The sequence below is a fragment of the Chiloscyllium punctatum genome, chromosome 34 (assembly GCF_047496795.1).
Source record: "Chiloscyllium punctatum isolate Juve2018m chromosome 34, sChiPun1.3, whole genome shotgun sequence".
NCBI classification, from domain to species: domain Eukaryota; kingdom Metazoa; phylum Chordata; class Chondrichthyes; order Orectolobiformes; family Hemiscylliidae; genus Chiloscyllium; species Chiloscyllium punctatum.
Genome location: NC_092772.1, coordinates 25,139,694 through 25,211,782, shown reverse-complemented (window position 1 = coordinate 25,211,782; position 72,089 = coordinate 25,139,694). Strand labels below are relative to the sequence as shown.

The 72,089-nt window shown below is 45.4% G+C and overlaps 1 non-coding gene across 1 annotated transcript; it reads left to right on the top strand.

The window, feature by feature from the left end:
• Positions 1-34,561: 34,561 nt before the first annotated feature.
• Positions 34,562-34,643, top strand: trnas-gcu (transfer RNA serine (anticodon GCU)). Its single transcript has one exon. It is a non-coding gene; the product is annotated as a tRNA-Ser (tRNA).
• Positions 34,644-72,089: the final 37,446 nt, after the last annotated feature.

The following is a 72,089-nucleotide window of genomic DNA, read 5'->3' as shown; positions in this document are numbered from 1 at the left end:
CGCCCACTCACCATTCGACATCATCTAGTGCCGTCAACAGTCTGGTTTACACTGTATTTGATTGTCTCAACCAAATGTTTGTGATGTATTGGGAATAGCTGGAGCCAAAGCAACGATCCCTGCGACACCAAAGATCCTTGCACTTCAAAACAGAATGTTCTATTCCTGTTCACTGTTTCCTGTCAGCTCTCCCATTCTAAAATCATGTTCATATTTTAGGCCCAACCCTCTAACATTTTACTTTGCATACGAGGCCAGAATCTTTACCAAAATCTTTCTGAAAATCCAAATGCACTGCATCCATTGCTTCACCGTATGTATAGACCAGTCAGTTTCTCAAATATGATTCCCATTTCATGTTGACCCATTACATAAGAACTAGGAAAATTAATAAAAACATGGCTGATCATTTCATGGCCTCAGGTCTACTTGCCCGTCCACTCACCATAACCATTAGTTCCTTTACTTCTCAAAAAAATATCTATCTGAGCTTCAAACACATTCAATGACAAAGCTTCAACTATTTCACTCAGCAGGGAATTCCACCGATTCACAAACTTCTTGGTCAAGACGTTCCTTCTGAATTCAGTCCTGAATCTGCTCGACCTAATTTTGAGACTTTGCCCTCTTGTCCTAGTTTCACCTACTACTGGAGACGTCCTCTCTATTTTTATCTGATCTATTTCCTTCATAATTATATATGTTTCTCTCGGATCCTCCCTCATTCTTTCAAATTCCAATCAATATATAATTACAGTCTACTCTGTCTCTCCTCATAAGGGAACCCCTTCAACTCCGGAACCAACCTAATGAACCTCCTCTGTATCCACCGCAGTGCCAAGACATCATTTCTCAAATGAGGAGACCAAAACTGCACTTCATACTCCAGGTGTGGTCTCACCAGCACTTGTACAGCTGCAACATAACCTCCCTGCTTTTAAACTCAATCCCTTTAGCAATTCTATTTGCCTCGTTAATTACTTGTTACACCTGCAGACCAACTTCTGTGATTCATGCACAAGGACACCCAAGTCCCTGTGCACATAAACATGCTGTATTTGTTTTAGCATGCAAGTAATAGTCCTTTTCACTGGTATTCCGACCAAAATGGATGACTTCGCATTTATTACAATTGTACTCCGTCTGCCAGACCTTTGCCCACTAGCTTAAACTATTTATGTTCCTTCGTAAAGTTTAACATTCCACTGCACACTTTGCTCTTACACTCATTTTAGTATTATCTGCAATCTTTGAAACACTACATGTGATGTCCAACTACAAATCGTCCATTTAAGCTGTGAATAATTGTAATCCTAGCACTGATCCCTGAGGCATACCACTAGTCAATGATCAGGAACCAGAAAACACTCATTTATTCCCACTCATTGCTTCTTGTTAGTTAACCAATCCCCTATCCATGTTCATGCATTACCCGGAATACCACACATCTTTACCTTATGCAGCAGCTTTTTTGGCGGCATTTTGTCGAATGCCTTTTGTAAATCTTGGTACACCGCAACTACTGGCTCTCTGTGGTCATAATGTCTTCATAGATTTCTCGTAAATTAGTTAAGCATGACTTTCCTTTCATGAACTGTTCCTATGTCAGCCCAATGGGAAGATTCCTGTCGAGATGCATTGCTATTTATTCCTTGATTGCACATTGAAATATTTTCCCCACTACACTTAATGGCTAACTGGTCTATAGTTCCCCACCTTTGTCTACATCTCTTTTTAAACAGTGGTGTCTGATTTCCTGTTTTCCAATCTGCTGGAAGTGCAATAGAGTCCAGTGAATTTAGAAAGATTTCCACAAATGCATTTATTATTTTTCCCACTACCTCTGTTAGTAAATTGTGATGCATTCCATCAGAGCCAGGAGACTGATCTACCTTTAGCTCCATTAGATTTATCAACACTATCTCTGTCGTGGGAATGATTGTTTCCAGGTCCTCACCTACCTTCATCGCATTGACAATTACTGGCATGTTACTAATGTATGTCACAGACAAGATCGACAAAATATGTGCTCAAATCCTCGGCCATTTGCTCATACCCCATTACTGAATCTCACTTCTCACCCTCTAAAGGACAATTGCTTACCTTAGCCACTATTATTGTTTTATTTATTTATAGAATCTTTTGATACCTGTCTTTATATTCTGAGGTAGTTTACTCTCATAATCTATCTTATGTTTTTGATTTTTTTTGTTGCTTTCTTTTGACGTTTATATTTTTCCAAGTCTTTTAGATTCCCGGTGGTCTTTGTCATTATTTATGCCAGTTATTTGATAGCTTCCCTTATTTTCTGAGACATCCACGACAGATTACCATTTTCCTTCAGTCCTTCCATTTCCCTCTTATATACTGTTACTGAGCACTTGGAAAAATTGCATTGAAAGCCAGCCAGTGTTCATCAACAGTTCCACCTTAAAGTCTTTTCATTCAGCGAACTTTAGCTAACTCCTCCCCTCCCTCATCCTATTGTAGTCTCCTTTATTTAAGCACAATACTCTGGTGTTGGATTTTGTCTTCTTACCTTCCATCTGTATGCTGAGTTCAACCATACTTTAAGTCCCAATAATTTATCCCAATACATTTATTTATTAATCTCATTCTTTATCCCTCGAGACTAAGGTTTCCCAGTATTGCTGGGAAGATTTGACTTGTTTGTTATTTTTCTTCTGTGAAGACAGAACTAATGTATTTGCTTCATAGTTCTGTCACTTCCCTGCTGTAATGCTGCATTCTCTGGGTTCAGACTGTAACAAAGTTGCACTTGTTTTCTCTTACCTTTTCCTTTGACAGTTCACACTTATAACTCTTGTTAATAATCTCTTCAGAAACCGACGAATTCATATTCACACTATGCAATCACAGGAGCATAGACTCTCTTCTGTCAGAAATTTTAATTAGATTAGGACATCAGATCTGTAAGCAATACTTCATGTACAGTCTCACCAACACTCTGTGTAACTCGCGCAGAATGTCTTTACTTCTAGTCGGAATAAATTACTGTAGAAGCTGCAATCTGTACTTAAACCCACACGTGGTAGATATCACAGTGAGTCAGACAGCATCCGTGGAGAGAGAGCATGGAGCTCTACACCGCCTATATACTGATTCTCTTTAAACAAAATCAAACCTAACTTTTACCTTGCTCAATTTGCGTATGTTTCTCCTAGTGTACTTTTTTTTCTCTATTAACTTACTGCATGAGTTCTTGAAAATCCTCCTGAGTATCCAACTATAGCATATTCACTGGTTTTCCATTGTTTACATTCACAAGGGTTATCTTCAAGCAAAAAGTTTGCAAATTTTGACTACCCTATCAGAAATCTAGCATCATTCTCTTGACGTTTGCTATTGTTCTCTAAGTGTGCAATATCAGATTCTTTATAATAAATTTCAACAGATTCCCTACTGTGGATAACAGGTTAGCTGCTCTGTAGGTCTCCACTCTCCCTCCTCTTTCTTTCCTAAATCCTTGGAATGCATTCATTATCTTCCAAATTGGACATGGAAAAATACAATGATCCTCAATGCAATCAATCTGTGCACTGCTGCTTTCTCTGAAATTTCAGTATGAATTAGATCGGCCTGTCAGACTTATCAATCCTCAATCCACATATGTTTTCAAATACTACCTCATCACTGATATGGATGATTTTAGCGTTTAGTTACACAAGTCCCATGATCACTTGTTATTTCCTCCATGAAGACAGACACTAAGTAACTGGTTAGTTTCCCTGTCATTTTTTTTCTGTTCTCTGATCACACAACACCAATTTCAAAACAGTCAGAACTCTAGCTGGTGCTGAAAATACTGTTAAAGCAACCCATCTCATACTCCCTCATGAAATCCATTTCCCCAGCATTAAAATTCACTTGGGTTAACACTGTTCCAATATTACTTGAAGCTACCCATTTTTATTGTAGTACCCACAAAACTTGGATATGTAATTTCCTGTTCTGTAATATAAACAGCATTTGTATCACAATTTTGGCTTTGAGGTATAACTCCCATAAATGTTTGCTTCTGCTTGCTGTTTCTGAGCTCCACCTTACCAGATTCTGTGGAATCTGAGTGACATGGGCTCTGGGGAGATTAATGGCAGGTTCAGGCGAGATGTCTGGTGAGGCATATCTCAACGTTGATGTCATCTCACCACATCCTACTCATTTCTCTCAAGTGTCATTATGACATTTTCACCAGATCTACAGTTATGCTGGTGAAGTAGAGAAGGACAATAATCTTTCAACAATGCTGTGTATTCCCCCAAACAACTGAGACTGCTCTAACCTGGATGGGAACCTTACAACAGGCTTTTGAAGTGCTGCTGGTGATGTACAGAATCTCGGTGAGACCACATCTGGAGTAGTGTGTACAGAATTTATCTCCTCACTGGGGAGATTGGAATTAACTGAGAGATTATTCCCCCAACTGATTTGTGCAATGAAGGTGTTAAATGTAGAATTCCTACAACGTGGAAGCAGGCCATTTGACCCATAGACAGCAAATTAATCCTCCGAAGACCACCACATTTAAATCACACTATACCCCCCTGCTCCCCACCCAATTTCTGTTACCTGGCATTTTCTTTGACTAATGCACCTTACCTGTACATCGTGGGGTTGGGAGGAAACTGGAGTACCCGATAGAAACCCTTGCAGGCAGAGTGAAAATGTGAGACAGTGACTCCTGACTGAAATTGAACCTGGATCTCTAGTGCTATGAGGCAGTCGTGCTAACCACTGAGCTACTCATTGTGGGCATCACAACGTGCCTGCACAATTCAGCCCTCGAAATGTGACTTAACAGCAGGGAGATTCCATAAGTCCCCAAACCTGTCACTGAGCAACAGAAGAAGGACATTGAGACCTTGAGTGGCTTTAGCAGGAACAGGATCAAGACATGTAAGCCATCGAGAAAATAATGAAGGAACACTGGGAGGATATTCAGTCCATCGAGACTATAATTTGGAACACCAGGAGGACATTCAACTCATCAAGTGTGTAAAGCAGGAACAGAATGAGTCCATTCAGCCACTCTTGCCTCTTACACAGCAATTGCAGCAGATCATTTACAACCTTGTGAATTGAAAGGGAATGTCGAGGTTATAGAAAGGGAAGAACTTCGATAAGCCAACTTCACTAGGGAATGAAAAGGGATGAACAAACGATTGGGAATTGAAGACAAATTGTTAAAATCAGTAATTAAGGAATTAATAACAGGAAATGTTCAAATCAAACCACAATCCATTGCAGTCAACATGATTTACTGAAGGATAAGTCAGGTTTGTTTATTTTTTGACTTATGTTTTAACAAAAAAATCTGACAATCATGGTGGATGAAGGGGATCCTATCGATGTCTTAGTTCTGGACTTCCAGAAGGCATTGCATAACGTGCCTCACAAAAGGTTAATATGCAAAACAAAAGCAAATGGGATAAGGAAAATGTATTTTGTTGGAGAGGCGCTAATGTACAAAAGCTATGATATGGAGGTGCTGGTTTGGACTGGGTTGGACAACGTTAGAAATGGCAAGATACCAGGTTATAGTCCAACAGTTTTATTTTGAAAAACACAAGCTTTAGTCCCGCTCTTCCTTCATCAGGTGTTAGTGAGAGCAGAAGACCTTAGACATATAATTTACAAGGAAAAGATCAAAGGGCTGTACAACACATGGACGTGAATTTAACACATCGAAGATGTCTCCCAAACCTTTTATCAGTTAGAATGGAGGTGCAGGTTTTGATTGATTAATATGCAAACCTGAGAATTTATTTCAAGTCACTGCCTGGAGATAACTTAAGGTACTAACGATGTAAAGGAATGGACCCCTCCGGACAGACTATGTTATACAGGCGTGAGGTCTTGTTTTGAGTCTGTCTTTGTCTTCTCCTGGAGTCAGACTGATTTTATTTGCAAAGTATGAGTTTATAAAATACCGTATTGACTGACTGTATACAAATTGAATATTTTTGAGATAATATGATTTATTAGTATGGATGAGGGGAGTGTGAATGTGCGCGGGGAGAAGAGGGAGAGGTGCATGGGTGTATGTCGGGGGAGAGCGAGAGGGCGTGTGTACCTACGTTAAGACACAGCCAGATTTGTCAGATTCCTTTCCCCACACACTCACTCCGTGGTTTCAGAGTTTTCCTTCTCTGAATCTCTGCTCATTTTTTCTTGTTCATGTTACAGACCCAGATGCTGCAACTACAGTCGCAATGCTCCATCCAGATTTGCGTCACCAAATCATCAGGTCTCTCTGAATGTGAGAGTCAGCTCACAGCACGACCTCCTGCAAACCATCCCAAGCCCATCCACTAACGTTTCAATAACAGGAGACAGTCAGAAGCTCCTCAGTTACAGTTTGGATGCCTTGTCCTTTATAATGGTTGTCGCGGGGTTCCCTCGTGTTACTGACTGCACTGTCAGCTGAGAGCGACAAACACAGTCGTTGAGTGGACAGGTACATCTCTCAAAGCTACTGGAACCCCTTGTCCAACAAAGATAAGCATATGGGACACACCAGGAAGTGAAAAACTGCCCAATACACACTATTTCATTCTTTCAGAGCTTCACAATGACAGCATTCGATACACTCAGAAGCCAAAAATAAAACACCAGGGAACGATACAGAAAAACAAACAATTAATTAACTGATAACATGTTGCGAAAATATGGATAAGGAGTCAGGGGAGTGAGAATAACTGGAGAAGTGAGACAATGGTGGGTCCAATCACAAAAATGAGAACATCAAATGAAAACATTGGCAGATCAGTTGAAATGCTTCGTTACATCAAAATCCGAATCGGCCTCACAGAACCAACCCAGACACCGTAAACCGAGACAAGTTAAGCCAGAATGGAGAGCTGTGCAGACCATGCTAGTGGAGTACTCCATAAACTGGGAGAAAGTGAGGACTGCAGATGCTGGAGATCAGAGCTTAAAAATGTGTTGCTGGAAAAGATAGAAAGAGAGAGAGAGAGAGAGAGAGAGAGAGTATGTGTGTGCGTATGTGTGTGTTTTGGTGGCGATAAATATGAAAATTGTTTGAGAGAGAACACACATGGAGGGAATTAGTTTAAATGAGAACAAGTGACAAGGGTTTGGGTAATCAATATAGAGACACTGAGGATTGTGCCACAGACAGAGGAAACGATGTAGTTCAAAATATTAAATTAAAGGCATTGCCAGACCCGGCAAAAATATAAATCGATCCTCAAAGAAATGATGGGATTTTGGTGTGAGGTGAGAACCGAGCCTTGGAATGTCGACTCAGATTTGCAGGTTTGAATTTGGGAGTGTCAGCAGCAGATTATTGGGATCATTAAGACTACATTTCATAGCTCAGGGTTCAAATCGCAGATAGAATAAGCCAGTGAAGTATATTCAGGAGACGTTAACAATTACAAATAGGAATGGTTCAGATATGGGTTCGGAATCAGCTCGTGGACAAAGGGATCACCATAGTTGTGACTCGTCTGTTTCAGCCTCAGATAATGGCCAGGGATGAGATGAAGTCAGAGGAACGAAATGGTGTTTGTAACCAGAACAGAAGACAGTGACCTCCAAGCTTTCAATATTGAACTAGGGCTGTGATACAATGAATTGTGTTCCATACCTGAAACTGAGTAGGTCCGACAAGGCACAGTGCCAGAACGAAAGAAGGAAAGTCGTTGGTGGTGGTTTGGAGAGTGAATGTTTACACAGTAGAGTAAATGTAAAGAAAAATAATACAGTCACACATGATTAATGCAAATAATAAATGGACAGTGAAACTTACCAGGTACACCAATAATAGCCAGGGTAGGATAATAAAAATATTGAATAATGTAAAGTGCATATTCGATCCGCAATGGTAATGGCCAGGAATGATATGTAGAAAGAATCCATACATAATAGGATAAACTCCTGTCCATTGTTGTTACATTCCAGTCTAAAGTTCTCAGAATCAGATCTCCCATTCCCCTGTCTCTGCAGCTGCTGATCCCTGTGAGTGCTGTCGGTGAGACACCCACTCATACTATGGGATAACACATTTAACGGTGTCCATTTTATCATTAAAATATGTAAACCCTCCACTGGGATAAATACAATCTCTGGAGACTGACATTAATCACAGTCACCAAACAAACAGCGTCAGTTAACCAGTTCCTTACCTCATGTTACACATCCCAATAAAGGGGAACATTTACTCAGACTGGACTGAGTGGATGACTGTTGCCGAGGGATAGATCATAAATCTTTCAATCTTTTTAAATCTTTCTTCCTTATATGTCGGAGTATTGCTGGAACATTGCTGGGTTGTATATGTTCCATCCTGTTTGTAAAAAGGAGACATGGTTAGAATGACAGATCAGTTGCATAAAACGCCTTGTAGGGAAGTTTCTAGATACTTGAGTAATGCTGCTCGTAGTTTGAAATGCCCTGGCATCAAACCATTTCATAACTTCGAGGCACCATTCAGCACATTGAAATTGCTGCTCAGGAACAGGGAGAAACAATTCTGTCCCCAAGTGCCTTCTATTGAGACATAGGAAGACATAGGCCTTTCGGCCTGTAACAGAGGGACAGGAGGAACTGATCAGCCTCTTGAAACTGTTACCCGTTCAGCTTCTCAGACCAGTATAACAAAAGCAGAGTCAGTTAACACGATTGCTTAGTTAATGAGAAATAAAATATAAATGCAACATTCTGATTTTGATGGTATTTTACAAAAAAATCAGAAAGATTTTCAGTCAATACGAACTGATTGGAATGTCAAAAGGCCATTCAGTCCTTCAGTTTCATTACACAGGAGCAGATGGTGAGCACAGAGCTGTTAGAGCCTGTTACTCAGGAGCAGCAGGAGGAGGGCACACAGATATTGCAGACAGTTACTCAGGAGCAGCAGGGGTGAGCACACAGCTATTGCAGCCTGTTACGCAGGGGCAGCAGGAGGAGGGCACACAGCTATTGGAGCCTGTTACTCAGGGGCAGCAGGAGGAGAGCACACTGCTATTGGAGCCTATGACTCAGGAGCATCAGGAGGAGAGCACATCTATTGGAGCCTGTTAATCAGGTACAGTAGGAGTACAGCACACAACTATTGGAGCCTGTTACTCAGGAGCAGCAGAGTATGAGCACACAGGTATTGGAGACTGTTACTGAAGGGCAGCAGGAGGAAGGCACACAGGTATTGGAGCCTGTTACTCAGGAGCAGCAGGAGGAGGGCACATAGCTATTGGAGCCTGTTACTCAGGAGCAGCAGGAGGAGAGCACAGCGCTATTGGAGCATGTTACTCAGGAGCAGCAGGAGGAGGGCACTGCTGCCTCACAGCGCCAGAGACCTGGGTTCAATTCCCACCTCAGGCGACTGACTGTGTGGAGTTTGCACGTTCTCCCCGTGTCTGCGTGGGTTTCCTCCGGGTGCTCCGGTTTCCTCCCACAATCCAAAGATGTGCAGGTCAGGTGAATTGGCCATTCTAAATTGCCCGTAGTGTTAGGTAAGGGGTAAATGTAGGGGTATGGGTGGGTTGCGCTTCGGCGGGGCGGTGTGGACTTGTTGGGCCGAAGGGCCTGTTTCCACACTGTAAGTAATCTAATCTAATCTAAAACTATTGGAGGCTGTTACTCAGGAGCAGCAGGAGGAGAGCACAGCGCTATTGGAGCATGTTACTCAGGAGCAGCAGGAGGAGGGCACACAACTTTTGGAGGCTGTTACTCAGGAGCAGCAGGAGGAGAGCACATAGCTATTGGAGCCTGTTACTCAGGAGCAGCAGGAGGAGGGGACACAGGTATTGGAGCCTGTTACTCTGGGGGAAGCAGGAGGAAGGCACACAGGTATTGAAGCCTGTTACTCAGGAGCAGCAGGAGGAGGGCACACAGCTATTGGAGCCTGTTACTCAGGAGGATCAGGAGGAGGGCACACAACTATTGGAGGCTGTTACTCAGGGGAAGCAGGAGGAAGGCACACAGCTAATGGAGCCTGTTACTCAGGGGCAGCAGCAGGAAGGCACACAGGTATTGAAGCCTGTTACTCAGGAGCAGCAGGAGGAGGGCACACAGCTATTGGAGCCTGTTACTCAGGAGCAGCAGGAGGAGGGCACACAACTATTGGAGGCTGTTACTCAGGGGCAGCCGGAGGAGGACACACAGGTATTGGAGCCTATGACTCAGGAACGGCAGGAGGAGGGCACACAGCTATTGGAGCCTGTTACTCAGGGGAAGCAGGAAGAGGGCACACAGCTATTGGAGCCTGTTACTCAGGGGCAGCAGGAGGAGAGCACACAACTATTGGAGCCTGTTGCTCAGGGGCAGCAGGAGGAGAGCACACACCTATTGGAGCCTGTTACTCAGGTGCAGCAGGAGGAGAGCACACTGCTATTGGAGCCTATGACTCAGGAGCAGCAGGAGGACAGCACATCTATTGGAGCCTGTTAATCAGGGGCAGTAGGAGCACAGCACACAACTATTGGAGCCTGTTACTCAGGAGCAGCAGAGTATGAGCACACAGGTATTGGAGACTGTTACTGAAGGGCAGCAGGAGGAAGGCGCACAGATATTGGACCCTGTTACTCAGGAGCAGCAGGAGGAGGGCACATAGCTATTGGAGCCTGTTACTCAGGAGCAGCAGAAGGAGGGCACACAACTATTGGAGCCTATTACTCAGGAGCAGCAGGAGGAGGGCACACAACTATTGGAGGCTGTTACTCAGGAGCAGCAGGAGGAGAGCACAGCGCTATTGGAGCATGTTACTCAGGAGCAGCAGGAGGAGGGCACACAACTATTGGAGGCTGTTACTCAGGAGCAGCAGGAGGAGAGCACAGAGCTATTGGAGCCTGTTACTCAGGAGCAGCAGGAGATGCGCACACAACTATTGGAGCCAATTACTCAGCAGCAGCAGGAGGAGAGCACACAGCTATTAGAGGCTGTTACTCAGGGGCAGCAGGAGGAGGGCACACAGGTATTGGAGCCTGTTACTCAGGAGCAGCAGGAGGAGGGCACATAGCTATTGGAGCCTGTTACTCAGGAGCAGCAGGAGGAGGGGAAACAGGTATTGGAGCCTGTTCCTCTGGGGGAAGCAGGAGGAAGGCACACAGGTATTGAAGCCTGTTACTCAGGAGCAGCAGGAGGAGGGCACACAACTATTGGAGGCTGTTACTCAGGGGAAGCAGGAGGAAGGCACACAGCTATTGGAGCCTGTTACTCAGGGGCAGCAGGATGAAGGCACACAGGTATTGAAGCCTGTTACTCAGGAGCAGCAGGAGGAGGGCACACAGCTATTGGAGCCTGTTACTCAGGAGCAGCAGGAGGAGGGCACACAACTATTGGAGGCTGTTACTCAGGGGCAGCTGGAGGAGGACACACAGGTATTGGAGCCTATGACTCAGGAGCAGCAGGAGGAGGGCACACAGGTATTGGATCCTGTTACTCAGGAGCAGCAGGGTGTAGCGCAAAGCTATTGGAGCCTGTTACTCAGGAGGACGGCACACAGCTATTGGAGGGTGTTACTCAGGAGCAGCACGAGGAGGGCACACAGGTATTGGAGCCTGTTACTCAGGAGCAGCAGGAGGAGAGCACACAGGTATTGGAGCCTGTTACTCAGGAGCAGCAGGAGGAGGGCACACAACTATTGGAGCCTGTTACTCAGGGGCAGCAGGAGGAAGGTACACAGGTATTGAAGCCTGTTACTCAGTATCAGCAGGAGGAGGGCACGCAGCTATTGGAGCCTGTTACTCAGGAGCAGCACGAGGAGGGCACACAACTATTGGAGCCTGTTACTCAGGAGCAGCAGGAGGAGGGCACACAACTATTGAAACCTGTTACTCAGGAGCAGCAGGAGGAGGGAACACAACTATTGGAGCCTGTTACTCAGGAGCAGCAGGAGGAGAGCACACAGGTATTGGGGCCTGTTACTCAGGAGCAGCAGGAGGAGGGCACACAGGTATTCGGGCCTGTTACTCAGGAGCAGCAGGAGGAGGGCACATAGGTATTGGAGCCTATTACTCAGGGACAGCAGGAGGAGAGCGCACAACTATTGAAACCTGTTACTCAGGAGCAGCAGGAGGAGGGCACACAACTATTGGAGCCTGTTACTCAGGAGCAGCAGGAGGAGGGCACACAACTATTGGAGCCTGTTACTCAGGGAGCAGCAGCAGGAGAGCACACAACTATTGGAGCCTGTTACTCAGGGGCAGCAGGAGGAGAGCACACAGGTATTGGAGCCTATGATTCAGGAGCAGCAGGAGGAGAGCACATCTATTGGAGCCTGTTAATAAGGGGCAGTAGGAGCACAGCACAAAACTATTGGAGCCTGTTACTCAGGAGCAGCAGAGTATGAGCACACAGGTATTGGAGACTGTTACTGAAGGGCAGCAGGAGGAAGGCACACAGGTATTGGAGCCTATTACTCAGGAGCAGCAGGAGGAGGGCACACAACTATTGGAGGCTGTTACTCAGGAGCAGCAGGCGGAGAGCACAGTGCTATTGGAGCATGTTACTCAGGAGCCGCAGGAGGAGGGCACACAACTATTGGAGGCTGTTACTCAGGAGCAGCAGGAGGAGAGCACAGAGCTATTGGAGCCTGTTACTCAGGAGCAGCAGGAGGAGGGCACACAGCTATTGGAGCCAATTACTCAGCAGCAGCAGGAGGAGGGGACACAGGTATTGGAGCCTGTTCCTCTGGGGGAAGCAGGAGGAAGGAACACAGGTATTGAAACCTGTTACTCAGGAGCAGCAGGAGGAGGGCACACAGCTATTGGAACCTGTTACTCAGGAGCAGCAGGAGGAGGGCACACAACTATTGGAGGCTGTTACTCAGGGGCAGCAGGAGGAAGGCACACAGCTATTGGAGCCTGTTACTCAGGGGCAGCAGGAGGAAGTCACACAGATATTGAAGCCAGTTACTCAGGAGCAGCAGGAGGAGGGCACACAGCTATTGGAGGCTGTTACTCAGGAGCAGCAAAAGGAGGGCACACAACTATTGGAGGCTGTTACTCAGGGGCAGCAGGAGGAGGACACACAGGTATTGGAGCCTATGACTCAGGAGCAGCAGGAGGAGGGCACACAGGTATTGGAGCCTGTTAATCAGGGGCAGCAGGAGGAGAGCACATAGGTATTGGAGCCTGTTACTCAGGAGCAGCAGGAGGAGGGCACATAGCTATTGGAGCCTGTTTCTCAGGAGCAGCAGGAGGAGGGCACACAGGTATTGGAGCCTGTTACTCAGGAGCAGCAGGGTGTTAGCGCACAGCTATAGGAGCCTGTTACTCAGTAGGACGGCACACAGCTATTGGAGGGTGTTACTCAGGAGCAGCACGAGGAGGGCACACAGGTATTGGAGCCTGTTCCTCAGGAGCAGCAGGAGGAGAGCACACAGGTAGTGGAGCCTGTTACTCAGGAGCAGCAGGAGTAGAGTGCACAGGTATTGGAGCCTGTTACTCAGGAGCAGCAGGAGGAGAGCACACAGCTATTGGAGCCTATGACTCAGGAGCCGCAGGAGGAGGGCACACAGCTATTGGAGCCTGTTACTCAGGAGCAGCAGGCGGAGAGCACGCAACTATTGAAACCTGTTACTCAGGAGCAGCAGGAGGAGGGCACACAACTATTGGAGCCTGTTACTCAGGAGCAGCAGGAGGAGGGAACACAACTATTGGAGCCTGTTACTCAGGCGCAGCAGGAGGAGGGCACACAGGTATTGGAGCCTGTTACTCAGGAGCAGCAGGAGGAGAGCACAGAGCTATTGGAGCCTGTTACTCAGGAGCAGCAGGAGGAGGGCACACAGGTTTTGGAGTCTGTTACTCCTGAGCAGCAGGAGGAGGGCACATAGCTATTGGAGCCTGTTAATCAGGGGCAGCAGAAGGAAGGCACAGTGCTATTGGAGAATGTTACTCAGGGGCAGCAGGAGGAGGGCACACAGGTATTGGAGCTAGTCACTCAGGAGCAGCAGGAGGTGGGCACACAGGTATTGGTGCCTGTTACTCAGGAGCAGCAGGGTGTAAGCGCACAGCTATTGGAGCCTGTTACTCAGGAGGAGGGCACACAGCTATTGGAGCCTATTACTCAGGGGCAGCAGGTGGGTGTGCAAACAGGTATTGGATCCGGTTACTCAGGGGCAGGAGGGTGTGAGCATGCAGCTATTGAAGCCTGTTACTGAAGAGCAGAAGGAGGACAGCACACAGCTATTGGAACCTGTTACTGAAGGGCAGCAGGAGGACAGCACACAGCTATTGGAGCCTGTTACTCAGGGGCAACAGGAGGAGAGCACACAGCTATTGGAGACTGTTGTTCAGGAGCAGCAGGAAGAGGGCACGCAGCTATTGGAGCCTGTTATGCAGGGGCAGCAGGGGGTGAGGCACACAGCTATTGGAACCTGTTACTCAGGAGCAGCAGGAGGAGGGCACACAACTATTGGAGCCTGTTACTCAGGGGCAGCAGGAGTAGAGCACACTGCTATTGGAGCCTATGACTCAGGAGCAGCAGGAGGAGAGCACATCTATTGGAGCCTGTTAATAAGGGGCAGTAGGAGCACAGCACAAAACTATTGGAGCCTGTTACTCAGGAGCAGCAGAGTATGAGCACACAGGTATTGGAGACTGTTACTGAAGGGCAGCAGGAGGAAGGCACACAGGTATTGGAGCCTATTACTCAGGAGCAGCAGGAGGAGGGCACACAACTATTGGAGGCTGTTACTCAGGAGCAGCAGGAGGAGAGCACAGCGCTATTGGAGCATGTTACTCAGGAGCAGCAGGAGGAGGGCACACAACTATTGGAGGCTGTTACTCAGGAGCAGCAGGAGGAGAGCACAGAGCTATTGGAGCCTGTTACTCAAGAGCAGCAGGAGGAGGGCACACAACTATTGGAGCCAATTACTCAGCAGCAGCAGGAGAAGAGCACACAGCTATTAGAGGCTGTTAGTCAGGGGCAGCAGGAGGAGGGCACACAGGTATTGGAGCCTGTTACTCAGGAGCAGCAGGAGGAGGGCACATAGCTATTGGAACCTGTTACTCAGGTGCAGCAGGAGGAGGGGACACAGGTATTGGAGCCTGTTCCTCTGGGGGAAGCAGGAGGAAGGAACACAGGTATTGAAGCCTGTTACTCAGGAGCAGCAGGAGGAGGGCACATAGCTATTGGAGCCTGTTTCTCAGGAGCAGCAGGAGGAGGGCACACAGGTATTGGAGCCTGTTACTCAGGAGCAGCAGGGTGTTAGCGCACAGCTATAGGAGCCTGTTACTCAGTAGGACGGCACACAGCTATTGGAGGGTGTTACTCAGGAGCAGCACGAGGAGGGCACACAGGTATTGGAGCCTGTTACTCAGGAGCAGCAGGAGGAGAGCACACAGGTAGTGGAGCCTGTTACTCAGGAGCAGCAGGAGTAGAGCGCACAGGTATTGGAGCCTGTTACTCAGGAGCAGCAGGAGGAGAGCACACAGCTATTGGAGCCTATGACTCAGGAGCCGCAGGAGGAGGGCACACAGCTATTGGAGCCTGTTACTCAGGAGCAGCAGGCGGAGAGCACGCAACTATTGAAACCTGTTACTCAGGAGCAGCAGGAGGAGGGCACACAACTATTGGAGCCTGTTACTCAGGAGCAGCAGGAGGAGGGAACACAACTATTGGAGCCTGTTACTCAGGCGCAGCAGGAGGAGGGCACACAGGTATTGGAGCCTGTTACTCAGGAGCAGCAGGAGGAGAGCACAGAGCTATTGGAGCCTGTTACTCAGGAGCAGCAGGAGGAGGGCACACAGGTTTTGGAGTCTGTTACTCCTGAGCAGCAGGAGGAGGGCACATAGCTATTGGAGCCTGTTAATCAGGGGCAGCAGAAGGAAGGCACAGTGCTATTGGAGAATGTTACTCAGGGGCAGCAGGAGGAGGGCACACAGGTATTGGAGCTAGTCACTCAGGAGCAGCAGGAGGTGGGCACACAGGTATTGGTGCCTGTTACTCAGGAGCAGCAGGGTGTAAGCGCACAGCTATTGGAGCCTGTTACTCAGGAGGAGGGCACACAGCTATTGGAGCCTATTACTCAGGGGCAGCAGGTGGGTGTGCAAACAGGTATTGGATCCGGTTACTCAGGGGCAGGAGGGTGTGAGCATGCAGCTATTGAAGCCTGTTACTGAAGAGCAGAAGGAGGACAGCACACAGCTATTGGAACCTGTTACTGAAGGGCAGCAGGAGGACAGCACACAGCTATTGGAGCCTGTTACTCAGGGGCAACAGGAGGAGAGCACACAGCTATTGGAGACTGTTGTTCAGGAGCAGCAGGAAGAGGGCACGCAGCTATTGGAGCCTGTTACGCAGGGGCAGCAGGGGGTGAGGCACACAGCTATTGGAACCTGTTACTCAGGAGCAGCAGGAGGAGGGCACACAACTATTGGAGCCTGTTACTCAGGAGCAGCAGCAGGAGAGCACACAACTATTGGAGCCTGTTACTCAGGGGCAGCAGGAGTAGAGCACACTGCTATTGGAGCCTATGACTCAGGAGCAGCAGGAGGAGAGCACATCTATTGGAGCCTGTTAATAAGGGGCAGTAGGAGCACAGCACAAAACTATTGGAGCCTGTTACTCAGGAGCAGCAGAGTATGAGCACACAGGTATTGGAGACTGTTACTGAAGGGCAGCAGGAGGAAGGCACACAGGTATTGGAGCCTATTACTCAGGAGCAGCAGGAGGAGGGCACACAACTATTGGAGGCTGTTACTCAGGAGCAGCAGGAGGAGAGCACAGCGCTATTGGAGCATGTTACTCAGGAGCAGCAGGAGGAGGGCACACAACTATTGGAGGCTGTTACTCAGGAGCAGCAGGAGGAGAGCACAGAGCTATTGGAGCCTGTTACTCAAGAGCAGCAGGAGGAGGGCACACAACTATTGGAGCCAATTACTCAGCAGCAGCAGGAGAAGAGCACACAGCTATTAGAGGCTGTTAGTCAGGGGCAGCAGGAGGAGGGCACACAGGTATTGGAGCCTGTTACTCAGGAGCAGCAGGAGGAGGGCACATAGCTATTGGAACCTGTTACTCAGGTGCAGCAGGAGGAGGGGACACAGGTATTGGAGCCTGTTCCTCTGGGGGAAGCAGGAGGAAGGAACACAGGTATTGAAGCCTGTTACTCAGGAGCAGCAGGAGGAGGGCACAGAGCTATTGGAGCCTGTTACTCAGGAGCAGCAGGAGGAGGGCACACAACTATTGGAGGCTGTTACTCAGGGGCAGCAGGAGGAAGGCACACAGCTATTGGAGCCTGTTACTCAGGGGCAGCAGGAGGAAGTCACACAGATATTGAAGCCAGTTACTCAGGAGCAGCAGGAGGAGGGCACACAGCTATTGGAGGCTGTTACTCAGGAGCAGCAAAAGGAGGGCACACAACTATTGGAGGCTGTTACTCAGGGGCAGCAGGAGGAGGACACACAGGTATTGGAGCCTATGACTCAGGAGCAGCAGGAGGAGGGCACACAGGTGTTGGAGCCTGTTAATCAGGGGCAGCAGGAGGAGAGCACACAGGTATTGGAGCCTGTTACTGAGGAGCAGCAGGGTGTAAGCGCACAGCTATTGGAGCCTGTTACTCAGTAGGACGGCACACAGCTATTGGAGGGTGTTACTCAGGAGCAGCATGAGGAGGGCACACAGGTATTGGAGCCTGTTCCTCAGGAGCAGCAGGAGGAGAGCACACAGGTAGTGGAGCCTGTTACTCAGGAGCAGCAGGAGGAGAGCGCACAGGTATTGGAGCCTGTTACTCAGGAGCAGCAGGAGGAGAGCACACAGCTATTGGAGCCTATGACTCAGGAGCAGCAGGAGGAGGGCACACAACTATTGGAGCCTGTTACTCAGGAGCAGCAGGAGGAGGGAACACAACTATTGGAGCCTGTTACTCAGGCGCAGCAGGAGGAGGGCACACAGGTATTGGAGCCTGTTACTCAGGAGCAGCAGGAGGAGAGCACAGAGCTATTGGAGCCTGTTACTCAGGAGCAGCAGGAGGAGGGCACACAGGTTTTGGAGTCTGTTACTCCTGAGCAGCAGGAGGAGGGCACATAGCTATTGGAGCCTGTTAATCAGGGGCAGCAGAAGGAAGGCACAGTGCTATTGGAGAATGTTACTCAGGGGCAGCAGGAGGAGGGCACACAGGTATTGGAGCTAGTCACTCAGGAGCAGCAGGAGGTGGGCACACAGGTATTGGTGCCTGTTACTCAGGAGCAGCAGGGTGTAAGCGCACAGCTATTGGAGCCTGTTACTCAGGAGGAGGGCACACAGCTATTGGAGCCTATTACTCAGGGGCAGCAGGTGGGTGTGCAAACAGGTATTGGATCCGGTTACTCAGGGGCAGGAGGGTGTGAGCATGCAGCTATTGAAGCCTGTTACTGAAGAGCAGAAGGAGGACAGCACACAGCTATTGGAACCTGTTACTGAAGGGCAGCAGGAGGACAGCACACAGCTATTGGAGCCTGTTACTCAGGGGCAACAGGAGGAGAGCACACAGCTATTGGAGACTGTTGTTCAGGAGCAGCAGGAAGAGGGCACGCAGCTATTGGAGCCTGTTACGCAGGGGCAGCAGGGGGTGAGGCACACAGCTATTGGAACCTGTTACTCAGGAGCAGCAGTAGGTTAGCACACAGGTATTGGAGCATGTTAATCAGGGGCAGCAGAAGGAAGGCACAGTGCTATTGGAGAATGTTACTCAGGGGCAGCAGGAGGAGGGCACACAGGTATTGGAGCTAGTCACTCAGGAGCAGCAGGAGGTGGGCACACAGGTATTGGTGCCTGTTACTCAGGAGCAGCAGGGTGTAAGCGCACAGTTATTGGAGCCTGTTACTCAGGAGGAGGGCACACAGCTATTGGAGCCTGTTACTCAGGGGCAGCAGGTGTGTGTGCAAACAGGTATTGGATCCGGTTACTCAGGGGCAGGAGGGTGTGAGCATGCAGCTATTGAAGCCTGTTACTGAAGAGCAGAAGGAGGACAGCACACAGCTATTGGAACCTGTTACTGAAGGGCAGCAGGAGGACAGCACACAGCTATTGGAGCCTGTTACTCAGGGGCAACAGGAGGGGAGCACACAGCTATTGGAGACTGTTGTTCAGGAGCAGCAGGAAGAGGGCACGCAGCTATTGGAGCCTGTTACGCAGGGGCAGCAGGGGGTGAGGCACACAGCTATTGGAACCTGTTACTCAGGGGTAGCAGTAGGTTAGCACACAGGTATTGGAGCATGTTACTGAAGGGCAGCAGGAGGATAGCACACAGCTATTGGAGCCTGTTACTCAGGGGCAGCAGGTGGAAACAGGAACACAGGAACAGGAGCCTGTCATTAAACTGCTCTCGACCTCGACACAGGAACAGAAGCGAGTCACTCGACTGCTCGAGACTGGAACACAGGAACAGTAGGCCATCACTCAACTGCTCGAGACTGGGACACAGGAACAGGAGACCGTCACTCAACTGCTCGAGACTGGGACACAGGGATAGGAGGCAGTTATTCTCTGATCTGATTGTGATTCCCTCATTCCATTTTTAAGATATTCCCCTCTCTGCAGTCTCTGCTCCTTTTGATGGTCATGTTGCAGATGCTGTCACTACAGTCACCATGAATCATCCAGAGTGGGTCACCAAAGCATCTGGTCTTCCTGAATTTCCACAGCAGCTTAAAGCACAGCCTCCAGGAAACCGTCCCCAGCTTTTCCACTAACATTCCAAAACTAGAATTAAGTTAAATGTCACTCAAGTGCTAGTGAGAAGGCTCTTCTGGATCAGTAACAGTGCAAGCGATTCCTTGTGTTACTGAGCACATGATCAGTAGAGAGTGATTACCACAGGCGTTCAATTGATCGGCGCAGAGCAAGTTAGAAAGGTGTGCATCAAAACTGCTGGAAGTCCACTATCCAACATGAAGCACAGAGCAGGACACCGGGAAGTCAAATAAAACACACGCTATGCTTTTTGAACATTGTTTCTAAGCTGCTTAATGTTGGAAGCTGATGCTCAGTTTAAATACCAACAGTTTATATAGCAACAAATGGGAGGGATTTGGGAAATAGACGGATGGAGAGAGACTCAGAGTCAGTGTTGCAGAAGGATGTGTTCGCATGTTTAAAAATGCTGAAGTGAAGACATTTCGATAGCATCAAATAACATAGGCTGGTATTTCCGGCAATGGTGAAGTAATAGTATACTGGTGTGAGTTCAGACAGAATCATAGACTCTCGGAGATGTACAGCACAGAAACAGACCCTTCAATCTAACTTGTCCATGCCGATGGGATATCCCAAATTAAACTAGTCCCATTTGCCAGCACTTGGCACATTTCGATGTAAACCCTTCCTCTTCATGTACCCATCCAAATGCCTTTTAAATGTAATCATAACAGGCACCACCACCTCCACTGGTAGCTCATTCCACACGTGCACCATTCTGTATTAGAAAATGTTGGTCCTTGGGTCTCACCTGAAATCCATGCCCTCTAGTTTTGCGAAAGAGATATGGCTATTAACCCTACATATGCCTCTCATACTCCAAGAAAAATCACCCCAACCCACTCACTCTCTCCCTATAGCTCAAATCCTGGCAACATCCTTGTAAATCTTTTCTGTCTCCCTTCAAGTTTCACAATATCTTTCTAAAAGGAGGGAGACCAGAATTGAATACAATACTCCAAAATAACCGAATTAATGTGCTGTACAGCAGCAGCATGGCCTCCCAATTCATATAGTCAAAGCACTGACCAATGGCAAGCATGCCAAATGGCTACTACTGTATTCTATCGAACTGTAACACAACTTTCAAGGAATTTTGAAACTACACTCCAAAACCTTTTTGTTCAGCAACACTCCACAGGACCTTACCATTAAGTGTCTACATCCTGCCCTGATTTGCATTTCCAAAATGCAGTGCCTCACATTTATCTGCACTAAACACCATTCGCTGCTCCTCAGCCGATCAGCCCACCTGATCAAGATCTCGTTGTACTCTGATGAAAACCTTCTGTGTGTCCACAACAACATCAGTTTTGGTGTCATTTGCAAACTAACCAACTATCGCTGCTGTGTTCACATCCAAATGATCTATATAAATAATGAAAAACAGTGGACCCAGCACTGATACTTGTCGCACACCACTGGTTACAACCCACCAGTTCGAAAAGCAATCCTCCATCACCACCCTCTATCTCCTACCTTCGAGCCAATTTTGTATCCACATGGCTAGTTTTCCATGTGCATTCCATGTGAACTAACCTAGTTAACCAGTCTACCATGTAGAACGTTGTCAAATGCCTTAATGAAGTCTATATCGCAATGTGCACCTCTGCCTCAATGAATCCTCTTAGTCAGTTTCTTCACAAAATCTCAGTCAATTTCGTGAGACACCATTTCCTTTACTTAAAGCTACGTTGACGATTCCGTATCAGTCCTTGCCATTCAAAATACATGCAGACCTTGTGCCTCATAATCCATACCAACAACTTGCCCATCACTGACGTCAGGTTCATCGGCTTTCCCTTACTATCCTTCTTAATGTTTTTAAAGTAATGACATCACGTTATCAAACCTCCTATCTTCTGGCACCTCACCTGTGACAATCAATGATACAAGTATCTCAGCATGTGACCCAACAATCCCTTCCCTAGCTTCCCACAGAGTTCGAGGTGACAGCTTATCAGGTCCTGGGGACTTTTCCATCTTTACAGGCTTTACGAACTCCAACATCTCTTCCTCTCTATTACAGATACTTTTCAAGATGTCACTGTTAATTTCGGAAGTTCCTTAGCTTCCATCTCCTTCTGCACAGTAAATACTGATGCAAGGTGCTTGTTTAGTATCGCCTCCATCTCCTGTTGTTCTGCACATCGGAAGCCTTGCTGATCTTAAAGTGACCCAAAACTCACCCGTGTTACTCTTTCGTCCTTAATGTGTTTGTACAGTACCTTTGAATTCTCCTTAACCCTATTTGTCAAAGCTATCTCAAGCCCCCTTTATGGCCTCCGGATTTCCCTTTTAATTATACTTCTCCTGGCTATAGACTCTTCTCGACAGTCACTTTAAATCTGGAATTCAGAGGCTGATGACGATGATATATCTAGTTTTGATTATTTGAAATACCCAACTAGTTCGCTGATGCCCTTGAAGGAAGCAAACAGCCATCCTTACCTGGTCTAGGTTACATGTGACTCCAGACCCACAACAATATGGTTAACTGTTAACTGCCTCTTGGCAATTAGTGATGGGTAATAAATGCAGGCTAAGCCAGTTATACTCTCATCCCGTGAATGAATACTGTAAAAACATCGACTCCTGATATCCTTATATGACATTGGCATCCCTCTTACCCGTGACCAGGCGATCAATTTCTCCAATCCGCCAGCATTCCTTACAACTTCCAGCCTTACCCCTCACCCTAAAGGGGGCATACTGTCTCTGGGCTCTTGATATCTCATTTTTGAAGGCTTCCCACTTCTGAGCTGGCCCCTTATCTGTGAATATCGATTCCAATCCAGTTTGGAAGTTAGAGTCATAGTGTCATAGAGATGTGCAGCATGGAAACAGACCCTTCGGTCCACCTCATCCATGCCGACTAGATATCCCAACCCAATCCAATCCCACCTGGCAGCGTCCTGCCCATTTCCCTCCAAACCCTTCCTATTCATGCACTCATCCAAATACCTCTTAAATGTTGCAATCGTACCAACTTCCATCACTTCCTCTGGCAGCTCAGTCCATACACGTACCACACTCTGTGTGAAATATTGTCCCTTCAGTCACATTTATATCCTTCCCCTCTCACCCCAAACCTATACCCTCTCGTTCTGGACATCTCGGACCTCAGGCAAAAGACTTTGTCCATTTACCCTATCCAAGTTCTTGCCTAATATAATCAAATTAGACTTTCTCCAATTTAAAAAAATATCTTTTAGATCCACTTTATCCTTTTCCATCTCTGTTTTAAAACTAATAGAATTATGATTACTTGTTCCAAAGTGCTTCCCCACTGATAACTCAATCTCCTGCCCTACCTTATTTCCCAAGGGTAGGTCAAGTTTATGTTCTTCTCTGTAATGGAGAGCATTGTACAAGCAACTGCAGCTTTGTGACTGTTAGTGGTTTCAACAGAATCTATGACTCACTGGTCTGAATCTAAGAGTAATTTGTCTCAGTGACGTTTTCATTGAATGTGACAGATGGATTGTCTGTACGAGTCTGAGCAAGTTTCTGGTGTTATCTTATCAAACTCACCTCATTAACTACCCACTCCACCTCATGGTGTCCCTCTTATTCAATACCAGCCCGATTCTCACACCCATCATGGCTGGAGGTACTCACCATCGCTCGGATGCCCCTGGATATTCTGTGATCTCTGGCACTGGTGCCATATTCAAAAGGCCAATGGGCAGACGGTTGAGCTTTCTTAGTTAGAAGTTGCCCTGCACTGTTTACCTTGAGCATGGCAGATAAGGGACAATTACAACACGGTTTTTTGGACAGGGGTTTGGAAGACCTAGTGGATGGGCTAGTTCAGAGTTAGACCATTCTCTTCCCAGAGGGACCCACACCACCAGACCCCCCTGAGCATTGTCCGAGCTCACCACCCAGCTCAGTGCTGTATCTGCGTTCTGAGGAAATGTCCAGCAATACAGGACAAGCATCAATAACCTTCCCCACTCTGTCAGGGTAAGGGTCACTGTATTCTCTCTGCTCCCTCGCACTCACTGTATATTTGTTATCGCACCGACCACCGAACTAGGCTCATGCTCCACCACTCTCACTCTTTCACCTTCTCTCCCTCTCTCTCTCTCCTAATTTCCCTCCACTATACCACCCACACTAATAACGCAACATGGCCGTAACACTATGGACTAACTCCCTCCTGACACCTCACCATTTCCCCTGCCACACCTACACCAGAACTAAGAGCAGGGCCACCCACTGCAACCTTCCCTCCCTCCCTCTCTTTGTACCATTCCAGGAGAAACAGCCTGGAATAGGACAGAAATGGTCAAGCCGGGTTGTGGAGAGCCCGATATCCGCTCCCTCATGCCACCACCACATGGGGAGGACCCTGCTACGAGTTGGAGAGGAACGGGATGCCTCGTGTGGAGATTCTGAAACATCCACAGCTCACCAAACGAGTAAGGAGCAATGTTCAGTGAAGGGCAATTCTCACTTGAAACCCACTGGCAGTTCCGTTTCCCCCGGCACAACGTAGAAGCCGTGGCCCTGATGCCATCTCTCTTTTGTGTCGAGCTGGTATAAATGGAAACTCCACCATCTCGGTGGCCGGAGGGTGGGCTCACAACACATCGTCACCATTACCTCCCAGGAAGGGAGCACGGAGGCTCCCTCCTATACCTCCTCCTGTAAAAAGCTCAAATACTGAAAATAATCTGTGACATTTACTGCTCTCCTCCCTTGTCCTGCCATGTCCAATAATCTGTCCTCATATATATCCAGCATCCTGTGCTCCTGCAGCCCTTTTATAACTGTACAGATATTTTATATTGTCTGTCAATGTTATTCCTACCAAAGTGCATCATCTCACACTGCTCTGCATTGATGCTCATCTGCCATAAAACAGAACACTACACCAATTTGTCACTGCCCTTTTGGAGTTCCACACTGTCCTCCACACACTTTACAATTCTTCCAGGTTTGGTTTCGGCAAGCAATGAAATTGTCCTAAAATCACTCTCCACTAATACTTACTGACTCTCTCACTAGTGTGAACAAGCACAATACAAAAACACTCACCATGAACAGACTGAAAAAAACTGACACATTCCAGAGTCCAAGTGATATATTGACAAAGTTACCGGAGCAAGAGAAATACTGACAGACACTGCATGTCTGTATTAGTGTCAGTGTATGAGTGAGTGTCTCTATGTCTCTGTGTTCGTGTGTGTTTAACTGTGTGTATCAGTGTAGGGCGAGTCTGGAAGTCACTGTGGTGTTAATGTGATGTACTATCCCCCTGACATGAGTTTCTGAGGAAGGGGTACTCAACCCAAAACATTAACTTCCATTTCTGCCCACAGATGGTGACAGACTTGCTGAGCTTTCTGTCGCAGTCAGTCTCTGCTGGTCTCCCCACCCCTCTGTACAGGTGGTAATGGAGGGCGAAAATCATAGGGATTCAGTTTCGGAAGGACAGAGGGAATGTATCAGCTCACAGCACCATCCAAACTGAGAGCACCATCAACACACATATACGCACACACACACACTACAAACACGCACACACACACAGGCATGTACACACATAGAGCTGCACACAGACGCTCATGCACAGATACACTATACTTATAGCCACCGCCACACACACTTACACACACACTACAAACGTGTGCACACACAGAGACACTTGCACACAGACATATACAGCTGCACACAGACACTCACATACAGATTCACATACCTATAGCCACCCTACACACGCACTTACAAATGCACACACACACGCGACACACACCGAGATGCAGAGAGCCACACACACAAAGAGACATACACACACCCATGACACACACACACACGCACACAAAATGCTTACACTCATGCAGATATATATACATACATGCACACATACGCATGCACTCAGACAGACACACACACACACCCGCAGAACACACACAGACACAGATTTCATTCGTTTCTTCATTCCAACCCCACACCAGAACTTATCCCAGATTCATCCTTCCAACTCGGCACCTCCCTCTTGAACTGTGCTACCTGTCCGTCTTCATTCCCACTATCCACTTCACTCTTTGCTCCAACCTATCACCTTCACTCCACCATCATTTATTTGTCGCCTTCCCAGCTGCCTTACCCAAGCACCATCCCCTTCCATTTATCGTTCGGCCCACATGGTCCACAAGCCTCGTTACTAATGATGAGATTATGCTCGAAATTCCAACTTTCATGCTCTTTGGATGCTGCCTGAAATTCTGTGCTTTTCCAGCACCACACTCTTTGACATAGACACACACGCACCCACAGACACAGAAACACACACACAGACACACACACACACAAACACAAAGACAACCATGCTTCCCACGCTCGAAAACATCCACACTCCCCACACAGAGACACCCACACTGCCCACACACACACATACTCACACACAGACAGGCATACACACTCAAACAAACATGCACACTAACACACATAGACACCCACCCTCCCCACAAATGCACATTTACTCTCATACACGGACAGACACACTCAGCCAGACACACAACTAACACATATGCAGACACGCAAAAAGCACATGTACGTACATACATGCACAAAGGAACACACAGACAGAAACACAGACACACACACACAGGCACACAGATACATACTGATATGCACATACACTGGCAAACAGACAGAGGCATACACACATTGACACATAGAAAACACCCTTACAAGCCCCCTACACACAGACACCCAAACTCCTCACACACACGCAGAATCACTGATACACAGAGACACACAATCACTCGCACACACACAAAACAAGCACATATTATCACACAGACACACAGAGATGCACAGAGACATGCACACACCGACACACACCAACACAGACATACAGGCATGCACACACAGAGGCAGACATACATTGACACATGTACACACACAGTGACAAGATCCATTGAATCGGATTCCGTGAAAAACAGAAGCCGATGGAATGAAAAGTGCCATGAGAGCGAGAATATGACATTATATGTGAGGAAGTTGTTTTCCAGACTCGAGGAGAGTGCACAATGCTGTTTCCAGGGATCAATATCTGGATATGTAGACAGAATTAGCATCGGCTGTTATTGTACTGCATCTTTTGTACAATGTTGCAAAAGCACAGGTCTTTTCTATAGAGGGGACAACTTCAAAATCCTCAATGATGCAAAACACACAAATGAGGTGAACAACAAAGCAACCGCAGAAACTCGTGTTACGTCATGGGGTGAACGCCCTCGCTCAACCTTTGCTCAAATTCGCTCTCTGTCAAATTCCTGAGCCAGAGTTTCGAACACTGAATGGTCTATGTTAATAAACACTGCTCAAATCTCACAACTTCAGTATTTAATACGCCCCTACATGTATGTCTGACAACAGTAATTGCTCCCTCACTGTGTTACTTCAGCACATGTAGAGAAAAAATAAACATGAGAACAACAGTCACGTATGTGACAGGGATTTGACCCGATGCACACCTCTTCCCACCCTACCTCTTGCACACCTCTTCCCACCCTACCTCTTGCATTACACCTCTTCCCACCCTACCTCTTGCAAAAATGCCATCCCATATTCCCAATTCCTCCGCCTCTGCCGGACCTGTTCCCAGGAGGACCAGTTCCACCACAAAACACACAAGATGGCCTCCTTCTTTAGAGACCGCAATTTCCCTTCCCACGTGGTTAAAGATGCCCTCCAATGCATCTCATCTACATTCCGCACCTCCGCCCTCAGACCCCAACCCTCCAACCGTAACAAGGACAGAACGCCCCTGGTGCTCACCTTCCACCTTACAAACCTTCGCTTAAACCAAATCATCCGCTGTCATTTCTGCCACCTCCAAACAGACCCCACCACCAGGGATATATTTCCCTCCCCACCCCTTTCCGCCTTCCACAAAGACCGTTCCCTCAGTGACTACCTGGTCAGGTCCACACCCCCCTACAACCCACCCTCCCATTCTGGCACTTTCCCTGCCGCCTCAGGAACTGGAAAACCTGCGCCCACACCTCCTGCCTCACCTCTCTCCAAGGCCCTAAAAGAGCCTTCCACATCCATCAAAGTTTTATTTGCACATCCACTAATATCATTTATTGTATCCGTTCCTCCCGATGCAGTCTCCTCTACATTGGGGAGACTGGGCGCCTCCTAGCAGAGCGCTTTAAGGAACATCTCCGGGACACCCGCACCACTCAACCACACCGCCCTGTGGCCCAACATTTCAACTCCCCCTCCCACTCTGCCGAGTACATGGAGGTCCTGGGCCTCCTTCACCGCCGCTCCCTCACCACCAGAGGCCTGGAGGAAGACGCCTCATCTTCCGCCTCGGAACACTTCAACCCCAGGGCATAAATGTGGACTTCAACAGTTTCCTCATTTCCCCGTCCCCCACCTCGCCCTAGTTCTAAACTTCCAGATCAGCACTGTCCCCATGACATGTCTGGACTTGTCCTACCTGCCTAGCTCCTTTTCCACCTATCCAATCCACCCTCCTCCCTGACCTATCACCTTCATCCCCTCCCCCAATCACTCATGGTATTCTACGCTACATTCTCCCCACCCCCACCCTCCTCTAGCCTCCTCCACGCTTCAGGTTCACTGCCTTTATTCCTAATGAATGGATTCTGCCCGAAACGTCGATTTCGAAACTCCTTGGATGCTGCCTGAACTGCTGTGCTCTTCCACCACCACTAATCTAGAATCTGGTTTCCAGCATCTGCAGTCATTGTTTTTACCGCCTTGCAGTTCTTCCCCAGGCTGTATCACACAGCAGGGTCCTCCGGTGAAATGAACAGCCGTGAATGACATGTGGTTCGGTCTGTCGGAGACAGCATTTCCAGACAGATACAGTTCCCTCTTATTAGAACAAGCAGCACTGATGATGAATAACCTCAGAGAGAAGCAAGCGATAGAGATTTACCGTGGACTCGATGGGCTGAACGGCTTCTGTCGGCACGTGAATGACGTCACCCGTCTCTGCCGTCCCTCTCCCTGTCTCTGTGACAGAGTGGCAGAGGGAGAAATAATGGCTCGTTTTTAATCCTCCCTTCCGCTTTGGACTGTCTGCAGCCCCGCAGCCCCTGGCTGTGGGGATGGTTCTCAGTGAGTGAGGGTTTCATACGGAGCCGCTTCATCTGGGACATTTGGGACTCAGATGTGAACTGATGCCCGATTGCAGCAAAGAAACCGACGGCTCTGAAACAAAAGCCTTTCTGCTGGATTGTTCTGTGAAGATTGATACTGAACATCAAATGGGCAGCACAAAAATGCACTTATTTGAATTTTACTGAGGGAAGAGAGTCCACAGCCCATTTCTCTCTTTCCCACCAGCTCAGCACGTTTCTCTCTCTCTCAAATAAATGATATTTGGAGGAAGTTCGCAATCAAATTTTCTAAGTTCCAGCGGCGCTCTTGCACCTGGCTGTGCCCGTGAGAGGAAGCTTCAGAGCATATCCGCATTTACATCCCGTCATAATGCCTGCAAGTGGAGGGGAATGGCTGAATACTCTGCCAATAGAGACAGCTCAGTCCACGGGGATGGGATAAACAGCATCGTCCCGCGTGGGGACGTTCTGCCGATCAGACACAGTCCACTTTATCATTCAGATCATACCAGAGTGAGAACGCTCGAGAAGGCCAATCGGTCACTCGTACCTGTGCCAACTCGGGAGTTGCAAAAGATTGGTGAAAGTGGAAAGTGGATTTGTTCACGTTTCAAGTGTTTCCATGAAGCAGGAAGCAGAAGAAGATACATAGTAAAGCGATTGAGATCTGACTACAGGCGCAGCAAATAAATTGTACAGTGCAGAGGAGAGCTTTGAAGCATTGAATTCTGGTTAATGGGACAGTCATGCTTTTACGAGGCCACGCTGCTACAGAAGAAACTATGTCAGTGTCTCTCAACATTGTGATGTCACAGGCAAATATCGCCGTTACACTGCAGGAAATTCATTTTTCCAATGTGAGGGCAGTCCATATGTAAAGGTGCAGCTTATATATCGAATCCTTTCACATAAATAATTCCACTGCACCTCAGTATGTTGTATTGTCTCCTTTCCACTTTACCTGTCATTGTGCCTGCACTGAAGTTGATTTTCTCCTTCTGTGTATCTTTTACGGTCTGGATGATGTGATGCAGTTGTACTGACCCATCTTCTGACAGAATTTTCCACTTCACTTCAGCCCGCCCTAACTTCGCTATCTGATACCATTCTCATTGTTTAGATGTTAATCGCTCGTCTCAGATCCAGCCTGCCCTCACCCAAAATAAATGGAAAACTCAGTCACACTGTGATCACTGCAATCGAGGAATATATTCACTCTAAGGTCATTGATAATTCGAAGGATAAATTTAGGACTGCAGATGCTGGAGATCAGAGTTGGTAGTGTGATGTTGGAAAAGCACAGCAGATCAGGGAGCATCCGCGGAGCAGGAGTATTCAGGTTTCAGATTTAAGCCTTTCATCTGGAATAAGGCTTGTGAGTGGGGGCTGAGAGATAAAAGGAAATAGTGTGGGGTTGAGGGGAAATAGCTGGAAAGTAATAGATGGATGAATAGGAGGGAGAAGAAAATAGGTCAGAAATAGCAGTGATGGAAAGGGTTGCGAGGACGGTGCCGAGTTGAAGGCTTGGGCTTGGGGGAGGGGAAATGAGGTAACTGTTCAAATTCACATTTATCCCGTGTGGTGTTAGGGTCCCAAGGCGGTAGGTGTAGTGTTCCTCCTCCAGGTGTTGGGTGGTAACGGTTTGGCAGTGGTGAGGTCCAAGACCTGTATGTCTTTGATGGGGTAGGAGGGGGAGTTGAAGTGTTCAGCCACGGGACGGTGAAGTTGGTGGGTGCGGGTGTCCCAGAAATGTTCTCTGAAATGATCTGCAAGAAGGTTTCCTCTCTCCCTGATGTAGAGGAGACCGCACTGGGCGCAACGGATTCAGTAGATGACATTGGTCGCTGTAAAGGTGAATTTCTAATGTATGTGGAATGATCCATTCGGGCCTTGGCTGAGGTGAGGGGAGTGGTGTGGGTGCTAGTTTCACCCTTCCTTTGGTGGCAGTGAAAGATGCCAGGAGAGGGTTGTGGGCTGGTTGGGGGGGATGTATGGACCTGAAGAGGGGGTCATGGAGGGAATGGTCTTTACGGAATGTTGGCAGGGCTGGGCAGCGAAATATATCTCTGGTGATGGTGTCTGTTTGGAGGTGGCATCAGTGGCAGAATATGATGCGTTTATGCGGAGTTTGATGGGATGTAAGGTGAGCAACAGGTGGTTCTGTCCTTGTTGCGTTGAGAGGCGTGGCTTCAAGGGTGGTGGTGTGTGAAATGGAGGTGTTGAACCAGAGGGCACTGTCAACCACGTGGGAAGGCAATTTGTGATCGTGGAAGAAGTAGACCAACTGGCTCTTTCTGAGGTGAAATTGGTCATCCTGGAAACATATGTGCTGGAGGTGGAGGAATTGGGTATAAGGAATGGCGTTCTTACACGAGATAGGGTTGGAGGAGATATAGACGAGATACATGTGGGAGTCGGTGAGCTTGTAGTATATGTCTGTAATTAGTCAGTTGCCAGAGTCGGTGATGGAGAGGTCCAGGAAGGTGAGGGAAGTTGCCAAGAGGATCCGGATAAATTTGAGGTCGGAGTGGAAGGTGTTGGTAAAGTTGGTGAGCAATGCAACCTCCTCGTTGGAGCACCAAGTGAACCCAAACATTCATCAATGTAGCAGAGGAACAGGTGGAGGATGGTGCCTGTGTAATTGTGAAAGATGGACAGTTCCGCGTATCTAACAAACAGGCAGGCATAGCTAGGTCGTATGTGGTGCCCATGGCTACCAGCGTCAATAGAGGAAGTGGGAGAATTGGAAAGAGAAGTTGTTGATTGTGAGGACCAGTTCAGCCAAGTGGATGCGGATGTCGGTGGAAAGGTACTGTTTGGGATAGTGTGAGATTAAGAAATGGAAGGCTTGCAGACTTCTGTCATGGCAGGTGGATTTGTACAGGGACTGGATGTCCATGGTGAAGATGACGCGATGGGGTCTAGGGAAACGAAATTCTTGGAGGAGGTGAAGTGCATAGGGGTGTCACGAATGTAAGTGGGCATTTCCTGAACTGGGAAGAGAGGAGTGTGTCGATGTAGGAAGAGATGATTCGGATGGGACAGGCTCAGGATGAGACAATATGTCGACTGGGGCAGTCAGGTTTGTGATTCTTAGGAAGGAGGTAGAATCGGGGAGTGCGCGGTTCACGGACAATGAGGTTGAAGGTTGTGGATGGGAGATGCCCAGAGGTGATGAAATTGTGGTTGGTCTGGGAGATGATGGTTTGGTGAGGGGAGGAGAGTTTGTGATCGTGGTCTGTAGGAGGAGGTGTCTGCGAATTGGTACCTGGCTTCAGCTTTGTTCCTCTGCCCGACTCACAAGCCTAATTCCTGATGAATGGCTTATGCCGAAATCGTCCATTCTCCTGCTCCTCGGATGTTGCCTGACCCGCTGTACTTTTCCAGTACAACACTCTCCACTCATTCATTATTGCTGTCTCATTTCACACGACCAGGTCCATGCTGTCTGTTTGATTCTAATGAGCACTGTTCTTATGGACTGCGACAAAATCTGCCAATCTGAAACAAAAACAGAAATTGCTGTAAAATCACAGGTGAGCTGGCAGCATCTGTGCAGATGAATCACAGTTAACGTTTGACATCCATTGGGTCCGTCTGTCCACAGATGCTGCCAGACGTCCTGAAATATTCCAACAACGCCTGTTTTTGTTTGATTTTCAAAATCAGCAATTTTTTTGTTTTTGTTTTCTTGTTTTCTGCCAATATGATTTGGCTAAAGATTATGTTAAAGGTTTTAAATATGACTGTGATGGAACGGCCAGATTCCACCAGCTGGCTCCTTTTATTTGGTTCACGTGACCAATGCCTTTCTACTTGGTCACCGCGCCCTACAGCGGCACTGCATACAAATTGACAAGACTGTGGCATTCTCTCGGATTGGTAATCAGGAGCGAGATTGATTGAAATTATTGAAAACTTAAGATAAACAGATAAAATACGGGATATAAAACGGGAAAATGAAAGGGAAAGAGAGAACGGCGAATGATAATTTTTTGACAAAACTTAAATATAATTGCTCAAGAATCAGAAAGTGCCTTCATCTGCAAACATACCATAATATGGAATGTAATTTTTTGGACAACCAATGCAAGTAGATCTTAGCAAAATCTTAGTTTAAAAGTCTTGCTGCAGCTGTTTCGGTTATAATGAAATGCACACATGGAATTCAGTGCTGTAATGATCTCCTAAAATGGAAAAGGAAATCCTTGTCTTCGAGGATACGTGGGGAATGTTCATTGACTCATCAGTGTAACATGTGTAAACTGTGCAACATGAAACCAGTTCAACATCTATTTTCCCGGAATTTAACGCAGGGCACATGGGAAACGTTATCCATCTGCTGAAAAATCACCTTCGGCTCTCTCTCCACATATGTTTCTTCACGTTTTAGATACTTGCAGTATCTTTGTTGATCAAGGAGTCATTATCCAGAAGAGGTAGTTTCTCAATCCACAAACACGGGTATTTTCCCATAAACTTAGCTTTGCTCAATATCACCTTCTGTCCGTATTCCTCAACACGACGACAAATTAAAGCTGCTCCATGTGAGGCTCAGAATTGAAACTTCTGCACAGCACACCCACTATACTGAAACAGAGATACAGTGCACTGGTCACCTTCAGCACAGGAGCAACACATTAATGCTTACCTCCACATTCCTGGTTTTACCTTAACGTTTGGGAAACCGAGTTTCTCTGATTCCATTGCTAGTAACGGGGATTATATGATCATCTTCACCAGTGGTTCAGTCCCTGAGTGAGGAAAGTGGTGAGGTACTCATTGTAAAGATGGGTAGATTGATGAAATGTACAATTTCATCTTTTGCCTTCACTAACCCATGAGCTTTTGATTTTGTTTTGCATCTGTAGAAATCTTAAAATCTTCATCTTGAACAGACTCAATGACAGATCTCCATTGTGTCTCTGGCATCGAATTTCAAAGTGTAAACCCCCTCTGAATTCTTCCACCGCAGTCCGCTGTTTGGGAAGTGTTCCTGTTGTGGGAAATGCACTTCCCCGTGTGTCACGTGCTGCTCCCAGCATGCGCTCTGGTACTGCACTCATTTTCCTTCTGACACTTGCTCACTGTGTTGCTGTGATCATACAGTGACTTGGTGTCGCACGACCCAGGAAAATGATACAGCTCAAGGTTTTTGCATTGTTGAGTTCAATTGTCAGTTTAGCCTTATTTCGGATTTTGAAATTGTCTGTTCTGTTCACAAGTGCGTGTCAAAAACATCTGAGCGGAAATTAGGTGTTCCGAATAATGATATTGAGCACTATCCACTCTCCTCCAGTCTGGAAAACAATTCCTGACAGGCAGTTTAATAGACAATAGACAGCAGGTGCAGGAGTAGGCCATTCTGCCCTTCGAGCCAGCACCACCATTCATTATGATCATGGCTGAACATCCTCAATCTGTATCCTGTTCCTGCCTTATCCCCATAACCCTTGATTCCACTATCCTTAAGAGCTCTGTCCAACTCTTTATTGAAAGAACACCTCCTGCTGTCTCGGGTTCTTCATTCCGTTGACTTCAAATCTGCACAGAATTCAATAGACCTTGTTACATATTCATTTCCTCATTTTTGTTCAGATCACTGTGTGCATAGTGTGACAGTGGGAGTGCACTTGCCCCACAACCCAGGGGTCAGACCATCATCTTGGAACCGTACTGTGTTATTTCTCATTTCACAAACAATCGGGAGAAATGTCTGCTGCTCTGCATAATTTATGCATTTCAATTATTGATAAGGTCATAGCCTACCCGATGCCTCTGACGAGGTGGCCGAGAGGTTAAGGCGATGGACTGCTAATCCATTGTGCTCTGCACGCGTGGGTTCGAATCCCACTCTCGTCGCTGTCATCAACGGCTTTCAATGGTGCTGTTTTCAGATGATTGAAACTGGAACTCCAATTGTCAGTTTATATGCATTGACGCGATTACAAAATCTCAAAGAATAGTTTGTACCTTTTAACTAAACTGCGTTGAAATGGAGGTTGCTTTGGGATAATGAAAAGAAACGCGATTTTCTTTTTCAAGTCAGTGCTGAGAACGTTTCTTCGTATGAAAGACATCCAGGAAAATCAAATACCGAGAGCTGCGAAGTGCATGTTTATGCAAAGGGATTCTTAATGAATGTTTTGTCAGATGAAATATGAAGGACGTTGAGGAGAAGTAATGCATCCTGGTGAGAAGAGCACAGCGAGACAGCACAAAATAATGGAGATATTTCAAAAGGGGCAGGGCGTGGGTTTAGGGGCACTGAGAACTAGCTGTAAACGCACAGTGGAGAATTGCCAATGTGGGTGCCGTGCATGGGCACGGAAAGACTTACACATTGGTCTCGCCCTCGCCCCTTGCTCTCGCCATTGATGAATGCTGGAAATAAGGCACAGATAAACACAAGATGTGGGAAACAAGCTCCCTCTCGTTATGCACACACTGGATGCATCACATTGAACCATGAACAACTGGAGAAATCAGCATGTTACCTGTAGTGAGTGAAACTAAACTGTGGATCAATAACCGCAGATTCATGCAACATAAACATGAAAAATGATTTAAAATGTAGTGTGTAGGTTTGCTCGCTGAGCTGTAGCTTTGATATTCAGACGTTTCATTACTTGGCTAGGTGGCGACCTCCAAGTGAAGCGAAGCTGTCGTCTCCTGATTTCTATTTGTATCTTTCTCCTCGATGGGGTTCCTGGGGTTTGTGGTGATGTCATTTCCTGTTCGTCTTCTGAGGGGTTGACAGATGGCATGTATATCTATGTATTTATTTATGGCATTGTGGTTGGAGTGCCAGGCCTCTAGGAATTCTATGGGGTGTCTTTGCTTAGCCTGTCCCAGGATAGATGTGTTGTCCCAGTCGAAATGCTGGTATTTTTAATCCGTGTGTAGGGCTACGAGGGAGAGAAGGCCGTGTCTTTTTGTGGCTAGCTGGTGTTCGTATATCCTGGTGGCTAACTTTCTTCCTGTTGTCTTACGTCGTGTTTGTGGCAGTCCTTGCATGGAATTTTGTAGATGACGTTGTTTTTGTCCATGGGTTGTACTGGGTCTTTTAAGTTTGTTAGTTTTTGTTTGAGAGTCTTGGTCGGTTTGTGTGCGACTGAGATTCCGAGGGGTCTGAGTAGTCTGGCCGTCATTTCTGAAACTTCTTTGATGTATGGTAAGGTGGTTAGGGTTTCTGGCTGTGTTGGTCTGCTTGTCGTGGTTTGTTCTTGAGGAATCTGCGCACTGTATTTTTTAAGTATCTGTTCTTCTCGAATACGTTGTATAGGTGGTTCGCCTGTGTCTTCAGAAGTTCGTCTGTGCTGCAGTGTGTGGTGGCTCGTTGGAATAGTGTTCTTATACAGCTTCGTTTGTGTGTGTTGGGATGGTTGCTGGTGTAGTTAAGTATTTGCTCAGTGTTTGTCGGTTTTCTGTATATGCAGCTTTGTAGTTCTCCGTTGTCCTTTCTTTCTACTGTGACGATCAGGAATGCGAGTTTGTTGTCGGTTTCTTCCTCCTTGGTGAACTTTATACCTGTGAGGGTGTTGTTGATGATGTAAAATGTCTTTACTATCTTGTTTCGTTTTGTGATGACAAAGGTGTCATCTATGTAGCGGACCCAGATTTTTGGTTTGATTGTTGGTAGGGCTGTTTGTTCTAGTCTTTGCATTACCGCTTCTGCTATGAATCCTGATAGCGGAGATTCCATGGGTGCGCCGTTGGTTTGTTTGTAGACTATGTTGTTGAAGATGAAGTGGGTGGTGAGGCACAATCCACTAACTTCATGATGTTTTCGTTGGTAATGTGATTGATGGTTGTTGGTGCGTCTGTGATTGTCTCTTCTAAAAGTGTGGTAAGTGTTTCCTTTGCCAGGTCGATGTTGATGAAGGTGAACAGTGCTGTTATGTCGAATGAGATCATTGCTTCCTCTTCCTCCACTTTGGTGTTTTTGATGATTTTTAGGAATTCCTAGGTGGAGTGGATGGAGTGCTGCGACTCTTCTGTGAGGTATTTCAGACTTGCGTGTAGTTCTTTGGCCAGTCTGTATGTTGGTGTTCCAAGTAATGAGACTATGGGTCTGAGCGGGGCTGCCAGTTTATGGATTTTTGGTAGTCCGGTTCGACTTGGGCAACACATTGATCCTGGGACAGTCTAAGCAAAGACATGCCAGAGAATTCCAAAAGGCATGGCACTCCAAACACAATGCCATAAACAAACACATAGATCGAAATGCCATCGATCAACCCCGCAAAAAACAAACCGGAAATGGCATCACCACAAACCCGAGGAACCCCATCCAGGAGAAAGATATATAGAAAGTGCTAGACAACAGCTTCGATTCACTTGAAGGTCGCCATTGATGATGTTACCTCGCTACGTAATGAAACGTCTGGATATCAAACCTACAGCTCAGCGAGCAAACCTACACCCTAAACCTCAACCTGAGCTACAAACCTTCACAAACCTTGCGATTTAAAGTGTCTTTATACGGATATCATGAATAGACTTTTCGTTATAATAGCCGTCTGGTTGAAAGAAAAAGACACCACATTTCAAGATGGATGACAACGTTAGCAATTTAGTTTTGAAATTGAGATCTATTTTATCATTTTACACAGAGAACAAGTTCATTTTAAATAATGCTAACCACATTCTCTCACCTGGAATAAAAGTGTGATTTCAATATAAACATTGTCCTTGCATAGTCGCAGTTACTCAACATGAAAAATAGGATGTAATTTTTATTAAGCATACATCAATTAGCACCATTATCTTACTTCGGATTGACTGCAGTATGCACATGCTAAATAAGGTATAAGGAAGAATGACTTTTGGAAATAATGATTCGGTGGTGACTAAAAATAATATTATGTTCTCATGATGCGGATATTCCACCAATGGCTCCAGTGGTAGAAATGTTCAGTGGGCAGTATTTCTATGATGGTATAGAAGTATGTGAGGTGCCAGGGATGGGAGTTCCCACTTCATCTGGAACAGCGTCTTTTGATGTGGACCAGGGAGCATTGTGACATCAGTCTGGGAGTTCCAACCACACATGGAGCAGCTTCTATTGACATGGAGCAGTAGGGAGCATTGGGAGATCCGAATGCAAGATCTAACCTCATTTGGAGCAGCTTCAGTTGGCATGGAGCAGGAAGCTTTGCGAGATCCATCTGGGATCTCCACTCTCACCTGGATCAGCTTTTAATGACATGTAGCAGCAGGGAGCATTGGGACATCAGAGTGATAGATCCAACCACAAATGGACTGCTTATATTGATATGTAGGAGGGAACATTGGGATATCAGACTGGGAGCTCCAACCTCACAAGGATCAGCGTTTAATGACATGTAGCCGCTGGGAGCATTGGGACATCAGAGTGGTAGGTCTAACCTGAACTGCACCACTTCTACTGACATGGAACAGGGAGCATTGGGACATCAGAGTGGTAGGTCTAACCTGAACTGCACCACTTCTACCGACATGGAGCAGGGAGCATTGGGACATCAGACTGGGAGCTCCAACTTCAAGTAGAGCCGCTTCTATTGACATGGAGCAGCAAGGAGCATTGGAACGTCAGGTTGGGAGCTCCAACATCACCTGGAACAGCTTGTATTTACATGGAGGAGGAGGGAGGATTGGGACATTGGGCTTTGGGAAAAGATATTCAACTATTTTAATCTAAAGTAAAATATGTTTCAACACCTCAGATGTTAATTGATTTATGAAGAATCTTTCCCGGAAAAATAATTAATTCTTTAGATAGTAAAGACAAGTCCTGCAAATATTCAACTCAGGAAAACGCATTGGTACAGAGAGAAATGGGAGTGTTGTTTCATGTCTTTGTCTTTTCTTTTCTGGCCGACTCTGGACTTGATTACATCACCGGAAGGACGTTTTCACTCATTTCCTGCAAGTACGGACAGGTCATTAACTTAATCTTAAACTGAAAATTAATGGGAATATGCGATGTTATGTTTAGGCTGGAGTTTACCTCAAATTATGGTGAAAACGCAGCAAAGTCAGTTGCAATTTCCAAGATCAGCAGTGACCTCATTGATTGGCTGATCAGATTGTGAATGGTCTTGTTTTTTAAGATAATTTGAAGTGAATGAATGATGGTGATTATCTTGGTTCTTTGTTCACCTTGTGACTGTTCCTGCTATTGCTCATGTCCTTGTTAACACCACAGCTCTGCCGCGTGTAAAATCTCAGCTGTGCATCTGGCCCGTGGTACAACCATTTGTATAGCTGGCTACGGATCAGGCGGTTGTAACTTCAACCTTTACTTTGCGCAAGCGCATTGTGGAGATTCATCACACATCCAACCTACTCATTTTTGTTATGCTGAGGTGGGTAATATTTGAAATTTTCATCTCCACGAACGAAAATTCTTTCACTGTCTTCGACCAGTTAAAAATTACCAAGAGCTGTCAGAGTAAAAATCACACAGCACCAGATTGTATCGAACAGAGTTATTTGGAAGCACCAGTGTTCCATGCACTGTTTCTTCATCAGGTGTTTGTCAACTGTTGGAATCTAAAATGGCTCTGTGTGATTATTAAATGTATCCACCCAAGTCGAACACCAATACCTCCAAGTCATGGGTACCGTCGACACCACGAACGGTCGGTTAAAGTCCAGATGATCTTCCAAAAGATCGCGCATGTTGACACACACACGAAGTTTCTGCAGAAAAACACCCACCTGATGAAGGAGCGGCTCTCCGAAAGCTAGTGCTTCCAAATAAACTCGCTCGACTCTGCTCAGATATTGTGTAATTTTTAACTTTGTCAACTTAACTCAAACACTGACACTTCCATATCATAGAGAACATCAGTCATGTCCCACGTTGTCAGAGAAGGCAATCCTGGAATAGCCCAATACATTGCTCATAGGCACGTTTCGTTTTCAGAAACCAGGCCACTCAGTTAAAGCGCAGAATACTAACCACTAGACCACCAGGGATGAGGGCAGAAGCAGTTGCACCGTTTCTTCATAACACAGTTTTTGGAATTATGTCACTGCAGATATGTTTCCCCTCAAAAATGAGTGAATTACCGTGTGTTTAGAGCACGGAAATGGGTCCCTTCATTTCATTTCCCAGTACTTGGTCTGTAAAACTGTAAGCTCTGACGTTTCACCTGAATGCTAATTTCTCTGTAACGTTTTAATCTCGTAAAACATAATAAATGGGATTAAAGTTTGAGATGGGAACTGAACCCCATTTTTACCCATAGACTGAAGCACGCAGACACATTTCCCCAAGTGTGACACAGGCCTCTGGAGAAAACAAGGAGAAAGTAAGATTTCATCGACTGGTCTGATGTTGTCCCATTTCAGAGCTCAACACCAATGTCTGGTTACAGCAAAGAAAGGAAGCATTCAGACCCTCCCGTCCCAGTGTTCCTTGCCCATTGTTTCCCTATTACTCTGTAGTTTATACTAACTTGGTCACTGCTCACGCCCGCTATTTCCTGTCCAGCCAAACGGTTTGCCTCAAGTTCTTGGAATAAAAAACAGGAATGGCCTATTTCAAGCACTTTTCTAGTTTTCACGGACATTGATATCACCACTGAGCAAGCACATTTCCAGCTCAGGGAGAAGGTCTCATCCTTTAGAAACTGAAATACAAAGATGATTGGATAGCCTCAGTATTGTAAACCAACCAACAAGACCGGAATAGGGCCGAGGGGATCACGCACAGAAGGATGGGAGAATAGAATGGCGAATCTCATGGTGTCCAGGGTGATGTTAATAGAAATCTTCCCTGGTCGTATAGTGATGAGGATTCAGTGATTTCACTGTCATGGCTTGTTAAAGGTTAACGTTTACAGTAATCAATATGAAATACTGCCTGATATTTCGAAGTAGAATGATGTGCAGCAGACAGAATCGTTTCCCTGCATGAACTAATAAGAGAGTTCAGAAGAGCCGGGGAGGAGAAATGAGAGCCAGGAGGAGAAATTAGAAGTTGTTGGCGGATAGGATCAGGATTAACCCTCAGGCTTTCCATAGGTATGTCAGGAATAAAAGAATGGCGAGAGTTAAATTAGGGCCAATCAAGAATAATAGTGGGAAGTTGTGTGTGGAGTAAGAGGAGACATGGGAAACACTAAATAAATATTTGTCGACAGTGTTCACAATAGAAAATAAAAATGTTGGCGAGGAAGATATAGAGATACTTGCATCTAGACTCGAAGAGATTGAGGTTCACAAGGAAGAGGTATTAGAAATACTGCAGAGTGTGAAAATAGACAAGTCCTCTGGGCCGGATGGGATCTATTCTAGGATCCTCTGGGAAGCAAAGGAAGAGATTGCCGAGCCTGTGCCATTGATCTAGCAATCATTATTGTCTACAGGAATAGTGCCTGAGGACTGGAGGATAGCAAATGTGGTTCCCTTGTCAAGAAGGGTAGTGGAGACAACCCTGGTAATTACAGACCAGTGAGTCTCACTTCAGTTGTTGGTAAAGCGTTGGAAAAGGTTCTAAGAGATAGGATTTATAATCATCTAGAAAAGAATAATCTGATCAGGGACAGTCAGCACGGCTTTGTAAAGGGTAGGTCGTGCCTAACGAATCTTATGGGTTTTTTTGACAAAGTGACCAAGCAGGTGGAGGAGAGTAAGCAGGTTGATGTGCTGTACATGGATTTCAGCAAGGTTTTCGATAAGGTTCCCACAGTAGGCTATTATACAAAATACGGAGGAATGGAATTGTGGGAGACATAGCAGGTTGGATCAGTAATTGACTTGCTGAAAGAAAACAGAGTGTTGTAGTTGATGCAATATGTTCATCTTGGTGTCCAGTTACTAGCGGCATTCCGCAAGGTTCGCTGTGGGGTCCGGGGCTATTCGTCATTTTTATAAATGACCTGGATGAGGGCTTAGAAGGGTGGGTTAGTAAATTTGCGGACAACATTACGGTCGGTGGAGTTGTGCACAGTGACGAAGGATGTAATAGGTTGCAGAGAGACATAGATAGGATGCAGAGCTGGGCTGAGTGGTGGCAAATGGAGTTTAATGTGGACAAGTGTGAGGTGATATACTTTGGACGGAGTAATCGCAATGCAAAGTACTGGGCTAATGGTAAGATTCTTGGTAGTGCAGATGAGCAGAGAGATCTCGGTGTCCATGTACACAGATCCCTGAAAGTTGCCACCCAGATTGACAGGGTTGTTAAGAAGGATAACAGTGCTTTGGCCTTTATTAATAGAGGGATTGAGTTCTGGAATCAGAAGGTTATGCTGCAGCTGTACAAAGATCTGGTACGGCCCCATTTGAAGTGTTGTCAACAGTTCTGGTCACCGCATTATAAGAAGGATGTTGATGCTTTGGAAAGGGTGCAGAGGGAATTTTCTAGCATGTTGCCTGATATGGAAGGAACGTATTACGAGGAAAGACTGAGGGCCTTGAGGCTGTCCTCGTTTGAGAGAAGACTGAAAGGTGACTTAATAGAGACATACAAGATAATCAGAGGTTTAGATAGGGTGGACAGGGAGAGTCTTTTTCCAAGTATGGAGACGGCAAACACGAGGGTCATAACTTTAAAGTGAGGGGAGGTAGGTACAAGACAGAAGTCAGAGGTAGTTTCTTTACTCAGAGAGTAGTTAGGGCATGGAATGCTTTGCCTGTAACGGTGGTAGATTCGCCAAGATTAAGTGCATTTAAGTCGTCATTGGAGAGGCATATGGACGTACATGGAATAGTGTAGATGGGATGGGCTTCAGATTAGTATGACAGGGCGGCACAACATCGAGGGCCGAAGGGCCTGTACTACGCTCTAATGTTCTATATGCTGCAGATCCACATCAGCAATGTCATCTACAATTGCCTGACGTTCAATCAGTTTAAAACAAGAACGGAGGGGGCGTCAGGAAAACGGAAGGGGAATAGTGGTTTGTGAGAGTTAACTACATGCCTCGTGGAGCCAGGTTCAATGTAGATACTGAATATCGGTTTTCCTGTTTACCTTGGTATACTGATCACTACGGATCAATGACCCAATATTGTCTGCCCTTTGTGTGTTGTTCTTTGTACATTTCACCTCGGTTCAGTGCTCCGGGGGACCACGCTTTTTTAAATTTGGAACATTTTACACAGGTCGGTTTTGCAGCTTCATATTAAGGCCAACAATTTTAGGAACAGATAAACACCATTCAGACCATCAAGTCTGTTCCACTATTGAATGGTTTCATATCTGATCTGTTAACCTTGAACTGCACATTCTTGCGTTTCCCCATAACGCTTGATGTCTTTGCTGTTTGAAGATCTGCCGATCTCAGCCTCATTACACCTCATGACACTTCCTCAACAGCCTTCTGCTCCAAGAAAGTCCACTGATACGGAACTGTCTGAGAGAATAAATGCTTCTTCGTCTCTATTTTAATTGTGAGATCCGCATTCTTATACGAAGTTAAAAATCGCACAACACCAGGTCATAGTCCAACAGGTTTAATGGAAGCAATAGCATTTGGAGAGCTGCTCCTTCATCAGGTGGCTATGGAGTACACAGTGGTAAGGTACAGAATTTATAGCGAAAGGTTACAGTGTAATGTCACTGAAATTATACATTGGAAAAATACCTTGATTGCTTGTTAAGTCTTCCATCTGTTAGAATGACTATGTAAGGTTCATTTCTTTCTTATGTGCTTCGAAAAACTTTCTTTTGACAGTTACATTCTCAGGTGGACTTTACCAATTAGTGTCAGCACAGATAATATGTTGAAGGTGCTCGGCCCCTAGTGCTGCGTCTATACCATAATGTTTAGACTGATGCTCATCTTAAAAAAAAGAAGCTACAGGCAAAGGATGCCTTAAGACATGGTACATTGGTGAAGCTGAGCAGAGGCGACAGCAATGGAATGAGCGCTGCACATCAATCAACAGACAGGCGTTCCCCTTCCCAGTTAGAGAACACTTCAGTGATCCAGGACAGTCGACCTCGGATCTTCGGGTGACAATCCTCCAAGGCGGTCTTCGGAACAGGCAGCAGCTAAAAGTGCCCCCACAGAGACTGATAGCGAAATTCGGTACCCATGGTCATTGGGTTCATGTCACAGTACAGGTGATCCCATTGCCCTATCTACAAACAGAGACCCTCCTACACATGAGTGCACACGCGCACGTGCAAGCACACACACACACACGCACACACACACACACACACACACCCCTCCGTGGGGTGAATTTGTACTTGCAGAGTTACATTGTACTTTGCTCAAAAACTGCATGAATCCATGTAAGTCTCTGGGAACTCATTTTTATAAATTAGAATCATTCGAAACAATATGGAACGGACAGCAGCACATGGGGGTAGACACCAGTTGTTAAACTTCACCTGAGAATGAAACTTTAAAATAAAAAAGTTTTGCACTTTACGTATGAAAGAAGTGAAGCTCACATGGTCATTCTAACAGATCGGAGACTTAGCAAACAATCAAGGGAGTTTTCAATGTACAATTTCAGTTACGACACGATCCGAGTGAATCTCTGCTGCAACTTTCCCAGTGCGATCTCATCCCTGGACAATTCTAGCACTGAGCCGAATGAACATATTTCTATTCTGTAACAGCATCGGGGGTGGCTCTGCAGCATTTATTGCCTTCCGGTTTGGAGTCACGTGGACGCCAGATTAGATAAGGACGGTAGTTTCCTTCCCTCAAGGACGTCAGTGAAACACATGGGTTTTTCAGACAACGTATTCTTAATTCTAGGCATTTATTGCATTCATATACTATCATCGTCGTGGTGTGGTGAGAATCCAACTCTTCTCCTCAGAATATTACCTGGCTTTGCTGTGTTAACAATCCAGTGATAATACCACTAGGCTATCGCAGAAAGCCCTCATGGGGGATCTTTTCCAATAGAGTCTCTTTTCCCCAATTATTCCTTATGCCCTTTTATTGAGCCTCACACTCCAATAATCTTTTGTCCATGTCAGTAAAAGCTGCTAAAAGAGAATTGATCTCACAGCCAAGGTATCCAAACGGATCGAATGATTTGAAGGTGCCAATGAAGAGATTGGGGCAACAGTGAGTGCAAAGGCACAGACTGGATGGTATCAACGTGAAAGTGTATGTTAGATTGTGCAATGCCTCAGTCAAATGGGATGAGGGACGGAAAAGAGAGTTAGGGAGAGTGCGAGGGAGAAACATCTTCGAGAACTTTTGGGTTTCAATCCTGATACATGAAACGTAGAAATATCAGAGAACAAAATTCGATGGAAAACAGATCATCACCTCGGGGAATATTATCTTGTAAAAACGATTAATTTCTGACCGTGTTACACCAAAAGTAAAACTTTGAGAGAACTGACCGCCATGCTGTGGATTTGAGCTGCGGTCGCTGCAATCACAACGCAGAATACGAACTACTAAACGGTTATAGCATTCCACAGACCACACTTGTAAACTGCAACCAGTATGGTAGCAGAGGAAATGTCAGGAAGAATGTACAATATCAGGACTTAGCGACAGGCATGTGGGAACGCAGAATGAACCGAATCTTTAACTTTAGCATCCCCAGAGGCTGTGGAGATTCCATGAATGAGAGTACAGGAGAATGGGATGAACAAAACTCTCCAACTCTTGGCAGAGTGCAGAATATTGTTGAAACGTATGCTTCAATAGCATTATATTTGAACATCGGCTACTTCATCACTTTGCCCACACAAGGCAGGACCAATTGCTGCAGGCAATCACACATCATTCCAGTTCCAGAACCGGAATCAGAGAAACTGTGTGAAGCATGCACGAAGATCCAATTGGAAACTGGGATGGAATAACGGGAGAGAGGAGCATGTATTTCCAAGGTTGGGACATCTCCTGGTCAAAAGCGGGGCGGAAGGGAATACTTGCCCCCATTTATAATATTATGACCATAAACAGTACATGTTGCTGAGACAGCCGATTGGCGCATCTTAAGCGTGTGGAGACTTTAACTTTGGGGTGACAATGTTCGAAATTTCATTTTCCTGTTTGGATCAGTGGTTTTGACACTGGCATCTGCTTTTGTTCGCATCAGCTCAGAATCAGCTTCTTGTTCCCAATAAATACTGCAACCTGGAGAAGGTGGTGTTGTGGTTATATAATAAACTACTCATCCCTGGGGACTCACACACGGAACTGGTAATGTTAAAGTTCGATGAATAAAACCTGGAATGAACGCCTGATCTCAGGAACAGAGAACATGCCTTTCATTTCCTGCAATCCCATTCATGCATGTCGCTTATAGGGGACGCTCCCATCTTTACCCAATCCTGCCTACTTGTGTCTCCAGGACCTGAACAAACTAGCTGACCCTTCATCCGAGAATGAAAACCGTGTGGGAAAGCAGGCCATTCAGCCCTTGCAGTCGACACAATCCCTCTGAAGCACATCCTATCAGACCCACACTCCATACCTATTCCATTCCCCTTCATTTCCAATGGCTGATCCCAGGAACCTTCACACCTACAGACTGTGGGAGGAAACTCAAACAAGCAAAGAGAGAATGTGCAAACTGCACACAGTCACACGAGACTGGGATCGAATCCATGTCCCTCGAGCAGCGTGGCAGCAGCGAATCAGGATGAACAACAAATGCTGTCCTGACCAGCGACATCCACACCCTGTGGGTGTATCAGGAAGAATAAAAACACATTCACAACATGGACAACGGGACTTACGTCTGCGTGGACATGATTTGAACCAATAGTTCATCCTGGGTAGATACAAGGACACCGATATCACACAGAAACCAGGGCAATGAGGAATTCAATAACCTGCTGAAGTGGAAACTCATTTACTCAGTCAAACTGGGGACAGATTGTTCAACAATGCCGTGTGTGGGAAGGGCTCAATGAGCATAAGAACCTCCAGAGTAACCAGCAAGATTACATATCCCAGAAGGAGATCAATTAAACTGTCAACGCTGCTGTTAATCCAAATCAGCTGCCAGTTTCATTTCGTCGAAGTCATAGACACATACAGCCTTTCACTCCTACCAGCTCATACTGAATATAATAACAAACTAAACGAGTCGCATCTGATGGCTCTTGTAACTGCTGAGGGTTAATAATGCCCTTGTGATATTATTACTGCATTGTTAATATGAATGTCCAGATATAATTCTGTGGACGCGGGTTCAAACCCTGGCGTGGCAGATGCTGGAATTTTATTTAAACAAATACCTAGAGTCTAATGATGATGTTGAATCAGTAGATCTGATTCACTAATGCTTGATAGGGAAGGAAACTGCCATACCTATCTGGTCTGGCTGGTATGTGATTCCAGATCCATAATATCGTGGTTGATTCTGAACTTCTCTCTGGGCAATAAATTATGTAATAAGCATGAATGAATAGCTTTTGTTAATCCCACTGATAGTTTCCAATTCATTTATCGATTCAAATATCCTGTAAATATTGTAAATGTACTTTCATTCATCACTGCCTCAGGAAGTGAATTGCACACCTAAACCATCCTCTGTTAAAAAAAAAGCCTCTCATGTCTTATTTTAAATCCCTCTTTTCACTTTAAACATTTGCCCTCTCGTCTTGAAGTGCTCCCTCCTTGGAGAAAAGACAGTTACAGTTAACTCCAGCCGAACTCTCAATAATTTATAAATTTCTATCAGGTCGCCTTTCAAACTCCAGTGCTCGAGTGAAAATATTCTCAGCCTATCCAGCCTTTCGTTATAACACAAACCTTCCCCACTACCAATATGCTGATACACGTCTTCTAAACCTACTCCAGCTGAATAATTTCCTTGCTATTACTGGGCGGCAAGAACTGGACACAGTATTCCAGAAGAGGCATCACCCAATGTCCTATTCAACTTCAACATAACGTACCAACTCCTCCGCTCAAAGGACTGAGCAACGAAGGCAAGATGACATTTTTTAAACCATTCTGTCTATATATGAAGCAAATTAAAATGAATTATGTACTTGCAATCCTGGCCTCTGTGTTCCACAACACGATGCAATGCCCGATCATTAATTGTATACGCATACTAATATTTGTTGTAGCAAAATGCAATACCTTCCATGTATCCAGATTGAACTTCATGTGACATTTTTCAGCCCAAAGACGCAATGGATTAAGATCCTTCTGGAACCTTCGATAACCTTCTTTACATCTCCAATTCTGCTGTCCTTTGCAAGCTTATGAACCATGGCTTCTATGAGTTCTATTGTTTTCTCATACAGGTCAACGATTTTTACTTATTTGTCGTGGCCATCATTTAGCTGTTTGCAAATCAGGTAACAATTATTCATGTACTTAACCATGAGGAAGAAAGCCGTAGATTGCAGGGAGATTGGAAACAATTGGCAAGAAAATGTGCTGAAAGGAATTCAATCCAGTGAAGTGGGTGATAATGAATTTGAGGATGCACAATGAGAAAAGTGTGAAAACTGAGTGGTTTAAAGTAATAAAAGAGAAATTATAGAGGACATTCACGAATGTTTGAAGGTGACTGGATAAGGGATCAATTGGTCTCGATGATCTTGACCGCAGGTGGGAATATAAGAGCAGGAAAACGATGCTGGAACTTTAGCAACGGCCTATTCAAGATCAATAGACAGGGGAATCAGATGGACGGAAGTGCGTACTGCAGGTGCTGGAAATCAGAATCAAGATTAGAGTGGTGCTGAAGAAGCACAGCAGGTCAGGCAGCATCCGAGTTGCAGAAAAAAATAACGTTTCGGGCAAACGCCCTTCATCAGGAATAAAGGTGGGAGCCTCGTGGGTAGAGCGATAAACGGGAGGACTGGGTCTGGGAAGAATTTAGCTGATAGTGCAAGAGTTGGATAGAGATGGGGTTAAAGGAGCTAGGTCGGAGAAGAGGGTGGAACGGATAGGTGGAAAGGAAGATAGACAAGTGGGACAGGTCAGTAGGATGGTGCCAAGTTAGAAATTTGGAACACGGATAAGGTGGCCGTGGGGAGATGAGAAAACTGGTGAAGACCACGTTGATGCCCTGGGGTTGAGGGTCCCGAGGTGGAAGATCTGGCGTCTGGTGGTGAGTGAATGGCGGTGGAGAAGACCCAGGAACTGCATGTCGTTGGGAGAGTCGGGGGACGTGGTAATTGATGTTTTTGGTCATGGGGCGTTGGAGTTGAATGTTGCAGGTTCTCTGGAAATGTTCTCTGAAGCGCTCTCCGAGAATGTACCTGTTGGCCCCAATGTAAAGGAGACCGCATGGCGAGCCACAGATGCAATAAATGACATGTGTGGAAGTGCATACGGATATTTGATGGATGTGGAAGGCTCATTGGAGCCCTGCAAAGATGTGAGAGGGAAGATGTGGGTGCAGGTTTTCCAATCCTGTGGTGGCAGGGGAAGGTGCCGTGAGGGGAGGGTGGGTTTTTGGAGGGCGTGGACTTGACTAGGTCGTCGTGGAGGAAAGATTCTTTGTGAAAAGTGGATCGGGGTGGGGAGGGAAATATAATTTTCCCTGTCACTGCAGGAATTGCAAAACCTGCACCCACATCTACCTCCTCACCTCTGTCCAAGGCTCTCATGGAGGCTTCCACATCCATCAAAGTTTCGCCTGCACTTCCACACATTCCATTTCTTGTATACATTCCACCCGATGCGGTCTCCTCTAAGTTGGAGAGAGGAGATGTGTTCTCACACAATAATTCAGAGAATATCTCCAGGATACCCGCAAGAATAAACCCCAGTGCCCCATGGCCAAACATTTCAACTCCTCTTCCAACTCTCCGGAGGACATGAAGGTCCTGGGCCTCCTGTGTCGCCACTGCCTCACGACCCGATGCCTGGAGGAAGAAAACATCATCATCTGCCTCGGGACACTTCAACCCCTTTGCATCAATTCGGACTTCACCCGTTCCCTCATTTCTCCTCCCCCTACCGTACCCCAGTTCCCACCTTCCAGCTCAACTCCGTCCGCCTGACTTGTCCCACCTGTGCATCTTCATTCCCACCTATCCACTCCACCTACTTCTCTGACATTTCATGTTCACCCCACACCCGCATCCACTTACAGCACTCTCAGCTACCTTCTCCCCAGCCCCACCCCCTTCCCATTTATCTCTCCATCCCATGTGCTCCCAGTCTCATTCCTGATGAAGGGCTTTTGACTGAAACGTCCATTCTTCCTGATCCTCAAATGCTGCCGGACCTGTTGTGCTTCTCCAACACCACTCTAATCTTGAGGGGAGTCAGTTGATTGAGACGATTTTCAGATATTTTCTATTGTTAACCACAGGCTGTGGATGATAGCAGAACTTTAGCAACCACCAGTTTAGGGAACAGCTAAAGGAATGAGCACAAGTCTGGTCACCGCATACATCAACATTTTTCTTAAATTTGTAAGATAAAAGATGGAAGGCTGAAGTATGCAACTTTGCCCATCAAGGCCGTTTCACTAATGAGTTTCTCACTGATTCCTTTCCAAGTCAGGGTGCTATGGGCCTTGGAGGGGAACTTGAAAACGGTGGCGTTTTGTTGCATCTTCCAACCTTGTCCTTATCGTCACTACAGCTGTGGAGCTTTGAATGTTGTCAAAAATGCCCGAATGACTTACTCCAGTGCATCTTATAGTTGGTGCACTCTGCTGCAATTGTGCCTTAGCGGTGAAGGGAATGAATATTGCAGGTGTTGAATAGGGTACACTCAAGTGACTGCATTGTCGTGGACGGTGTCCAGTTCCTTAAGTGTTATTGAAGTTACACCCATCTCGGCAAATGGAGAGAGTTATATTCCACGTCTCATTTGTGCCTTCCAAACGATGTAGGATTCACAGAACAATGAGTTGAGTTTATAATCAAAAAATGTCTCAAGAACATGTCATTGTTGTCAAAGTGTTTATGTAGCCAGTTTCTATAAGCTTTTCCCCCAAAATAATACTTCTGTGGACGATTACACGGGGTAATTTGTTGACAGTAAAGTTATTGAATGTCAATGAGATATGATTAAATTATCATTTGTCAGAGTGATCATTACTCTATTTCGGCCTTGTGTGGACCAATCTGATTCCAGTCACTGTCTGATTTCAAGATCCAATTCCCGTCTGTGCTTGAAATTTCAACTGTTTCTTCTCATAAATATCTCCACCTGCCTTAATAATATGGAAGGACGCTGCAGGGGACAGCAGAGATTAATGAACATGTTGTCAACACTGGAGAAAATGGAGCTTCGTGGAATGATTAGTTCGGCTGGGATTATTCTCCTTGAAACAAAGGAGAGGGAGGGGAGCTCTATAATCACATAGTAACATTTATAAAGGTTCAATACTCATGGGATCTTGACAGGGTAGATACGGGCATGTGGTTCACCCTCTGCTATGAGGAGAGCACCAGAGGACATGAACTCAGAATTAGATATTGCCTATTTAATTCAGAAATGAGGAGTAATTTATTTGCTCAGGATCCAGTGAATCGGTGGAACTCCTTGCCGAAATGATTGTTGAGGCTGAGTTGTTTTGTATTTTCAAACTGTGCCAGACAGATATTTAACCAGAAAGATGATGAAGCTTTGTCATGGCAATGCAGGAGAATGGAGTTGAGGATTATCAGATCAGCCATGAGTTCGTTGAATGGTGGAGCCGACTCAATGGGCTGAATGGCCGACTTCCAATCCTACGTCATTTGGTCTAACGCCTTATTTTATTGATGCCTTTAGAATTCTGAGGGGATGGGATGAGGTGATAGAAAAGGTTTCTCAAACTGATCAGACAGATCAGGAACGAAGCTCATAAGTTCATGAACGAGAAATGTGCTGTGGCCTGGAGACAACAAATGGCACTGGGCACACCACAGATGGGTATGTGCAGATGTTGTGATTGCTAAAGAAAATTGGTAGATCTAATATTGTTGCCAACTTGGTGATCACGCCGGATGATGGATCGCGGTATGATTCACACAGCAAAAGGTTGTGAAAGAATGAATGATTCCTTTCATTGGAAAAGTTTTCTGTGGTTCCAATTCAATTGACTGTTTAAAATACTGATCAGAACTTTGTGTGGAGTATTACAGTAAAATTTACAAGCCCACTGGATAAACTATTGCAGCCGATCTCTCCTTATTTGTTCACCGTTCTTTCGATGTAAATTCATAGAAGGTCAAGATGGAATGAAAGGAGAATAGAAACACTTGCCCTCCTTTTCATTATCCCAATGTAACTTACAACAGAACCATATTGCTCTACTTCGACTTTGATGAGGTATCGATTTATCACAATTCTCCGGTGCAATGAAGGGCAAGAGCAAGATTCTCCATCCAAAGTATCCTAAAGATGCGAGGCACAAAGGGAAACCACAGCTGCGTTTCATAGAAGTAAAAGCCAGAGTCGGATTCAAATCCACACAAGCACAATGGAAGAGCAACCCGTCGCCTGAACCCCTGGGAGACTACAGCCCATTGCAAAGGCGCTCACATGTGACCCCATCTAGATCACATATGGTGCACCGAGTGAATAAGAAATTCCCTGAGCGGAATCGAATCCACACCATTAAGTTTCTGCTTTCAGCAGAATAATAATACCAGCAAAATCCAAGGGATTGACCTCGTCCTTGGAAGTAATACCTTGTCCTTGATTTATTTCGAGTCAGAACTGTCTCAGAATGACCCAGCAAACATGAAATTCGCGTCACATTCACACGCACATTTCGTCGTGACGCATAATTTCTTCAGACAGTTCCTCTCTAACGTGAAGAAGTATATATGGAGAGAGAAGTGAAGGTGATGTTTGACCTCGATGGTCTTTCTCATATGGCTGAACCTGAAATGGGTAAAATTACCGGAAATGCAGTGTTGTTCGTTTCATTTTATTAATTTTGCTGCAACTTCACTCTGTTCATTCTAATGATCTGAATTGAATTGGATTTATGTGATTGGAACGTTAAATGTTGCATTCAATTTTGCTCCGAATTTATTTCAGCTTAAAGAAAATACTGATGAGAAAAACAGAAGGTTAAACGACAAAACAGGATGCCAGTTTTGATGCTCAGTTTCTTTGGCAGATTTCAGTGGGTGTCAAATGAACCCAACATTATGGCGATTGTCCTCCCACCTTTAAGGCACGGGATTAAAGCAGGAAATCGATCTCTAAGAGACGGGTCACTTCCTATTCATTATCGAATAGCTTTCCTTGACAATATACCAAATCTGCTCAGTTCCATTTATAATGCTTCATGTGGAAAATTAATAGAAATCTTTCAAAACTCTGTGGTTTTTTTGCTGAATCTTACTCAGCTGCAGACGTTTCCGATATTTCTTTGCATTTGAAGTCGTCCAAATTAGATATTGTTTCCTCGCACCTTCTACCCCCCACACCCCACTTTTACACTTTTACCTGGCCACAGGCTGTCTCTCTCCTGGTGAAACTCACTGCTTGTGCTCTCTAAATGTGCCTTTCCAAATATTTTGGAAACACATTCGCTGAGTGACAGAAATTCTGCTCCCATCATTTATTTGTCCTACATCTATGGTTTTGAATGCCTGACGTTCAGAAATATACGAACTTGAAAGAGTGAATTTACCACATATTTACTCTCGCCAAACCTCAAATACTCTGGAAATCTTCCATTCGGTTTTCCTTGGTTCAGTGTCAAATTTTCCAAAACACAAATAAATAAAATTCCATCCCCCATCCCCACGAAACGCCGTCAGCATGTCTCTAATGTCTTAACGGGCCAGTAAACGCTGGCAGTGTCCTCTCTGATAGAATCACAGATTCCCCCTACAATGCAGAAAGTGCAGTTCAGCCAATCGAGTCTGTAGGGAGACTCTGAACAGCATCTCAACCAGACCTAGCTCCTGTCTCTATCCCCGCAGGCCTCTGGCTTGTGATTTCAAATAAACCTGTTGGAATAAAACCTGGCATCGTGTGACTGCTGACGATATCACTGCGTTACCCATGGCTAATTCACTTAATTTACTGAATTCACTCCCTGGACACATCAGCGCAATTTAACATGGCCAATCTACCAATCCTACAGATTAACAGCAGTTGGAGCCACTGAGCAAATGTGCCATCACATTGAACACTGTCTGTATCACTTACACATTGGTAACACAGCCGAGTGAAAGCAAGCTGCGCCTATCAACCTGAATTCAATGCTTACAAACGCGGTTCTGCGCTGTTCAACCTCATTCGTGCTGCTGGAAATGTTTCTGCACTCAGATCTGAATGGGTTTGCTCTTTTCTTCCTCAGATTCCTGCTTTAAATAAACATATCAGTCAGGAACAACTCTATATAATGGTTTTCATTGCAACACAAACACAATGTGCAATTGGCTGAAGTTACGTGTTTGCACTGTCACTGACACTCTCTCTCCCCAGGAGCTGCAGACCTTCCCCACGCTGATTCAGACAAAACTGTCCTTCCTGAGACATGTCCCATTGAGAATGGAAGGCCAGGCATTAATAACCTTCACTGGGGAACAGAGCGACAGGTTTAAAACCTTTACAATGCCCCCAGCGGAGAATTGAGCCCTGTGACAGGTGGGAACACTAACCACGATACTGTGGAGGACAACAACATCGAAGGAGGCCCTTCAGCCTGTTGTGTCCACACTTGTCAATCACAACTGCTTAACGACCTGAATCAAGTATTCCATCGTTTAGCCCATAATCTTGCATGTTTTGGCATCACAAATTAACATCTCAATTTTTTTTAAGGTTAGAATGGTTTCCGCCTCTCTGATCCTTTCCGCAAATCTACTCAAACTTTTCTGCCTTTTCCCGAAATCTCTTGGCCGCAGTGTTCGATCTCTCCATCAATAAGAAACGCTTCTTTCAGTCTATCCTATCCATATCCTCAGTATTTAGTACATCTCAGTCATGTCTTCTCCAATCTCCTCTGCTCGGTGACAGACAACCCCAGTCTGTCCAATCTCTCCTCACAACTGAATCTCTTCAGCCCAGACAATATCCCAGTGAATCTCTACTGCAACATTCCCAGTGCGATCACATCCATGCAGTACTCTGAATTGCAGAACTGCACACAGTAATCTAGCTTGAGCCAAATGAACTTTTTTTCTATTCTGTTACAGTATGAGGGCGTCGCTGGCTCGGCAGTATTGATTGGTATCCCTAATTGCACAGCGGACAGTTGAAACTCAACCATATTGTAGTGAGTCTGGAGTCACATGGAGGCGCGAGCAGGTAAGAATGGCAGTTTCATTCCTTAAATGACGTCAGATGTTTTTTCAACAATTGAACATGGATATATAGGAGTTATTAGATTCGTAATTCTAGATATTTATTGAATCCCAATTTTACCACCTATCATGGTCGGAGTCAAACCCAGGGTCCTGGTGTCTGAATCAACAGTTCAGTGTTCAGTGGGAATAGCGCTCGGGCATTGCAGAAAAGCAGTGAAACTGATCTTATCCAATGAATTCGCTTTTCCCCGATACTGTTCTGTGCCATTTTCCTGAGCTTGACCCCACCCCCCCCAACCCCAATAATATCTGGTCCATATCAGTAAAAGCTGCTACATGAGTATTGATCTCCCAACAGTGGTAACCAAATGGATCAAATGGTCTGCAGATCCCGATGGTGGGGTTGGGGCACGTTAAACCAGCAACAGTGACCCCAGCCACACAGACAGATCGGTATCAATGGGAGAGTCTGTATTAGATTCTGCAATGCCTTAGTGAAGTAGGAAATGACTCCGTAAACACATGATGAAAGAGCAGCGCTCCTAAAGCTAGTGCTTCAATTAAACCTGTAAGACCATAACCTGGTGTTGGGTCATTTTTAACTTTGTACTCCATAGTCCAACACATGCATCTCCAAATAAATGAAATTGGGGTATGTGATGGAAAGTTCGGTTAGTGATCGTAGGAGGGAAGAAATCTCTGAGAAAGGGTGGATTTGAATTCTGACATATGAAACGCAGAGATGTGAGCGAGCAGAGCTTGAAGGATAAAAATCACCTTGGAGAAAATCAAAACTTTAAAACAACTGATTCCTTTGTGTTTCACAAAAGACTGGGACACATAGAGTATTTGCTGCCATGATTCGGATTCGAGCTGCGGTTGCTGCGGCCACAATGCGGAATACTAACCACTATACAAACACGGCAACCCACAGATGAACACACTACCCTCATGCAATAAATACAGTATCATAAGGAATGTTCGGCAGAGCACCAAGTGCACGATATCAGTGCTTAGCGAACAGTAGCAGATATGTGGGAACTCAGAATGGTCTGACCGTTTAACATCGGTTTCCCCCAGTGGCTGTGTTGATTCCATCATTAATGTGTTGAGGGCTGAGAGAAAGAGATTTCTCCAAAACATCAAAGACTCCGGGGACAGTGCAGCTTTTGTTACCTGCACATTCGCCAATATCATTTATTCTATCCGTTGCTCCCAGTGCAGTCTCCTGTACATTCGGTAGACTGGGCGCCTCTTAGCAGAGCGCTTTATGGAACATCTCTGGGACACCCGCACCAATCAACCACAGCCCTGTGGCCCAACATTTCAACTCCCCCTCACACTCTGCCGAAGACATGGAGGTCCTCGGCCTCCTTCACCGCCGCTCCCTCACCACCAGACACCTGGAGGAAAAACGCCTCATCTTCCGCCTCGGAACACTTCAAACCCAGGGCATCAATGTGGACTTCAACAGTTTCCTCATTTCCCCTTCCCCACCTCACCCCATTTCCAAACTTCCAGCTCAGCACTGTCCCCATGACTTGTCCTGACTTGTCCTACCTGCCTATCATCTATTGCACCTATCCATTCCACACTCCCCCCCGACCTATCACGTTCATCCCCTCCCACATTTAACTATTGTACTCTATGCTACTTTCGCCTCACCCCCACCCTCATCTCACTTATCTTTCCACCTTTCAGGCTCTCTGCCTGAATTCGTGATGAAGAGCTTTTGGCCGAAACCTCGATTTTACTGCTCCTCGGATGCTGCCTGAACTGCTGTGCTCTTCCAGCACCACTAATCCAGAATCTGGTTTCCAGCATCTGCAGTCATTGTTGTTACCAAGCTTTTGTTGAAATGTATACTTCAATAGCAATGCAGTTTAACATCGGTTACTTCACGAGTTTCCCCACACAAGGCAGTAACCACTGCTGCCACATAGTCCCAGTTCCCAGCCCCAGAATCAGAGGAACTGAGTGGCGCAGTCGCAAATAACCAACTTGAAATCAAGATGGGAATGAGGTTGCAGAGATACTCGATGACTCAAGTGACTCAACCGGAGAATGCACGGTGTTTGTACGATGGTTGAGAGGTGCAAGCAATTCCGAGGTTGGGAGTGCTCCTGGTCAAAGGCGGGGCAGAAGGGAAAATCTGTTCCCGTTTATAATAACAGCAATCTACAGTGCATCTTACTCAGACAGCTGAGTGCCACAACTGGAGCGTGGGCAGCTGGTTTGAAGTTTAATTACCCACTTCCCTGGAATGAATTGCTTTCACCATTTTTATTTCCAATTGTTTAATATCTCCCTGCAGTCTGCGGCTTTCTTCCTCATGGTTAATTGTATGATCTGCACACTGGCAAATCACGGCCACTATAAGTAAATATGAATCATTGATCTATATGAGAGAACAGTGGAACTCACTGCAGGCATGCTTCGTAGGTTTGCAGACGACGCCAATATTTATAGACAGTGAGGAAGATTATCTTAGTTTCAAAAGGATCTCAATCCAATGAGTCGTTGGACTGAATAATGTAACATGGAGTTCAATCTGGATAAATGGAACGTATTGCATTTTGGTACAACAAAAAGAGTATGGCTTTGCGTATGTTGGAGAACAGGGAAGCTCGGTGAGCAGGTACATAATTGCTTGTAATTTGCATTACCAACAGACAAGATGGTTCAAAGGCATTTAACATACTTCCCTTCATTGCTCAGTCCTTTGTGTATAGTAGTTGGGACGTTATGTTGAAGTTTTGCAGGACATTGATGAGACCTCTTCTGGAATAGTATGTCCAGTTCGGGTCTCCCAGTTGTGGGAATGATATTATTCAGCTGTAGGAGGTTCACAAAAGGTATGCACGCATGTTGCCTGTGGAAGGTTTGAGTTATAATGAAAGGCTGGATAGGCTGAGACTTTGTTCAGACTCGAGATCGGGATGCTGGAAAACCACATCAGTTAAGGCAGCATCCGAGGAGCAGGAGAATAATTTTTTTTTGCGCAAGTGTCGTTCATCAGGCTCTTCCCCGAAACGTCGATTTTCCTGCTCCTCAAATGCTGCCTGATCTGCTGTGCTTTCCCAGCACAAGATTCTTGACTCTGATCCCTCATCTGAAGTTCTCACTTTCTCCTAGTTAAGACTGTTTTCACTCTAGGTTAGGGGTTTGAACGGCGACCTGACAGAGGTTTATGAATTGTTGAGAGACAAGTTTAGAGTTAACGATAGCGGCCTTTTCCCTGGAGGGGAATTTCAAGACGAGAGTGCATATGTTTAAGATGAAAAGAGAGAGATTTTTAAAAAAAGAGACATGTGCGGCATTGTTTTAGGGACGGTGTTTTACGTGTGTAATTAACTTGCTGAGGAAGTGATGGATGAGGGCATGTTTGCAACATTTAATGGACAATTAATTCCAAACATGAATGGGAAAGTGGGATCTTTAAAATAAATTTATTCATGCCGAGTACGTCAGTTATTTCCCAGAGGGCATTTCAAAGTCAACCACGGTATTATCCATCTGGAGTCTCCTCTGGGACAGAGCAGATGAATATGGCAGTTTGCTTCCCGAACTGGCATGAGTGAATCAGATGGGATTTTCCACACAACTGATTCAGGGCATCACGAGACTCTTCAATTCCAGGTGCTTATTGAATCCAAACTCCACCATCTGTCATGCCAGGACCTGAACTCTTTGTCCCCAAAATATTACCTGGGTTTTGGATTAACAACACAGTAATAAAACTACAAGGGCATTATCACCACTCAGCGGGTACAGGAGGGGCCAGACTGGAATGGGTTAGTTTGGCAGTATGTTCAGTATGGATCGGTTGGACTGACAGGCCTGTTTTCATGTTGTATGACTCTGATTGACGCGATGGAGCAGGCAGCTGGTTGGGATTAAATGCGCATTGACAGCATAATCGATCTCCTGATGGGATATGTAATCCTGCTGGAGTCTCCGGAGGTTGTTTTGCTCAGTGATCCCTTCCCACACACGGGACTGGTGAATGGTCTCGCTCCAGTCTTCCTGATTAAATGAGTTTCCATTTCTGTGTTTAATTGAATCCCTTCCAGCAGTTCCTACATTGCCTGCTTTCTCTGTGGTATCTGTGTCCCTTTTTCTACACAGGGTGAACGATCCTTTCAAATTGTGTCCACACAGATACAAATCCTGTTTTCCATGTTGTGAATGTGTTTTCATTCTTCCTCATTCACCCACAGGGTGTGAGTATCACTGGTCAGGACAACATTTATTCTTCGCTCCTCGTTCGTTCCTGTCTGGCTAGACCACAAACCCGGGTGTGATCCCAGCCTCGGGTGTTTGTTTGTGGGCAGTCCACACATTGTCTGTGTGTTTGCGATTTTAATTCTCCCTCTGACATAAGATGTGCCAGTTACAGGGATCAACAATGGGAAATGCAGGCTTATGGGACAGTGAATACCGTGGGGTCTGGTGGGATGCGCTTCGGATGTACTGTGTGGACTGGAAGGGCCGATTAGACTGCTTCCCCAGGCGGTGGAGATTCTTGAATTAAGGGTCAGCTCATGTTTTTCTGGTCCTGAGTATCTCGTAGGCAGGACTGGGTGAAGATTGTAGACTCCCCTGCATCAGGGATATGAATGAATGGGATTGCAGGAAATTAAAGTTATTATCTCTGTTCCTGAGGTCAGGCTTATATTTCATGTTTTATTCGCCGAACGTAAACATCGCCGTTTCCGTGTCCCAACCCCCAAAGATGACAAGTTTAAAATATCATCCCAACACCACCTTCACCAGGTTGAAGTCTTGACTGTGTGGAAGAAACTGATACTGAGCTGATGCGAGCAAATGTAGCTGCCACCGCCAGTGTCGTAAACACAGATCCAAACAGCAAAATCATCTTTTAAACCCACCATTGCAAAGTTAAGGGGCCAACACGCTCCACTTGTGCCACTCAGCTGTCTTCGAAAGATGCGCCGGAAATAGCTCTGATAGTATAAACGGGGAAAACCTTTCCTTTGAGCAGGAGCACACTCAACCGAGGAATTTCTTGCGCCACTATACCATCACAAAAGGACAGGACGCTCACCTGTTGCTTCACTGGAGCCAGTGAGTAACCCCGCGCACACATTCCCATCCCCATTTCCGGTTGGATCTGGGCGACTGTGCCGATGTTAAGCTAAAATGCTCTTGAAGCATATATTTCAACAATATCCTGTACTGTCCCCCCGAGTCTTTGATGTTTTGTCGAAATCAATCTCATCTTTCAACCTTCTCATTCAAGGGATCTCCACAGCCTCTGAGGACATCGATCTGAAAGATTCAGCTCATTCTCAGTTCCCACATATCTGTCACTGCTCACTGAGTACTGATATTGTGCATTTGCTGTTCTTCCGAATATTTCCTCTGCTAGTATACTTATTGCTGCTTGCAAGCATCCTGTTCTGTGGTTCCTGTGATCGTGGTTGTCGGTATTTTTCATTGTGACCACAGCAACCTCGATTTGAACCCAAATCATGGCACTTAGTATTCTCTCCGTTGTCCGTTTTGTGACACATGCTAAGAAATTAATTGTTTTACCTTAATATTCCACTCTCTCACATCTCTGCGTTTCATATATCAGGATTCAAACACACCCGTTGTCAGAGATTCCGGTCCTTCCCACGATCATTAAACCTCCTTTCCGTCCCTCCCCCCATTTCTCTGAGGCAATGCCCAATCTATCACTCTCTTTCACATTCATACTGTTCTGTCTGTGCTGCTGCTGCGGTTACTGTTGTTCGGTGAACGTGCCCCAATCCCATCATCGGGACCTTCAAACAAATCGATCCATTTGGATACCGCGGTTGTGAAATCAATCCCCATGTAGCAGTTTTTACTGACAAAGGCTAGAGACAATTGGAGCTTCAGGCTCATGGAAAATACCCAGGGCAGTTTCGGTGAAAAGACGTTTTGTTGGAAAAGATCAGCTTTTGTGGTTTTCTGTGTTGGTCTTGTGGTAATTTCATAGGACTGATAATCTAGAGACCGAGGTCATAGTCTGGGTACTCGGGCTTGAATCACACTATGTCATGATTGTCAAATTTAGATTCAAAAAATATCTGCAAGGAAGAATCTAATGACAACTATAGATCCATTGACAATTGTTGAAAAAAAATCTGTTCCACTGATGTCATTTCGGGATGGAATTTGCAATCCTTACTTGGTCTCGGCTGCATGTGACTTCAGACTCATAACAATATGGTTGAGGCTCAACTGCCCTCTGGGCAATTCGGAATGGGTAATAAATTCTGCTTAGCCAGAAGCGCCCTCATACTAATCCAGATATTTTAAAACAAATGCTCATTAGGCTCTAGCAAGATTGTTGTGTGCAGTTTTGCAAGTCACATAACAGCAGGGATGTGATCACACTGAGAAAAATGCAGGAGATATTTACTGGGATACTGTTTGGGCTGAAGAGTTTCAGTTGTGAAGCCAGACAGGACAGAGTGGAGTGTTTGTCGCAGTGTAAAGGAGATGGAGACAAGACATGATTGAGTTAGGGTGTGGACAGGGTTGACTGAACGAGTTTCCCATTGATGGAAAGATGGATCAGCAGGGGCCAGAGACTTAAGGAGAAAGACAGAAAGGTTTGAGAAGATATGCGAAAAAGCTTTATCAACCAGTGGTTGGTTGGAATTTGGAATACACTGTCTGCATTTTTCAAATCGGCATAAACCCTTATAACTGAATAAATATTCAGATGTGCACTTTTGATGCCAAGACATATAAGGCTGTTGGGTCAGCATTCTGAAATGGGATTCAGTTCATTAGGCAGTTGTGTTTGACAAGTGTGGCCACATTTGGTTGAAGGGCCTCCTTTGACACTCTTGTCCTCGGTCGTATAATGGTTAGTGTCCCCACCTATCACAGGGCTCAATTTTACGCTCGGGACAGTGTAAACGTTTTAAAACTGTCGCTCCATTCCCAAGTGCGGGTATTGATACCTGTCCTTCCATTCTCGATGGGGCATGTCACACGAAGGAAATGCTGCCTGAATCAGTGTGGGAAAGGGTTGCAACTCTCAGGGAGGCAGTGTCAGTGAACGGCCAAACACGTGACTTCTGCAAACTTCACCTTGTGACTGTGTTGGAATGAAAAGCATTTGACAGACTTGTTCCGGATTGAAGTATTTACTAGAAGCAGGAAGCTGAGGAAGAAACAACATAAACGCATTCAAATATGAGTGCAGAAACATTTCCCGCAGCACGAATGAAATTGTAAAAGACAGAGTAGTGTTTCAATACATTAAATTTGGGTTCATTTGTTTTGATCAGTTTTAACAGGTTATAAAACCATTAAAAAACATTACACCATTTGCTCAGTATGATGGAATATTGTCTCAGTAATTCGCACTGCTGTTCAGAGCGAGGGTTAGGTTGATTGGCAAAGTTACATTGCCCGCTCGTGTCCAGGGAGTGAATTAAGTAAGTTAGGTGAATTAGCCATGGGTAACGTGGGGATAAGGTCAGAAGTCACAGGACGTCAGGTTATACTCCAACAGGTTTATTTGAAATCATAAGGGGGAGGGATTCCCCTTTTTCAGGTGAAATATAAGGAAATAGGGAGGGGAGCTAGGTGTGGGTGAGATGCGCTTCAGAGAGTCAACACTGGCTCGATTGACTGAAATGCTCTTTCTGCACTGTAGGATTCTGTGATTCGATGAATTGATAATGACGGTGTTTACTGGGGTGTAAAGCCATTAGAGAAGATGCTGATGGGGGTGTACTGAGGATGAGATTTTATTCACTTGTCTTCTTGGAAAATTGAGAACAGTTATCCCTGAACCAAGGAAGGCTTAATGGGTTTTTTTTCAGGTTATGAAATGTTTGGACAGAGTAAATAGGTGGAACATTCCCACTTTTAAGTCAGTAAACATCTAGATGTCAGGCATTCAATACCTTTGATAAAACCTTTGAAGGACAAAAAATGATGAGAACAGAATCACTGTCAGTCCGAGAATCTGTTTTTGAAAATTTTGAAAGGCACATTTGATGACATACAAAGAATAAATTTCACAAGGAGAGAGACAGCGTGTAGCTAGGTAAAGGTGCAGAGGTGGGGTGTAGTCGGTCGGAAGTTGCCGGGAAACAATGTCTAAGTGGGTTGACTTTAAACGTAAAGAAATTACTTTAATGTGTGCAGCTGAATAAGATTCGGTTCCAAAACTCTGCATTTTGAAAGATTTGGCATAATATTCCACCTAAAGCATTATAAATGGAACTGAGTGGATTTTTATTTATTGTGAAGGGGAGATATTACATAATGAATAGGAAGTGACCAGTTGCTTGGAGATCGACTTCCTGCTTTCATCACATGCGTTAAGGATGTGAGAACAAACACCATGATGTTTGGTTCATTTAATAATCAGTGAAATCTGCCAAAGCAACGAGCAACATAACTTTTGGGTTTTCTTTTGCATTTTAACCCTCTGTTTTTTTAAGCAGTATTTTCCTTAAGCTGAAATAAATTTGCTGAGCAAATTTGAATACAACATTAATCGTTCCAATGAGATATATCTAATTCACTTCTGATTATTACAATGAACATTGTGAGGTTTTAGCAAAATTAAAATGAAACGAACAAATCAGCATTTCTTGCGATTTAATCCAATTCAGGTTCAGCCATATGAGAAAGGCCATTGAGCAACAATATTGCCTTTATTTCACTCACCATGGCTGCTTCTTCACGTGGAAGAGAAAGTGACTGAAGAAATAATGTGCCAAATGTAGGTGTAAATATGACGGAAAATTCTTGTCCTGTTTCATTCTGACTCAGTTCTGACTCAGACTGTATTAATGACAGCTATTCATTCTGACGAGCATGACTATTTATTGGAACTTGCTGTTATTATAATTCTAGTGAAAGCAGAAACACAATGGTGTGGATTCGATTCCGCTCTGGAACTTTCTCATCCAAGACTTTCACCACATGTAACCTGATGAGGTCACATGTCACACCTCTACAAAATGTGCAAAGGAGACCGCGAGATTATGGTGGTGGGTTATGACACCGCTGTGCTCCACATTCACGGGTTCGAGTCACACTCTGGTTGCTAACTTTACGCACCGATCTAGCAGTTTTCCTTTGCACCTCACACTCTGGTATACACGAGATCGAGAATCTTGTTCTTGCCCTTCACTGCACGGGAGATTCACAAATAATCGACACCACATTAAAGTCGAAATGAAGAGTGAGAGCAGTCATTCTATTCAATTGGAGATGAAATTGGTGTAATGAGAAGGAACGCATTTTTCTTTCCGCCCTACATTCCATCTTGTCTTTCTATAAATTTACATCGAAACAAAGAGAAAAAAATAACAAGAGATCGGGCGCACAAGTTTATCCAGTGGGGTTGTTCATGAGTATTTTAACCTAACACTTCACACAAAGATCTGATCAGTATTTCAAACAGTCACTCGGAATTGGAACCACAGAAAATTTCTCCAATGAAACGAACCTTTCATTCTTTCACCAATTTCTGCTGTGTGTGAGTTATGCAACGATCCATCATCCAACGTGATCACTGACTGAGAGCGTGCAAACTGTATAAGATCTAGTAACTTCCTTCAGCAATCACAGCTTCTGTACACAGCCACCTGTGCTGGGCCCAGTGTCATTTGTTGCCCCCAGGTCACAGCACATTTCTTTTTTCCTGTGTTTATGAGCTTTGTTCATAATCTGTCTGATCTGTTTAATAAACCTTTCCTGTCACTTCATCCCATCCCTTCACAATTCTGAATTTATGAATAAAATAAGGCGTTAGATGAAATGTTAAACAAAGTGGAAGTATGCTATTTAGCCCAAGGAGTCTGCTCAACCATTCAACGAACTCATGGTTGATCTGATTTGGAGATGCCGGTGTTGAACTAAGTAAAAAATCACACAACACGATGTTAGAGTCCAGCAGGTTTACGTGGAAGCTCTAGCTTTCTGAGCGATGCTCCTTCATCTTGAATTCCTTTCTGCTCACTTAGCTCAACAAAGTTTCATCATCTTTCTGATTAACTATCTGGCACAGTTTGAAAATACCCAACCACACAGTCTCAACAGCGGTTACTGGAAAATGCCAAAGTTTCTTAGACCCCTGAGCAAAGAACTTACTCCTCATTTCTGAATTAAATGGGCAATATCTAATTCTGAGATTATGTCCTCTGGTGCTCTCTTCAGAGCATAGGGCAAGCCAAATGCTCGTATCTACCCTGTCAAGATCCCACGAATATTGAACATTTATAATTGTTATTACGTAATTATAAAGTTCCCCTCCTCCTCCTTTGTTTGAAGGAGAATAATCCCAGCCTAACCAATCATTCCACGAAGTTCTACTGTATTCAGAGTTAGCAACATGTTAGTAAGTCTGCGCTGCCCCTGACAGCATCCTTACATATTATTAAGACAAGTGAAGAAATTTCGGCAAGGAAACGGGTTGAAATTTCAGGCGCAGACGGGAATTGAAACTTGAAATCAGAAAGCGATTAGAATCGGATTGACCCCCAGAAGGACCAAATACAGCAAAGTTATCTCTAACAAATGAGAATCTAATCATGTTTGATTGACATTCAATGGCTTCAATGTAACTGAATTCCTCCGTGTAGTCGTCCTGAGAGCTAGTATTTTGGAAAAATGGAACCTGACCGCCCGTATAAAGAAGTGGACGACAAAAACCTGTCCGTGGGTCAACTTTGTTTGATTATTAACTCAACTCTTGTCTCCGTGAAGCCTACATCGTCCGCAACGCACAAAGTAGATGTTTAACAGAACTCTCTCCATTTGCCTAGGTGGGTGCAGCTTCAATATCACTGAAGGAACTGGACACCCTCCACGACAATGCAGTCACTTAACTGTATATTGTTCAACACCTGAATATTTATTCCCTTAACTGCTAAGGCACAATTGAAGCAGAGTGCACCACATAGAAGATTGGCTGGAGTTAGTTATCCAGGCTTTGTTGACAGAACCTTCAAAGCTCAAAAAGTGTACCGACCATAAGAACAAGTTTGAAGATGCACTGAACATTCACCATGTGCAAATTAGCGTCCAAGGCTCATACCAGCATGACTTGGAGAGGAATCAGTGGTAAATTCATTGAGTTCTGAAGAAGTTTGATGGGCAAAGATTTATACTTCAGCCCTCTATCTTTCATCTTTCAATGTTTAAAAATATAGATTATTGCAAGGACCAGACTTGTGCTCATTCCTTTAGCTGTTTCCTAAACTGGCAGTTGCGAAAGATCGAATATCATCCACAGTCTGTGGTCAACAATAGAAAATATCCAAAACCCTCTCGAACAAATGATCTCCCTGTCCATGTCTTCAGGGATCTGTGAATGCCCATTCCAAGATCTCTTTGTTCCTGTTCACCAATCAGAATCCTCACTGTTATTATTACAACTCCCCAAATTCACCACCACTCATTGGTCTGGATTCAATTCCATTCACCATTTTGCCTTTCCACCTGATGGATACATCCCTGCGGTCCCTGACATTATTCATCAGAGTCTACTACACGACTATGTATCGTCAGTAAACTTCTAAATCATGACTCCTAATAAAAAAGTTTGAATTATTGATCTACATCAAGAAACAGTGGTACTTCACTGGGAAAAAGCATCCAAACATGGTTCCTTTCTGCATGGGATGAACAACTGCCATGTTCCAATCTCCAAGGGTTGCTAGCCCAGTATCTCACCACTACATTTGCAGATGACACAAAGATTGGTGGAGTAGCCAGAAAACATAGAGGACAGTCAAAGAATGAAGAGGAATACAGATAGACAGAAGAGTTGAGCAGAGAAGTGGCAAATGGATTTCCGTCCAAGTAAATGTGAGGTAATGATTTGGGGAAGTCTAATTCCAGAGCCAAGTATACAGTAAACGGAAGAGCCTTGGGTAAACTTGATGAGAAGAGAGATCTGGGAGTTCAGGTCCTTTGCACCCTGAAGGTGACTGCACAGGTGGATAGAGTGGTCAAGAAGGCATATGGCACGCTTGCCTTCACCGGATAGAGCATTGGGTATAAGAGCAGGCAAGTCCTGCAAAAATTGTACGAGAGTTTGTTTCGGCCGCGTTTCGAATACTCTATGCAGTTCTGGTCGCCAAACTACCAAAACTATGTGGATGTTAAGGAGAGAATGCGGAGAAGGTTTATGCAGATGTTGCCTGGTATGGAAGATGCAAGCTCTGAAGAGAGGTTGAGTAGATTACTTCTGCTTTCATGAGGAAAAAACGAGATTGAGGGGACCTGATTGAGGTCTACAATATCATGACGGGTACAGACAGGGTGGATAGAGATAAGCTTTTTCCAAAGATGAGGGATTCAATAATGAGAGGTCATGAGTTCAATGAGAGAAGTGAAACTTTTAAGGGAGATAGACATGGAAAGTATTTTACACACAGGGTGGTAGGTGCTGGAATGCATTGCCAGCAGAGGTAGGAGAGGCAGGCATGGTAGATTCATTTCAGGTGCGCCTGGACAGATGCATGAGTAAGTGAGAAGCAGAGGGATACGGATGCTTAGAAATTGGGCGACGTGTTTAGTTAGTTGATTTGGACCGGCTCAGGTACAGCAAGGAAGAATCTAATGACTATTATATATCAACAATTGTATATCAACAATTCAACAATTGTTGAAAAAAAATGTTCCAATGATGTCATTTCGGGATGGAATTTGCTATCCTTACTAGGTCTGGCCTGCATGTGGTTGAGATTGATCGATTTCGACAAAACATCAAAGACTCGGGGGACAGTACAGGATAGTGTTGAAAAGTATGCTTCAATAGCATTTCAGCTGAACATTGGCACAGCCACCAATACCCAACCGGAAATGGGTGTGGGAATGTGAGCGCGGATTACTCTCTGGCTCCAGTGATGCAATAGGTGAGTGTCCTGTCCTTCTGTGATGGGAAAGAGGCGCAAGAAATTCCTCGGTTGAGTGTGCTCCCGCTCAAGGGAATGGTTGTCCCCGTTGATACTATCATAGCGATTTCTGTCGCATCTTATTAAGACAGCTGAGTGGCACAAGTGGAGCGTGTTGAGCCCTTAACTTTGCAGTGATGGGTTTAAAAGTGATTTTTCTGTTTGCATTTGTGTTTCAGACACTGGCGGTGGCAGCTACATTTGCTCGCATCAGCTCAGTATCAGTTTCTTCACCACAGTCAAGACGTCAACCAGGAGAAAGTGGTGTTGGGGTGATATTTTAAACTAGTCATCCTTGGGGGTTGGGACACGGAAACGGTGATGTTTACGTTCGACGAATAAAACATGAAATACAAGCCTGACCTCAGGAACAGAGATCATGACTTTAATTTCCTGCAATCCCATTCATTCACGTCCCTGATGCAGGGGATTCAACCATCTTCACCCAGTCCTGCCGACGAGAGACTCCAGGACCAGAAAACCATGAACTGACCCTTAATTCAAGAATCTCCACCATGTGGGGAAGCAGTCTAATCTGCCCTTCCAGTCCACACGGTACATCCGAAGCGCATTCCACAAGACCCCACGGCATTCCCGGTCCCAAAAGCCTGCATTCCCATTGTTGATCCCTGTAACTGGCACATCTTTGGTCAGAGGGAGAAATAAAAACGCAAACACACAGAGAATGTGCAGACTGCCCACAGACAGATACCCGAGGCTGGGATCACACCTGGGTTTGTGGTGTAGCCAGACAGCAACGAACGAGGGGCAAAGAATAAATGTTGTCCAGACCAGTGATACTCACACCCTGCGGGTGAATAAGGAAGAATGAAAACACATTCACAACATGGAAAACAGGATTTGTATCTGTGTGGACACAATTTGAAAGGATCGTTCACCCTGGGTTGTAAAAAGGACACTGATACCACAGAGAAAGCAGGGCACTGTGGGAACTGCTGGAAGCGATTCAATTAACCATAGAAATGGAATCTCATTTAATCAGTAACACTAGGGAGAGGCCGTTCACCAGTCCCATGTGTGGGAAGGGATCACTGAGCAAAACAACCTCCGGAGACTGCAGCAGGACTACATATCCCATCAGGTGTTCGATGATGATGTCAATGCGCATTTAATCCCAACCAGCTGCCTGCTCCATAGCGTCAATCAGAGTCATACAACATGTAAACAGGCCTGTCAGTCCAACCGATCCATGCTGAACATACTGCCAAACTAACCCATTCCCGTCTGCCTCCTCCTGTACCCGCTGAGTGGTGATAATGCCCTTGTAGTTTTATTACTGTGTTGTTAATCCAAAACCCTGGTAATATTTTGGGGACAAAGAGTTCAAGTCCTGGCATGACAGATGGTGGAGTTTGAATTCAATAAGCATCTGGAATTGAAGAGTCTTGTAATGCCCTGAATCAGTTGTGTGGAAAATCCCATCTGATTCAATCATGCCAGTTCTGGAAGCAAACTGCCATATTCATCTGCTCTGTCCCACAGGAGACTCCAGATGGATAATACCGTGGTTGACTCTTAAATGCCCTCTGGGAAATAACTAACGTACTCGGCATGAATAAATTTATTTTAAAAATCCGACTTTCCCATTCATGTTTGGGATTAATTGTCCATTAAATGTTGCAAACATACCCTCATCCATCACTTCCTCAGCAAGTTAATTACACACGTAAAACACATTCCCTATAACATTGCGGCACATGTCTATTTTATAAAAAAAATCTCTCATTCATCTTAAACATATGCCCTCTAGTCTTGAAATCCCCATCCTGGGAAAAGGCCGGTATCGTTAACTCTAAACTTGTCTCTCAATAATTCATAAACTTCTGTCAGGTCGCCGTTCAAACCCCTAACCTAGAGTGAAAACAGTCTCAACTAGGAGAAAGTGAGAACTTCAGATGAGGGATCAGAGTCGAGAATCTTGTGCTGGGAAAGCACAGCAGATCAGGCAGCATTTGAGGAGCAGGAGAATCAACGTTTCGGGGAAGAGCCTGATGAACGACACTTACGTGAAAAAAAATATTCTCCTGCTCCTCGGATGCTGCCTTACCTGATGTGGTTTTCCAGCACCCCAATCTCGAATCTGAAAATAGTCTCAACCTATCCAGCCTTTCATTATAACTCAAAACTTCCACTGGCAACAAGCGTGCAAACCTTTTGTGAACATCCTACAGCTGAATAATATCATTCCCACAACTGGGCGACCAGAACTGGACATACTAATCCAGAACAGGCCTCATCAATGTCCTGCAAAACTTCAACATAACGTCCCAACTACTATACACAAAGGACTGAGCAATGAAGGGAAGTATGTTAAATGCCTTTGAACCATCTTGTCTGTTGGGAATGCAAATTACAAGGAATTATGTACCTGCACACCGAGCTTCCCTGTTCTCCAACATACGCAAAGCCATACTCTTTTTGTTGTACCAAAATGCAATACCTTCCATTTGTCCAGATTGAACTCCATGTTACATTTTTCAGTACAACGACTCATTGGATTAAGATCCTTTTGAAACTTCGATAATCTTCCTCACTGTCTACAATACTGGTCTCGCCTGCAAACCTCCGAAGCATGCCTGCAGTGAGTTCCACTGTTCTCTCATATAGATCAATGATTCATATTTACTTATAGTGGCCGTGATTTAGCAGTGTGCAGATCACACAACAGTTAGTCATGCAATTAACCATGAGGAAGAAAGCCGCAGACTGCAGGGAGATATCACACAATTGGAAATAAAACTGGTGAAAGCAATTCATTCCAGGGAAGTGCGTGATAGTGAAGCAAAATTAAACATCAAACCAGCTGCCCTCGCTCCAGTTGTGGCACTCAGCTGTCTCAGCAAGATGCACTGCAGATTGCTGTTATTATAAACGGGAACAGATTTTCCCTTCTGCCCCGCCTTTGACCAGGAGCACTCCCACCCTCGGAATTGCTTGCGCCTCTAACCCATCATAGAAACACCGTGCATTCTCCGGTTGCGTCACTTGAGCCATCGAGTATCTGTGCAACCTCATTCCCATCTTGATTTCAAGTTGGTTCTTCGCGACTGTGCCACTCAGTTCCTCTGAGTCTGGGGCTGGGAACCTGGACTATGTGGCAGCAGTGGTTACTGCCTTGTGTGGGGAAACTCGTGAAGTAACCGATGTTAAACTGCATTGCTATTGAAGTATACATTTCAACAAAAGCTTGGTATAAACAATGACTGCAGATGCTGGAAACCAGATTCTGGATTAGTGGTGCTGGAAGAGCACAGCAGTTTAGGCAGCATCCGAGGAGCAGGAAAATCGACGTTTCGGGCAGAAGCTCGTCATCGAGAATACCGGCAGAGAGTCTGAAGGGTGGAGAGATAAGTGAGAGGAGGGTGGGAGTGGGGAGAAAGTAGCACAGAGTACAATAGGTGAGTGGGGGAGGGGATGAAGGTGATAGGTCGGGGGTGAGGGTGGAATGGATAGGTGGAATAGATGATCGGCATGTAGGACAAGTCAGGACAAGTCATGGGGACAGTGCTAAGCTGGAAGTTTGGAAATGGGGTGTGGTGGGGAAGGGGAAATGAGGAAACTGTCGAAGTCCATATTGATGCCCTGGGGTTGAAGTGTTCCGAGGCGGAAGATGAGGCGTTCTTCCTCCAGGTGTCTGGTAGTGAGGGAGCGGCGTTGAAGGAGGCCCAAGACCTCCATATCTTCGGCAGAGTGGGAGGGAGAGTTGAAATGTTGGGCCACAGGGCTGGGTGGTTGATTGGTGCGCGTGTCCCAGATATGTTCCCTAAAGCGCTCTGCTCGGTGGAGCCCAGTCTCCCCAATGTACAGGAGATCGCATCGGTAGCAACGGATACAATAAATGATATTGGTGGATGTGCAGGTAAGAAAAGCTGCACTGTCCCCGGAGTCTTTGATGTTTTGGAGAAATCTCTTTATCTCAGCCCTAAACACATTAATGATGAAATCAACACAGCCACTAGGGGAATCGATGTTAAACCGTCAAACCTTTCTGAGTTCCCAAATATATGCTACTGTTTCGCTTAGCACTGATATTGTGCATTTGGTGCTCTTCCTAACATTCCTTATGATACTGTACGTATTGGGTGAGCTTGCTGTGTTCATCTGTGGGTTGCTGTAATTGTTTAGTGGTTAGCCTTCTGCGTTGTGGCCGCAGCCACCTCGGTTCGTATCCGAGTCACGGCAGTCATTGCTCTATGTGTCCCAGTCTTTTGTGAAACACAAAGGAATCAGTTGTTTTAA